Below are 72,089 nucleotides of genomic sequence, written 5' to 3' on the forward strand. Positions count from 1 at the left end.
GTTGAGCTCATGGAAGTAGCAAACAGAATTGTGGTCATTACAGGCTGGGAAGGGAGGGTGAAAGGGGTATAGGAAGTACTTAAGCCACAGATACCAAAATACAGGTAAATATAAGAAATTTGTTCTAATGCTCTATACCACAATAGGGAGACTACAGTTAATAATAATTTATTGTATAATTTCTAATAGTTAGAAGATAAGACTTTAAATTTTAATACCAACACTAAGATAAATATTTGGGGTGACAGATTTGCTAAGTACTCTGATTTGATTATACAGTGTATATATGTGCTGAAATACCAGCCCATATCACATAAAAATGTATAATTTAATAAATAAAGTAGAAAAAAGTGAATAAATAGGCAAATAAGCACTCTAATAAACCTTTAATGAGAGCCCTAGAAAGGAAGGGGGGTGGGGGGAGAGAGAGAAAGCACCAGGAGAAAATAATGGCTAAGCTTTTCCCAAATCCATTAAAATATAGCAACCAAGTATCTGAAGTAACTCTAAAAACACAAAGAAAGCAACACATTGGCATATTACAGTTAAGCCACTGAAAAACAATGAAAAAAAGCTTAAAGAAGCCAAGAAAAAAAAAGACACATAACAACACATAAAAAATGGTTATGATAAAAGACATTTTCCTATCAGAAATAATGGAAAACAAAAGAAAATGAAGCACTATCTGAAAAGTTAAAAAGTATTTTTTCTATAAATTTCTGTATCTAGTGAAAATAAACTTAAGATAAACATGTATGAAAGCTGAAAGCATTAACAACAGACACAGAAATAGGTATATAAACATTTATAAGAATAGATGGCTCATGAAAGATAGCAACATGTATGGAAATGGAGGCCATTATCTTAAGAGGAACAACTTAGATACAGAAATAAAATACAGAATATTCTCACTTGTAAATAGGGTTCTCTCTCTGAAGTAGGAAATCAATAACATGGACACATGGAAGCAGAGAACAGAATGATGAACAGTAGGGCCTCAGGGGATGAGGTGGGTGGGAGCTGAGTGGGGAAGTGGCTGATGGGCAGTTGCTTGGTGACCACAATGTGCCTTGCTCCAGTGTTGGGTGCAGTGAAGGCCCTGACTTCATCATGATGCAGCATGTCACTACAGCAAAGTGATACGGGCAAGCCACACATGCAGCAACAATGTACACATCGAGGTGTGCATACAGGGGTTTCCATACACATTCCACTAATTTTCATACTACCATAAACATATATAAATAAAAGATAAGTTAAAATATAGGAACGAAGACCAAAACAATGAAAAAAACCAGTAACGAATATAGTAGATATTAAGTTTATAATAAGCACCTTATACATCAGTGTTCTAATTACACCATTAAAACTCTGATACTGCCACAGGGGAGCAACAAACACGATCTAATCATATGTTGTTTGCAATAAACACACGTCAAATATAATGATACACAGATTAAAAACAAAGGGACAGAGAAAGGAACACCATGGTAACACTGACCAAAAGAGAGGGAGTGGCTATACTAATTCCAGACAAAGCAGGTTTCAGAGCAAGGAAAATTATCAGGGATAAAGAAGGGCATCAATCACATGAGAAGAAGGTCAACTCACCAAGAACACACAATCATCTATAATGGTTATGTGTCTAGCAACAGAGCATCAATATTCACAAGAGAAAACTGATAGAACTGCAGTGAGGAAGAGATGACTCCATAATTACAGCTGGAGATTTCAACACCCTTCAGTCAGGAATGAATAGGCCTAGTGGGCTGAAAATAAGCTAGGACATAGTGGAACTCACCAGCACTGTCCATCAGCTGGATCTAATTGACATGTATGGACTATTTTATCTCGAGCAATGGGAAAAATACAATTCTTCTCCAGGTGAGGAGGAACATTCACAAAGACAGACCACATTCTGGGTTACTAAACGCACCTTAATGCAATTCTTAACAAAAGAAATAATATATTGTGGGCTCCAAAACTGCAATAGAATTAAACATCAATAATAGAAGAATAGTGAGAAAATTATCAAATACTTAAGAGGTTAAACAACCTACTTCTGAATGATATGTGAGTTAAGAAGGAATTACAAGAAATGTAAAAACATTTTGTATTAAAAGAGAATGGGAAACCAACTTACCAAATTTTGTGGTATGCAGTGAAATCAGTGTCTTCAGGGAAATTTAGGGCATTAAATGCAAATATTAGAAAAGAAGACAGGTCTAGAAATCAATCATCTAAGCTTCAGACGCAAGGCACTGTGGTCACTTTAGGAAATTAGAAACCAAAGAGCAAATTAAATTCAAAGTAAGCAGAGGAAAAGAAATGGTAAATTTAGAGCACAAATATGAAAATACAAACAGAATATCAATAGAGAAAATCAATGAAACCAAAATCTGGTTCTTTCAAAAGAGGTCAACAAATTGATAAATCTTTCACCAGAAATAAAAGAAGCATTATCAGTACTAATGCCATGAACATCAAAGAGACAATAATGGAACTATGAACAGCTGTAAGCCCATCACTTTGATAACTTAGGGGAAAATGACTAACTCCTAGAAAGACACAAACTGCCAGAACTCACACAAGGAGACAGAGAGAAGCACAACGGACCAATATCTATTAAAGCAGCAGAATTAACAATTCATGGTGTCCCATGAAAATAAACCACCAGGCTCATAGGGTTCCTCTGGTGAATTCTACCAGTTAAGGAAGAAATTACACCAAATTCTTTAAAATATTCCAGAAGACAGAAACAGAGGGAAGACTTTCTTTCTGCTTTCTCATTGTATGAGGCAGAATCACTCTAAGACATTACAAGAAAGGAATATTACAGAACCTATCTCAAAAACATAGACGCAAAATCCTCAACAAAACATAGTAGATAGGGGCGGCTCTTGTGGCTCAATGGAGTAGGGCGCTGGCCCCATATGCCAGAGGTGGTGCGTTCAAACCCAGCCCTGGCCAAAAACTGAAAAAAAAAAAATGTATATATATAGTAGATAGTAGTCCCTTCTTACCCATAGTTTTTCTTTCCTGGTTTGGAGAGAGGGAGAGAGGGGTTGATGTGGTGGGGGTGGGGAAAGAGAGAGAGAGAACAAATGAAGGCACAGCGGGCATCCACATGAGTTTTATTCCAATATACTGTTATAATTGCTCTATTTTCTTATTAGTGATTATTGTAACCTTATGCAGTCTGATTGTCTGACTTACATTTAACATTTAATATAGGTATGCATGTAAGGGGAAAACAATAGTATATATAAAGTTTGGTACTGTCTGTAGTTTCAGGCATGCACTAGGAGTCTAGGAATATATCCCCTACAGATAAAAGGGACCTATGCATTAAAAATTAAATCCTATAATGCATAAAAATGACTCCTAGACAATAAACAATTGAGATTCATTCATTCCAAGTGTGTAAGGCTTATTCAACATTTCCCAATCAATTAATACAATCCATCATATCAATAGGCTAAAGGGGAAAATTCACATGATATAGAAATAGGTACAGAAAAGCACTGACAGCAGCCAACATTTACAATAAAATGTTTCTATAAAACAAGCAATAGAGGGGTATTTCCTCAATCTCATAAAGAGAACAACTACAAAATATATGTACTGCTAATATCATACCTACTTAATAGTACAAAACCAAATGTCTTTCCCCTAAGATCAGGAAGAGGTAAGATGTTTATTCTTATAACTCCTATTCAGTATTTTACAAGAAATACTAACCAATGCAATGATATACAATGGAGGGCGAAAAAAAAATTATATGTATACAAATTGGAGTGGGAAAAAATAAAACTGTCTTTATTTGCAAATTACATGATTGTTTATAAAGAAAATAAATAATTAACAAAAAAACTCCTGTATGTAAAAACCAATTAAGGACCTGAGAAGGGCTGGTAATGCTTATAGCCCAGTGACACCGGTTCACTCAAAGACTGAGGCCTAATTATAGATTAGGATTAGGATTAGGATTAGGCCTAATTATAGATTAGATTAAGATTATAGATGGTTATATTCGCCCCACACCTTTCTACCACATACTAAAGGCCTATATACTACAATTTCTTTACCTGGTCTGCTGACCATGTCTGCTTTTCAACAACAAAAATCCACAAAGCATTCTAATAGGTAAAATGCTAAACAAAGCGAAAGAAAAAAACAGGGTCTGAAAATACAGAGCAAGGACCAGAACCAGACCTAGACATGGTAGTAATGTTGTAATTATTAGACCAGAAACTTAAGTTAACAATGGTTAGTTTGCTAAGGGGTCTAATGGAAAAAATAGACAACAAGAAAACACAGATAAGCAGAAAAATTGAAATTCTAAGAAATAATAAAATAAAATGCTAGAAATTTAAAGCTGTTATAGAAATAAAGAATACCTTTGATGAGTTCATTGTTCGATTGGACCAGCTAAGGAAGAATCAGTGACCTTGAGGATATGTCAATGTAAACTCTCTGAGGTGAAAAGCAGAGAGAAATCATACTAGATAAAAAAGCAACAGGATTTGCCAGAATTATAACTGTGACATAACTACAAAAGGTTTTTTGTATATAATGGGAATTCCAGGAGAAGAATAGAGAAATGAACCATAGGATATATGAAGCAATAGTGACTTGAATTTTCCAAAATAATGTCAGACTCAAAACCAAGATCAAGGAAGCACAGATAAGACCAAACAGAATAAATGAGAAAATGCTTATAATATTCCAACTGTAGAATATCAATAATAAATAAAAATTATTAAATAAGTTTTAGAAAATAAACACTGTATCTATGGAAGAATAAGAAAATAACTGCCTCAGAAAATTCCCTTTTGTGCTTGCAATCTTCCTCTGCAGACTCTCTGACTCGCTGGTATAGATTGGCTGATTCCTGGACCTGCTACATACCTATCACTGGGGATTCTTCTAGATTTGGTCTGCTTTCCTTGGATACTGTGTATTCTCTTTTTTGGATTCATGTTCTGTTTGGCATGTATATTTGAAGAAATTTTCCCTGAGATGGCCTATTGATTGGTTTCTGAGTCTGTGTCTCAGAAAATGTTTATTTTGTTTTCACACTTGATTGATAGTTTGGCTGGGTATGAGATTCCAAGTTAAAATCAATTTCCTCAGAACATGGAAGGGTTTGCTCCATTTTCTCTCTATCATCTAGTGCTGCTAATGCTAGTTTGAGTCTTCTTTCTTTAAGGAAGTCAATCTCTTAGGAGGTAACTTTGTTACTGACCGGGGTATTTCAGAATCTGCGGTGGAATATAATAATGACCCATCTACTACGTTCTGCTCCAATCACTTCACCAAAAAGAGAAAGTTGGAAGTCCTTACACAACTAGTTTCAAGCCCTATAAAGTAAAAGTAATCAAATCAAGTGTTTATGGCATTAAAAAAGACACACAAATAAAAGAGAGGCTAGAAGTGGACTCACATGTAGATGGACAATTAATTTTTACAAAGATGCAAGGCAACTCAATACAGGAAAGGATAGTGCTTCAAGAAATGTTGCTGGGACACCTGGAGATCTATATGCAACATAATATACCTCCACCCATATCTCATAGTAGCTACAAAATTTAATTAGACTGAGTCATAGACTTAAATGTCATAACTAAATAGAGAAAACTTCTAGAAAAAAGATTCTTAATATTCTTCAGCTTGGAAAAGATTTCTTTAATATGAAACTAAAAACATGAATTCTAAACAACAAAATCTACAAACTGAATTCATCACAGTAAAAATGTATTCTTCCAGAGATGCTGTTAAGAAAACAAAAAGGCTAATCATAATCTAGGAGGAAATATTTGAAAACTATATATATGACAAAGGACTTACATGTAGAACATATAAGAAACTTTTGACTCAATGAAAACCAGATAACGCAATTCAAAATAGGCAAAACTTTAGAACAGACATTTCACCCAAGAAGATGTATTAATACAAATGCTGAATAAGCACAGAGAAAGAAGTTCAAGATTATTAGTTGCTAGGGAAATGCAAATTACAAACATAGTAATTTACATACAACATCAAAAGAATAAGCAACAAGAGAAAAACTGGAGAGATAAATGGGACACCATCAAAATTAAAAACTTTCATCCTTTGAAGGATTTCAGTTAAGAAAGTGAAGAGACAACCCACAGAATAGGACACGTTTTTGCTAACCATATATCTATTAGATGCTTATATCCAGACTACATATTGAACTTCTATAACTCAATAATAAATGAGCCATCAGAGCAATGCAAATCAGAGCCATTAGATATCACTAACACCCATTAGGTTGGCTGGAATAAAAATTATGGACACTCACAGGTGCTAGGGAGGATGTAGAAAAATTGGAAACTTTACATACTGCTACTAGGAATGTAAAATGGTGCAGCTGCTTTGGAAAACAGTCTGGCTGTTCCTCAAACATTTAAATATTTAAACCATATGATCCAGCAATTCCACTTCTACACAAGAGAATTGAGAAACACTATGAATTTTGAAAGCATTATGCTAAATGGAAGAGGCCAGTCACAAAGGTCCACACATTATGATTCATTTTCTATGAAATGTTCATCCAGAATAAGCAAACACATTGCCTATTCTGGGGGGAGGTAGTGCGGTTGGAGGGTGAACATTTCTTAAGGGGTAATGAAAATGGGTCTCAAGTTCTCTCTGGCTACGGTTGTGCATGTCTGTGAATATTCTAAACATCACTGAGCCAGACACTTTAAAAGGGTGGGTTGTTGGCACATTGACTACATCTCAAGAAATCAGTTAAATGGAAAAACACAGCAATGAGATAGGACTGCACACCAACTAGAGTGGCTTAAATTAAGGATGTTGACCATTCTTCTTCCAGGGCACCTGTAATGGCTCACCCTGCAGTAGAATGACAGGTGGGTGGGTAACTGGCTTCTCAAAGCTCAGCATCAAGACTTCCCTATAAACACCAGTGCCCAGGAAAGTCTTTCTGGCTCTCCCCTGAGTGTCCCTCTGCAACTTCCCTCCAAGAACCACACATCATTGAGTTCTTGCTGAATGAATAACTGTGTGAACCAGTGCAAGGGAAACAATTGAGACACGACTCTCAGTCCCCAAGACTGAACTGGTCCCTAGGACAGAGGTTGCAAAATGGGGGAGCTGGCTATCCCAGCCCAAGATGGGCAGTGCTTCACAACAGTAAGTGCCAGGTGCCAACACTTTAAGGGCAGGAAATTTTATACAAAGAATATAGATTTGGGGCTCCTCTTGGACAGGCCCTGCCTCGCTGCAATTGTCCCCAGATGAGTGGTGGCCACCCGTTCATGCCTTCCTTTCACAGATTTTCAGCATACAGCTGAACAGCATACAGTCAGGAACCCCTGACGCTGGGATCTCCAGAGCAACTCCAGCACTCATTCAGTCAACCATTCCTTTATGCTGTGGGGGTTGAGACCAAGGTGCAGAACCTGTCCAATGTCTCTTCTGCCAGCTTCAGGGTCTGACACACTAACTTCATATGTGATGAAGTTGGGCAGCCCAAAGGAGTCTCCTCTCAAAGGCCTGCATGACATGGGACCTGCATTTCACCTGGGAGAGAGACCAGGGCTTTGGGTAGGATGCTATGCAGACAGTGGAGGGAGTAGGCCATGTAGACAGTTGGGGAGAGAAGACCATAGACCAGTGGTTCTCAACCTGTGGGTCGCAACCCCTTTCTCACGATGGAAATGCATTACATCATTAGGAAGGTTGAGAACCACTGATATAGACAGTGGGGGGAGCAGGCTATGTAGACAGTGGGGGGACCATGAGTGGGGCTGAGCAACTCACAGGGGTGTACCACTCAGTGCACCCCATCTCTGGTAGCACCCTTATTTCAGCCCAAGACAATGGCTGTCTCTCCCAGGACCCAAAGGGTATGGGTGGTCACCACTTCTTGAGTCATACCTAGGCAGATGGTGACACCTGGGCACTGCTTACGGACAGCGTACAGTCAGGAAGGACTATAAAGAAAGGACAATTCTACTCCACTGAATTCTCCTTGCTTAATAAATGCTAAACTAACATGAAGTATCACCAAGTGCCAGCTCTCTGAGATGCAGCCCGGACCTCTGTTCCCAGGCCCACCTCCAGAAGTCCTCAGCGCAACTGGCCATCCTCCCTTATCCACAACACACGTACTCTCAGGCTCTCTCAAAGACCAGTGAGCCAGATCTGTGGCAAGAAAAGAGGAGGAGCAGGCAGAAAGACAACAGACTCCTTCATCCCATCGCCCTAGAACTCCTTCTAGGCTTATCAGGATCCAGGCCTTAGAGATCAACCTTGCCCAACCCAATGGGGGAGTGAGGTCTGGCGATAGGGGACTTGTCCTGAGCAGAGTGTCCCTCCCTCAATCCAGACACTGGACGTTCCCCACGCCCCCTGAACACACACACCATCTTCCCAGTGCCACCCTCACATGCTTAACTTGTAGCTGGGGAATTGCCTGATAGATCAGATAGGCAATGATGTTAAGTCGAAAGAGAAAAGGAAAGAGAATATCATTTAAAAAAATTCTAATTGTCATTTTTTTTTTTTTTAGTAAAAGATTCATATGGTCTAAAGAGAATCTGGAGTTGCTATTATTCTTAATTTTAAAGAGAGGTGGCCCAGGACATCCCCTTCATGTCCTCTCTTCCCTCCTGGCCCTTCCTGCTGCTCTGACTCATGCACATGAATGTTACTCACCTCCAAGTTCTCCAGAACCTCCAGGTCACTGAAGACCTTGACCTCAGAGCTGGTCTAGTGGTTGCACAAAAGGTCTAGCTGGCATAGAGACTGGAGCTGAAGGGCACCTCAGCCCTGACCTGTGCTCTGGAGAAGTGACTGCTGGGGAGGGAGGCTGTGCCCACCAGAGCTGCCTTCCTCGTGCTCATGTACTTCAGATGCTTGTCCATCAGCCCGTGCATGTTGACCAAGAGAGGTGCTTCCCTAATTCCCCAAGGCATTCCACCTTGTCCCCTCTCTCAGCCATGCACTGCTATTATTATTCTTATAGCTTGAGAATTCCGATACATCCAGGGACCCTGGCCCAGCCAGGACACCCTCTCTGTGACCAGCAGTCTTCCTCAGTGTCCTAGAATCATCTAATCACCAGATCCTCCTCTGAGTGGCACTCCTAGGGCAGGACAAAGCATGATGCCAGAGCCAGCTCTGCATCTCAGGACCAGCCTGGCCTAGAACGACGGAGAATAGATGGCAGATAGCACCACCTGACACTGGGCTGCAGGTTGAGAAAGGGTGGACTCAGGATGGCCTACAACCCCAAGTGCAGCAGGAGGCTCCAGGAAGTCATGATCTATAACTATTTGGGTTCCTGTTCTGGCCTCCATGACTGGTCTGGAGTTGGACAGGCACTGCCAAGCAGGGCCTTGGGGGCTCTATACACTGGAACCTGGATGCTTGGATGTTTCCCTTCCATGGCCACACCAGCAAGTCAGCCTTCTTGCTGCTCCTTGGTTTCCCTTGTCTAGAGGGACAACCTGCAGCCCTCCTGGGGTAGCATTAGAGACTAACTAGGGCAGTGGGACTGTGCCAGGTCCTGGGCTCAGGGCACACTGAGTGTGCACAGGATAACTCTCCTGCTGCTACCTCAGCTCCACCCCACTGGTGTCCCAGCTGTGCAGCAGTTATGCATTGGCCTGTGGTACAGCCAATCTTTGATTAATTATTAAAGATACTCCTGGCCTGTAGTAGATTGATAACCATACCTGTAAGAACAGTCACTGGTTCTTGAGGGAAACGCTGGGAGCAGGACAATCTCCTGGCCAGAAGCTGGTTTGCGGCCTGGAGACAAGCCCTCAAGCAATCGAGTGGTCTAACAAGATAAGATCGGTTGCTCGTTAGTAAGCAGGTATTGGGCCTTGAAAATTCGTGGTGCAGGTGTGAGAGTAAAGCTTGGGGAAAAGAGAGCATAGCAATCCTTAAGCACGTAGTCCTTGTACCAGGCCTTCCTACACCTGTTGTATAGTGTTTTAATAACTGCTGCAGAGGTAGCTGGAGCATTCCTGCAGCCACGAGGGAGGTTACTCGGTAGGTCGGCTCTCCTGAACTTCTGGGGGGCCTCACCTCTTGCAAGCTTGTACATTCATCAGTCCGTGTTCCGGCTGTTTCCTGCACAAGGTGTTGGCGTGATACAGCGGCACCGACACTGGCCACTTTTCACTTGCTGCGTGCAGGCAGGAGGCCCATCATCCCCATTTCAGGGGGGAGGAGGCTTAGACGGAACAGCTTCAACACTCACAGGCAGAATGGCAGAAACAGCAGAAGAGGACTCTGATCCAGGGATTTCCCCTCTGAACTCCTTTCTGCTCAGTGTAGATGGTTGCTGAGGCCATGACCCAGCTCAGGATGCCAGCCCCTCCTCGCGGCCATTTGGAGCTACAGAGGCCAGGGCCCTGGTGTTAATTAAACCTTGGGCTGGGCTCTTAACAACCCCTGCTCATCCAGACAGATGGCCGCTGTGAGCTGAATGTGCAGCAGACCCAACACGTCCACATGGCAGACTCTCTGCAAGTCCATTTTCACACTCAAAATACTTGTAAATCTACCCAGAGCAGTGTCAAAGCCTGGTTTGGTGGCAAAAACCTCACATCCTGGAAAGTCGGAGATGGCTAGCTTGAACTGCAGCCAGCAGCTGATGAAGAACTTTAGGTGGAAGGTCTCAATGACTTCTATCTGGGCCGGACAGCACTCACCTAGAGATGGGGAGGAAGTGAAGGTGTGGCCAGACATGCTGGCCACCATACCCAGGCACAGGAGACCCCGAATCACAGAAATAGGCCCCAGGAAGCCAAGAATGGCAGCTTCGTCCACATGCTTTCCATGCAGGGCCATAGGGCTGCCGAGAGCTCAAAGATGGAGCCACATTTGATAAAAGCCAAGGATAAACTATATGGGATGGGGGGCATTCAGAATCACAGAGAGTGTCATATTAGAATTTCACATTTGATCTACAGCATGCATCTGGGGACATGGTAGACAGGCCAGGCCCACTAATGCATATCTCCTTTCCCTGTCAGTAGGGGACAGATGCAACTGCCTTCTGCACAGTAGGAGGACACTGGTCCTGCACTAATACAATGAGTATCATTTCAGCAACACCAGAGTGCTGTCCACTTGCACTGAAGCAGGAAAGTAGGTACCATGATACATTAAGCCTGCTCCATTCATCAGAATGAGAATGGTGGGATTTAATTCTACCAGGTAAGTGGCTTAAAAAAACAAACAACAACAACAAAAACAGCCTATACAGGCAGTCTCTGCATTACAAACATCTGACTTACATACCATTCGTACTTATGAACAGAGGATAGTAGAGTAAGTCAGTGAGTTATAAACATTTGACTGACACATGACTTGCACTTATGAATGGAGGCTATTACCGATCATAGGTAAATGCATCACCTGGTTACAAGTTACATACAAATTCAACTTAAGAACAGACTTATACAACCAATATTTTTCTTAACCTGGGAACCATCTGTATTGCCTTATTTATTTCCAGCAGCTGCTGCTGTCCAGGGCTGTCCTAAGCATGGGATGCGGTTAAATGCCCTGCTATGCACAACTTGGTAATTATAAAATTCAAAATCAGTGACTAGTCCTGCTACTTAAGTTATTAGTTCTGGGATTAATGATGGTAACCTGTGGTTTTCTTTTGCTTTAGTGTGTGAGAAACAGGTAATTTGGGGAGGTGGGCTCTTTTATGACACAATCCTTTCACTGGCTTGACTTGCAGAGGACTCAGATTTCTGAAAGGCTGAATGGCATGTTAGGAAGGTGTTAAATGCTCTCTCTGGAGCTGGTATGAGTTTAAACCAAAAAAGCTGATAAAACCCTCTTAGACGGGCATGAAAATGCGAGGAACACTGGCTAGAGCCAGTAACTCAGCACTTTGGGAGGCCAAGATTGGAGGATCACTTGATGCCAGAAGTTTGAAACCAGAAGGGCACAACAAGCCAGCTCCCTCCTCCCTGGAGCCACACACAGTCCTTTAAAGACCAACAAGCTTATGTACCCCACAGCATCAACGACTCTGAAGCCAGCTTCCAACATACCTGCCCAGCAGTGCCCACCAAGCTTTGCCTGGAGGGGCTGCAGCTGCCTCCGACTCCCCAGGCCCAGACTCCTGACCTTCTTTCCCTGTATGTCCACCCGGCTCTGTGCTCCCCTCAGTAGCTAAGATCCATTATTGACCCTCTCTCCCCTCCAGCCCCATTTCCAGATGGTCCTCCACATACACAACAGTACTAGTGAGGGTCGTCCACAGCCTGCTGCTGGTCCCTCTGCAACCACTCCCTTTCTCTCTCATTCCACCTGGGGCCAGGTAAGCTTTCTGAACACAGCCATCACCTGTCACTCTTTGCTTAGAAACAACATCCAAAAGTGATGGATCCAAAAGTCCTCACCCATTTTACCTGGAAATAGCCACAGGAAAAAATAATGTTGACTGAGTATTTGGTATGTGCAAAGACCGCTCCAAGTCCTTCACACTCATTAACTCATTTAATCTTCACAACACTATTATCTCCAACTCACAGGCAAGGAAATAAGCAGAGAGGCTCACTAACTTGCCCAAGGTCACACAGCCTTCTGGTGGTTGAGCTGGGATTTGACCCAGCCTGCCTGGCTCTAAAGCCCCTATTATTACCCTGCACCAAACTGCCCCAAATCCAATGCATTGGATCATCTGATTCCAAAGCAGGGCCCTGCTTCCCCCACATCCTCCCTTCCAGCCTCCCAGGCTCTACCCTTGAACCCCGCATTAGCTCATGATATCCTTCTCCCCAACCACTCTCAGAGGCTCTTCCTGGGATAGCTCAGCTTTATTGTCACAATCACAGGGTGCATCTGTCAGGCTCACACTGCAGACCTGCCACTAAATATGCAAACTGTCAAGTTAAACTGCCGGATTCTATCAGCGACCAGCACCAAGCATCTCCTTGAGATTTCCTGCTCATCTATGCAAGTGCCGATCTCTCCACAGGTTTCCCTTGGCCAGGGTCTCTCTTACCTTCTAGGCTGACCAAAATGGTGACCAGAAAGAGGAAATCCCCCACCATCCAGACTCCACATGGCTCTGGAGAGATGGCCAGAAGGACCAGCAGTGGGATGAAGTTGGAGAGGCCCAGGTGCTCCATGTTCCACACTTGAACAGCGTCAGGCCCACACTGATCATGCAGACGACACAAGTTTTGTTGGGGCTCTTCTCAATGTGCACAAAGTTGTCTCTAGGCACAGGACAAAGAAGAAGCTCTCAGTCTTCAGAAAGCAGCCCTAATTCCAGGGAGAGAAACGCAGGGTAGGTCCTCTGCTGAGTGAAGCTTTTCACTAGCTGAGGCCCCAGACACTGCTCCAACTTGAGTTTACCAAGCAGCTTCCCCAGAGGAGGGACCCCAGCAGGTGGATCAAGCTGCACCTTCTTGCTCATCTGCTCAGATGGAGCCTACAGCCCTCAGCTGGGAACTGCCACCATTGTCACCCCCATACTCCAGAAGGGAAAGCGAGCCCCAGGACGGAACCCGATCCACAGAGAGCTCCCTGACCTCCTTCTACCGGACATGCCAGGACAGCACAGGCTGTGCCTGGCTATGTAACTACAACAAGCAACACAGCCCTGCCATTTCCTCCACTGTAGGGTAGGAGCATGGCGCCCAGCCCATAGGCCTGCAGTGAGTAGGAGTGAAGTCAGCAGAGGGGAAGCACCTGGGAGGGCACCTGTCACACAGCATGTACTCAGTGCGGGAGCTCAGACTGGCTGCTTTCCTCACCGCCAATGGCCTTCTGACCCTAAGCCCTGCCAGGTCTCTCGGGGGCTATCCTACCACCAGAGGGGAGAGACTGCTATGGGGCATGGAGAGACCTGCCCCTGCCTCAGGCTGGCAGGGGCCAATATCGCAAATATGGAGCTCTACACATGCCTCCTCACCAGCCCCTCAGTTGTAGGCCCTGGGGACTAGGAAACATTCCCCCAAATGACAAGTATGCAACCATGCTTGGGAAGTGACCTGCTCTGCCCAGAAAGGGCAGAGCCGCGGCTAGCAGCAGGCCAACTCCAAACCTCAGCTCTTCTCATAAGCAATGCCTCTGACACCTGGTCCAAGGGAAACCCAGGTGAGAAGGGTCACTGACACCGGGCACAATCTACTGGCACTTGGGGAGCATTCCAACCTGACACCTACTTCCCCCTGGGACCATGCTGATGTGTCTTCTCTGAGTTAGGCTCCAGCTCCCTGTGGCAATGGTGCTTCCCCTCTGTGGCCCTGCACCGTATGGTGTGGCCGGCCCCTTCTCTTGGAAACCAAGGCGATGACCATCTTCCTCTGATGGCACCAGTCTCTCTGTGCTGCCTCTATCAATTAGCTCCAGACAGGTAGGCTTTGCAGGAGAAATGAGCAACATCCACAAGGACCTGTTAGAGGCAAAGTGGAGGACCAAGTTATGAGCATAGGAGATGTCTCCAGAGTCACTTTGGAAGTGTACAGTGAAGATCACAGTCACCCCCAAAAGCAGGGCTGCCACGGCATCCTTGCTCTGTGTATGTAACCAGCTCCATAAAGAAGAAAATATTAAAAACAATTTTCTTGTAGTTCGCTTCTGTTTCCAGTTCCCCGGCCAGTAAGATTTACTGACCAGAACTTTGGAACTTTCTGCAGCACTGATGTATTCCTTTTTGAGTTTCTTTTCCAGGAATGGCAGAACGTTCTTGAAGCTACAAGATAAATACAGGTGGCAGCAATGGTTATTAATTGCCTTCCAAGTTTCCATACTCCCCTCCTCTTCCTTAAGGAAGAAACCCCATTTTTTTAGGGTAGTAAATTGTCCAGGGAAAGCAATTCCAGATTCTCTTGCCTTTGGTGTGGCTAATGGGCAAAATTTTGATCAGTGAGATGTAGATAGAAATTGTTCTAAATATCTGAAAAGGCTAATTAAAAAAACTAGGTCACCTTCAGGTGACCTCTTTCCCCTTTAGCATATGAGGAATGCAAATATGACAGCTGGAGCTCCGGCAACTATTTTGGACCCTGAGACACCCTAAAGGATGTAAGCTACATAATAGCATGACAACGTAGAAAAACAGAAGCCTGGAACCCTTATGAATATAGAGCAATGAAACTAACCCTATGTGAAACCTTATGTGATAGAGAAATAAACTTCTCTGCTGGTTAAGGCCCTGACATTTTGCTATAAGTGCAAAACAGAAAAAGAAAAGAGATACATGTCTTTTTATAAAATTTGTTCACTCAGAAAGCCACAATGCTAAGGGACACATCTACCTTTTCTTCACGCTTAAATCCCAGATTGCAAGAGTGAGCTCAAGTTTGGGGTCTGCTACCTCAGCCAAGCAGCCAGGAAGGAGCCTGAAGATCCTCCTCCCTAGATTCCTGCTGAAAAGCTCCATCTTTCTGCAGGTGTGGCCGGGTTTTCCCAAGAATACATGCTGTCCTTGTTGAGATTTCTATCACCTCCACTCTAGCCTCAGCCCTACTCTAGTATTGTGCACAGGAAGGAGAACTTGACCTCCTCCTGTTAAACTGGTGGCCCATCACCCATTCATAGTTTTCTTTGTTTGTGGCAAGCAGAGACAAAATATGTTACTTCTTTGCATATTTTCAGGCCTACCTTTCCCCCGCCTTGAGTGTCATATCATGGGACAAAGGTTGCTGTGTGTTTTCTGCTTTGGGGCATCTTTTGGCTCAGAGCAGAGATGGGCACGGGGATGGGGGGAATCTCACAGACACCTGCAGCATAACTGGATGGCTGGGCAGGAGGAGCAGGGTGGGTCTCTGCTCACAGCAGACACCTGCAAGGGGCTGTTGAGTTTGCTCTGGGGGTCTTAAGTGGACCAGTTTGTTCTGAAAGGGACTGGAGTGAACCAGAGGTGCCCCTCTGACCTGACCCTGGTTGGAAACACTTCCAAGCCTTTGGAGCTCACATTACTGCCTTGGTCAGCGCTCTGCCAAATCTACCAAGCACCATCCCAAGTGAACACATGGATATCAGCACCCACTGTCCCCTGTGGGGAAGGCTCTGCTTCTCTGCATCAGTTCCTGCTTCCAGCCAGAAAGTCACAGGTAAAAGGAGGCATGCCAAAAGCTGTTCTAAACAATTGGGGTTTTCTTACAAATTCATCAAAGCAAATGAATAATTTTGCACCAGGGAAGGAGTGGGCAGGGTGGGTAGGGGAGAGGCAGAGTCCTGGCTCACCTTGAAGGGCAGGTAGGCAGCGATGGTGATCCCAGCACTCAGACGGACATGGCTGTGTTGTAGCCCACCAGGAGTTTACGATAGCCCTTGGCCTCAGTTCTCACCCTGAAGTTGCTGCAGTGCTTAGAGCCCAGTGGCAGCCTCCCTGCACCGAGGGGAGAACCACATGGTCATCGTGAACTTGCCCATGGTGAACAAGGCATGACGGGCTGAGGGTCCCTCTTCATCCTAGGATTGATAAGCCGTCTGAAGTTTTTTTTTTTTTTTTTTTGTAGAGACAGAGTCTCACTATACTGCCCTCGGGTAGAGTGCCGTGGCGTCACACGGCTCACAGCAACCTCTAACTCTTGGGCTTACGGGATTCTCTTGCCTCAGCCTCCCAAGCAGCTGGGACTACAGGCGCCCGCCACAACACCCAGCTATTTTTTTTTTTTTTTTTTTTGTTGCAGTTTGGCCAGGGCTGGGTTTGAACCCGCCACCCTCGGCATATGGGGCCGGTGCCCTACTCACTGAGCCACAGGCGCCGCCCCGTCTGAAGTTTTTACTTAAAATTTTTTAAGTAAAATTCACTTGAATACATAATTTATAATAACTTTCCCTCACATATTGAACATATCCGGAACCCAGATCAATTTTAGTGTTATAAACAGGAGTTAATATAAGCACCCCCAAAATCTCCTGCAGCCTCATCCAATGTCCACCCCATACCTGAAGAAAACCCCTACTCTTACTTCTACCAGCACAAGTAATTTTCTTTGATATGTAATTTATATGCAGGGAATCACTGTGCATAAACTCTTATATATCTGGCTTCCTCAGGACATATAAGATTCCTCATTTGTCACTTATTGCACACCCTCATCCATATTTCTGTATATTATTCCATTGCATGGATATAGACCAACAGACTGACTCATGCTATTATGCACAATTCCATTCCTTCCAGTTTGGGGCTACGATCCACAGTACTACTAAGAACATCTGGGCACCTCCCTTTTTGAAGGCACACTTAGGCATTTCTGTTAGGTGTGACCCCAAAAGTGAGACTCCTAGGCCATGGGGCATGTGTTGTAAAGGCCAATTATCTTTCTCAAAGTGGATCCATCAATTGGAAGTTCTAACAGTTGCCCTACATCCCTACCTTTATTTTCCATTAATTTTTTAATTAAAATTATAACACCTTACTTAAACATAACAAAATAATCCCACCTTTGCACCTTTCATGTGTATAGTGCAGTGGCAGGTAGCGCATTCACACTGTGGTGCAACTGTCACCACCATTTACCTACACAACTCATAAAACTCCAACTCAGTACCCAACAAACAGTAAGTCCCTACTTCCCACCCCTTTTCCTCATAACCACCCTTCTACATCCTGACTCCATGAACTGGATGACTCTGGGTACATCACATTAATGCAATTAGATAGTATTTACCTTTTGTGACTGGTTAGCAAAGTGTCCCCCTAAGGTTCGTCCAGGTGGTGGTATACATCAGAATCTCCTTCCATTTTATGCTTGAAAATGTACATACAGACCACATCTGGTTTATCCACACATCACTGATGAACACTTGTGTTGCTTCCACTTTTTGGCTATTATGAACAATGCTATGAATGTGGGTGGACTAATATCTCTTTGAGATTATGGTTTCACATGGTTACCCTGTTTCACTCTTTGAGGAACCACCATACTGTTTTCAAGAGTAGAGACACCATTATACATTCCCTCCACCAGTGTACAAAGGTTCCAGTTTCTCCAAATCTTCACCAACACTTATTGTTTTGTTGTTTGGATAGTAGCCATCCTAAGGAGTGTAACATGGTTTTTGATTGTGGTTTTGCTTTTCAGTACTCTAATCATTAGTGCTCTTGAGCATCTTTTCATGAGTGTGTGTTGGCCATTTGTATATCACCTGTGGAGAAATATCTATTCAAGTCCTTTGGCCATTGCTTAATTAGATTGTTTTATTGTTGTAAACATTGGAGTTCTCTAAATATCCTAGATGTGAGCCCATTATCAGGTATATGATGTGCAGGTATTTTCTCCCATTCCATAGGTTGCCTTTGACCCTGCTGTGTCCATTGGTACACAGAGATTTTAGATTTTGATGTGGTCGAGTTTATCTATTTTTAATTTGTAGAGTGTGCTTTTAGTGTTATAGCAAAAAAAAATCAATGCCAAATTCACTGTCCTGAAGCTTCCTCCTATTGTTTCTTCTAGTTTTATAGTTTCAGCCCTTAAGTCTTCAATACATTGTGAGTTTTGTGTATGGTCTCATGTTACAATCCAACTTCATTCTCCTGCATGTAGATATCCAGTTGTCCCAAAACCATTTGTTGAAGAGACTGTCCTTTCCCCACTGCATGCTCATGGCACCCTTGTAAAATCACTTAACCATCCAGGAGCAGGTTTATTTCTGGGCTCAGGGTTCTCTTCCATTGCTAAGTCTGTTCATGGCAGTGCCACCCTGTTTTGAACACAGGGGCTTCTAATGAGTTTGAGAACAGAAGTATAAGAACTCCAAGTTTGCACTTCAAGATTGTTTTATTAGGGGTCCCTTGAAAGTCTATATACCTGAACCTTTGCTAAATTTGCTTTAGTTCTTAGAGTTCTTTTGCGGTATATGAGATCACATCATTTGCAACTGGTAACTTACACCCTTTTCAATTTGAGTGCCTTTATTTCTTTCCTTGCCTAATTGCTCTTTCAGTTATTGGTGTCACCAGATTACATGGGTATTTATTGTGTGTCTCAAAACATCAACTAATAACAGCCTTTTCTGATACATTAGTCTCTTAAATCATGTACAAAACAAAAATAGTACTAGATGTTGTAAAAGTCCATGTTTACCTTTACCAGACATCTTTATTTCTTAATCAAGGTTTGAGTTCCTATCTAGTGTCCTTTCTTTTCAACCAGAAGGACTCCTTTGGTTGTAGGGTAGGACTAGTGGTACTCAGTTCTTGCTTATCCGGCAATAGCTTGATTTCTTCCTCAGTTTTGAAGCACAATTTGTTGGATATGTTGGATATTGGACTCCTGGTTGACAGGCCTTTTTTTTTCTTTGTTTCCTAACAACTTTGAATATTTCAACCCACTGACTTCGGGCCTCCAAAGTTTTTGATGACAAATCTTATGTCAATTGTGTGGGAAAATCAGCTCTCTAGATGTATCGCACACAACAGAACACTTTTGTATAGTATCATGATGGAGCTATTTGTAGCATCATTCTGATACAAATCAGAATTTAAAGAAAAAGAAATTGGACATTTCACGTAAAGATGTGATGAGGTCTTTAAAAGGCTAAAGGTATTACAAATTTTCAAACTATAAGTGAAAAGGCTATTTCACTACAAGTGAAATATTGTATAGTTTTAAATTTCTTTTTTTTTTTTTTGAGGGGGCAGCATGGGGACCATTTTGGCCCTCTAGTTTTAAATTTCTAATAAACTAAATATTAATCTCTGTAACCCATGTAAACTAGTAGCATCTTCTTCTCTTTAAAGAGGAAAATGTTTTTGTACCCATAAAAAAAAAAAAAAAATTAAAAGCCACTGTGTATTTATCCACATCCCTGATTGGTCTATTTCTTGCTCTGACCTCATGTTAAAAAAAAAAAAAAAAACATTGAGGTTAAAACCTATATAAAGCCCCTGTCTGGGCCTTGCTTGGTCTTTGGTCCTTGTAGCCCAAAAAAAAAGCCATTGAGTTTAAAACCTATATAATGTCCCTGTCTATGCCTTGCTCAGTCTTTGGTCCTTATAGCCCAAAAAAAAAAAGCCACTAAGGTTAAAACCTATATAATGTCCATGTCTGGGCCTTGCTCAGTCTTTAGACCTTGTAGCCCCCCCAAAAAAGCCATTGAGGTTAAAACCTATATAAAGCCCCTGTCTGGGCCTTGCTCAGTATTTGGTCCTTATAGCCCCCCCAAAAAAGCCATTGACGTTAAAACCTACATAAAGTCCATGTCTGGGCTTTGCTTGGTCTTTGGTCTGTGTAGCCCCCCAAAAAAGCCATGGATGTTAAAACCTACATAAAGTCCATGTCTGGGCTTTGCTCGGTCTTTGGTCTGTGTAGCCCCAAAAAATCTATTGAGGTTAAAACCTACATAAAGCCGCTGTATGGGGCTTTGGTCCTTGTAGCCCAACAAGCTGCTTTTGGTGGTTGTGGACTTTGACCTTAGCTAGACCGATACCACACCTGAAATTCCCAGTCCCAGTTGTGCCCCTGAGCCTAGCCTCGTGTCCTACTCCCTCCCCCAGTACAAGGAGACTTAGGGGAGGGCAAGGAGGAGACAACGAGCTCAAGGAAGGCCTAGAAAAGGCCACTCCTGCCTGACTGGACAGGCAGAGGAGCATGTGATTCCTTTATCGTGGTTATCACAGTTAGTACTGTTAGCATAGTGTAGACAGTGTTCTTCGTGTAGTCTTATTTTGTAAGACTTCACATAGTATTTTTATCCTTGTTACTTTTACAAGTAGTATTAGCCTAGTTAGTGCCCCAGTTAGTTAGCTTTGTTACTGTTTTCAGTGTAGTGAGTATAGTTGTGGTTGATTAGCTATTTAGTATAGTTTTCTAGTGTAGTGGTAGAGTAGTTAGACTCCCCGTGATGCCTGCTGTGGCCTCCATGTCTATTGGCAAGGATGTCCTCCAAGACTATGAACTGTTAGAGATCATTGGCCAGGGCAGCTTCACCAGGCTGATGCTGGCTCGGCACCTTCGAACAGAAACTGAGGTAGCAGTCAAGATACTATCCAAACACAGCACTTCTGGCCTCATGTCTGTCTCTTCAGACAGTGAGATAATGAAGAGCCTGGACCATCCAAAAATCATCCAGCTGCTGGATGTTATAGAGGGTAAGGAAAATTTATACCTAGTCATGGAGTATGCAGGTGGCAGAGATCTTGCTCAGAGAATACTGAGACTTGGCCAGATGGAGGAGAGGGAGGCCGAAGCCATATTCCTCCAGATAGTAAAAGCTGTCCAGTACCTTCATAAAGAGGGCATAGTTCACGGGCATCTGAAGCTCCACAACATTTTACTGGATGCACAGAACAATGTGAAAGTAGCCAACTTTGGCCTCGCCACAACCTTCACCAAAGGTAAGAGGTTAAACACATTTTGTGGGACACTCTATTATTTGGCTCCAGAAATCTTCCTGCGGCAGACATCTGGAGCCTTGGGGTTATCGTACATACAATGATGTCTAAGACTGTACCATTTCACAGACAGATCTTGAACCAACTACAAAGCAAGGTCATAAATGCCACCTATGTAGCACCACTTTTCTGTTACAAAAAACTGAAAATCTTTATCAAAAAGATCCTGACCCCTGACCCCAGGGAGAGGCCCACCCTTTCCCAGATAATGGAATAACCGTGGATGAAGTCTGGGCAAAACAGCATGAGGCCACACATGCCAGAGAAGACCGACACCACACCAGAAATTCTCAGTCTCAGTTGTCTGAGTTGCCTGGCCCCGTGTCCTCCCCTCTCCCCCAGCACCAGGAGCCCAGGGGAGGGCCAGGAGGAGACACCGAGCTCAAGAAAGTCCAAGACAAGACCACTCCCTCTTGGCTGGACAGGCAGAGGAGAAGACATCCACTGAGGAAGCTCCTCATTCCACAAAGTTGGGTCCTATTTTGCTGTTTTGCACCTTCCCTGAACAGCTAGGGCTGCACACACCCTGGTTTAGGCAGCAGGAGCAACTTAGTACTTGGAGTTCATCAGAAACACTCAGTGGAAATGAGCTTTCATGGAACTACCAAGGTCACCCCAATAACAGCACAGGAGGCTCTGGGCCATGTACAGGGCAGAGATACAAACACCGTGCATGCCTTCACCATACTGATGTTACCTGGTTAACATCTTCTGAAGGACCAAGAGGGACTTTAGGTCCTGCTGGCCTGTGTTGACTATCCCAAGTAAGATAACAAAGTCATATAAATCAGACTGTGTTGCAAGTCAGAGAGTGATTTGACTGTGGTACCCAAAAAGGCCACTCCTGCCTGGCTGGACAGGCAGAGGAGCATGTGATTCCTTTATCGTAGTTCTCACAGTTAGTAGTGTTAGCATAGTGTAGATAGTATTCTTAGTGTAGTCTTATTTTGTTAGCAGAGTTCACATAGCATTTTTATCCTTGTTACTTTTACAAGTAGTATTAGCCTAGTTAGTGCCCCAGTTAGTTAGCTTTCTAGTGTTTTTAGTGTAGAGAGAATAGTTGTTGTTGATTACCTATTTAGTGTAGTTTGCCTAGTGCAGTGGTAGAGTAGTTAGACTCCCCGTGATGCCTGGTGTGGCCTCCATGTCTATTGGCAAGGAGGTCCTCCAAGACTATGAACCGTTAGAGATCATTGGCCAGGGTAGCTTCACCAGGCTGATGCTGGCTCGGCACCTTCGAACAAAGGTGGAGGAACCAAGTACAGTAATTCTGGACTCATGTCTGTCTCTTCAGACGGTGAGATAATGAAGAGCCTGGACCATCCAAAAATCATCCAGCTGCTGGATGTTATAGAGGGTAAGGAAAATTTATACCTAGTCATGGAGTATGCAGGTGGCAGAGACCTTGCTCAGAGAATACTGAGACTTGGCCAGATGGAGGAGAGGGAGGCCCAAGCCATATTCCTCCAGATAGTAAAAGCTGTCCAGTACCTTCATAAAGAGGGCATAGTTCACGGGGATCTGAAGCTCCACAACATTTTATTAGATGCACAAAACAATGTGAAAGTAGCCAACTTTGGCCTCGCCACAACCTTCACTGAAGGTAAGAGGTTAAACACATTTTGTGGGACCCTCTATTATTTGGTTCCAGAAATCTTCCTAACACCAAGGATACCCAGGACCTGAGACAGACATCGGAAGCCTTGGGGTTATCCTACATACAATGTCTTCTGGGACTGTACCATTTCATAGACAGATCATGAACCAACTACAAAGCAAGGTCATAAATGCCACCTATGCAGCACCACTTTTCTATTCCAAAAAACTGAAAACCTTTATCAAAAAGATCCTGACCCCTCACCCCTGACCCCAGGGAGAGGCCCACCCTTTCCCAGATAATGGAAGACTCATTAGTGGATAAACTCTGGGCAAAACAGCATGAGGCCACACACGCCAGAGAAGACCGACACCACACCAGAAATTCCCAGTCCCAGTTGTGCCCCTGAGCCAGGCTCCGTGTCCTCCCCACTCCCTCAGCACCAGGAGCCTTAGGGGAGGCCCAGGAGGAGACACCGAGCTCAAGGGAGTCCCAGAAAAGGCCACTCCCTCCTGGCTGGACAGGCAGAGGATAAGACCTCCACTGAAGAAAGTCCTCACTCCACAAAGCTGGGTCCTATTTTGCTGTTTTGCATCCTCCCTGAACAGCTGGGGGTGTGCACACCCTGGTTTAGGCAACAGGAGCAACTTAGTACTTGGAGTTCATCAGAAACACTCAGTGGAAAGGAGCTTTCATGGAACTACCGAGGTCACCCCAATAACAGAACAGGAGGCTCTGGCCATGTACAGGGCAGAGATACAAACACCGTGCATGCCCTCACCATACTGATGTTACCTGGTTAACATCTTCAGAAGGACCAAGAGGAACTTTAGGTCCTGCTGGCCTGTGTTGACTATTCCAAGTAAGATAACAAAGTCCTATAAATCAGACTGTGTTGCAAATCAGAGAGGGACTTGATTGTGGTCCCCAAAAAGGCCACTCATGCCTGGCTGGACAGGCAGAGGAGCATGTGATTCCTTTATCGTAGTTCTCACAGTTAGTAGTGTTAGCATAGTGTAGATAGTATTCTTAGTGTAGTCTTATTTTGTTAGCAGACTTCACATAGTATTTTTATCCTTACTTTTACAAGTAGTAGTAGCCTAGTTAGTGCCCCAGTTAGTTAGTTTGTTAGTGTTTTCAGTGTAGTGAGTATAGTTGTTGTTGATTAGCTATTTAGTGTAGTTTTCCTAGTGTAGTGGTAGAGTAGTTAGACTCCCCGTGATGCCTGGTGTGGCCTCCATGTCTATTGGCAAGGAGGTCCTCCAAGACTATGAACTGTTAGAGATCATTGGCCAGGGCAGCTTCACCAGGCTGATGCTGGCTCGGCACCTTCGAACAGAAACTGAGGTAGCAGTCAAGATACTATCCAAACACAGCACTTCTGGCCTCATGTCTGTCTCTTCAGACAGTGAGATAATGAAGAGCCTGGACCATCCAAAAATCATCCAGCTGCTGGATGTTATAGAGGGTAAGGAAAATTTATACCTAGTCATGGAGTATGCAGGTGGCAGAGATCTTGCTCAGAGAATACTGAGACTTGGCCAGATGGAGGAGAGGGAGGCCCAAGCCATATTCCTCCAGATAGTAAAAGCTGTCCAGTACCTTCATAAAGAGGGCATAGTTTACGGGGATCTGAAGCTCCACAACATTTTACTGGATGCACAGAACAATGTGAAGGTAGCCAACTTTGGCCTCGCCACAACCTTCACCAAAGGTAAGAGGTTAAACACATTTTGTGGGACACTCTATTATTTGGCTCCAGAAATCTTCCTGCGGCAGACATCTGGAGCCTTGGGGTTATCGTACATACAATGATGTCTAAGACTGTACCATTTCATAGACAGATCTTGAACCAACTACAAAGCAAGGTCATAAATGCCACCTATGTAGCACCACTTTTCTGTTCCAAAAAACTGAAAACCTTTATCAAAAAGATCCTGACCCCTAACCCCAGGGAGAGGCCCACCCTTTCCCAGATAATGGAATACCCGTGGATGAAGTCTGGGCAAAACAGCATGAGGCCACACATGCCAGAGAAGACCGACACCACACCAGAAATTCTCAGTCTCAGTTGTCTGAGTTGCCTGGCCCCGTGTCCTCCCCTCTCCCCCAGCACCAGGAGCCCAGGGGAGGGCCAGGAGGAGACACCGAGCTCAAGAAAGTCCAAGACAAGACCACTCCCTCTTGGCTGGACAGGCAGAGGAGAAGACGTCCACTGAAGAAGCTCCTCACTCCATAAAGTTGGGTCCTATTTTGCTGTTTTGCACCTTCCCTGAACAGCTGGGGCTGCACACACCCTGGTTTAGGCAGCAGGAGCAACTTAGTACTTGGAGTTCATCAGAAACACTCAGTGGAAATGAGCTTTCATGGAACTACCAAGGTCACCCCAATAACAGCACAGGAGGCTCTGGGCCATGTACAGGGCAGAGATACAAACACCGTGCATGCCTTCACCATACTGATGTTACCTGGTTAACATCTTCTGAAGGACCAAGAGGGACTTTAGGTCCTGCTGGCCTGTGTTGACTATCCCAAGTAAGATAACAAAGTCATATAAATCAGACTGTGTTGCAAGTCAGAGAGTGATTTGACTGTGGTACCCAAAAAGGCCACTCCTGCCTGGCAGGACAGGCAGAGGAGCATGTGATTCCTTTATTGTAGTTCTCACAGTTAGTAGTGTTAGCATAGTGTAGATAGTATTCTTAGTGTAGTCTTATTTTGTTAGCAGAGTTCACATAGCATTTTTATCCTTGTTACTTTTACAAGCAGTATTAGCCTAGTTAGTGCCCCAGTTAGTTAGCTTTCTAGTGTTTTTAGTGTAGAGAGAATAGTTGTTGTTGATTACCTATTTAGTGTAGTTTGCCTAGTGCAGTGGTAGAGTAGTTAGACTCCCCGTGATGCCTGGTGTGGCCTCCATGTCTATTGGCAAGGAGGTCCTCCAAGACTATGAACTGTTAGAGATCATTGGCCAGGGCAGCTTCACCGGGCTGATGCTGGCTCGGCACCTTCGAACAAAGGTGGAGGAACCAAGTACAGTAATTCTGGCCTCATGTCTGTCTCTTCAGACGGTGAGATAATGAAGAGCCTGGACCATCCAAAAATCATCCAGCTGCTGGATGTTATAGAGGGTAAGGAAAATTTATACCTAGTCATGGAGTATGCAGGTGGCAGAGACCTTGCTCAGAGAATACTGAGACTTGGCCAGATGGAGGAGAGGGAGGCCCAAGCCATATTCCTCCAGATAGTAAAAGCTGTCCAGTACCTTCATAAAGAGGGCATAGTTCACGGGGATCTGAAGCTCCACAACATTTTATTAGATGCACAAAACAATGTGAAAGTAGCCAACTTTGGCCTCGCCACAACCTTCACTGAAGGTAAGAGGTTAAACACATTTTGTGGGACCCTCTATTATTTGGTTCCAGAAATCTTCCTAACACCAAGGATACCCAGGACCTGAGACAGACATCGGAAGCCTTGGGGTTATCCTACATACAATGACGTCTGGGACTGTACCATTTCATAGACAGATCATGAACCAACTACAAAGCAAGGTCATAAATGCCACCTATGCAGCACCACTTTTCTATTCCAAAAAACTGAAAACCTTTATCAAAAAGATCCTGACCCCTCACCCCTGACCCCAGGGAGAGGCCCACCCTTTCCCAGATAATGGAAGACCCATTAGTGGATAAACTCTGGGCAAAACAGCATGAGGCCACACACGCCAGAGAAGACCGACACCACACCAGAAATTCCCAGTCCCAGTTGTGCCCCTGAGCCAGGCTCCGTGTCCTCCCCACTCCCTCAGCACCAGGAGCCTTAGGGGAGGCCCAGGAGGAGACACCGAGCTCAAGGGAGTCCCAGAAAAGGCCACTCCCTCCTGGCTGGACAGGCAGAGGATAAGACCTCCACTGAAGAAACTCCTCACTCCACAAAGCTGGGTCCTATTTTGCTGTTTTGCATCCTCCCTGAACAGCTGGGGGTGTGCACACCCTGGTTTAGGCAACAGGAGCAACTTAGTACTTGGAGTTCATCAGAAACACTCAGTGGAAAGGAGCTTTCATGAAACTACCGAGGTCACCCCAATAACAGAACAGTAGGCTCTGGCCATGTACAGGGCAGAGATACAAAGATCGTGCATGCCCTCACCATACTGATGTTACCTGGTTAACATCTTCAGAAGGACCAAGAGGAACTTTAGGTGCTGCTGGCCTGTGTTGACTATTCCAAGTAAGATAACAAAGTCCTATAAATCAGACTGTGTTGCAAATCAGAGAGGGACTTGATTGTGGTCCCCAAAAAGGCCACTCATGCCTGGCTGGACAGGCAGAGGAGCATGTGATTCCTTTATCGTAGTTCTCACAGTTAGTAGTGTTAGCATAGTGTAGATAGTATTCTTAGTGTAGTCTTATTTCTTAGCAGACTTCACATAGTATTTTTATCCTTACTTTTACAAGTAGTAGTAGCCTAGTTAGTGCCCCAGTTAGTTAGTTTGTTAGTGTTTTCAGTGTAGTGAGTATAGTTGTCGTTGATTAGCTATTTAGCGTAGTTTTCCTAGTGTAGTGGTAGAGTAGTTAGACTCCCCGTAATGCCTGCTGTGGCCTCCATGTCTATTGGCAAGGATGTCCTCCAAGACTATGAACTGTTAGAGATCATTGGCCAGGGCAGCTTCACCAGGCTGATGCTGGCTCGGCACCTTCGAACAAAGGAGGAGGAACCAAACACAGTAATTCTGGCCTCATGTCTGTTCTCTTCAGACAGTGAGATAATGAAGAGCCTGGACCATCCAAAAATCATCCAGCTGCTGGATGTTATAGAGGGTAAGGAAAATTTATACCTAGTCATGGAGTATGCAGGTGGCAGAGATCTTGCTCAGAGAATACTGAGACTTGGCCAGATGGAGGAGAGGGAGGCCGAAGCCATATTCCTCCAGATAGTAAAAGCTGTCCAGTACCTTCATAAAGAGGGCATAGTTCACGGGGATCTGAAGCTCCACAACATTTTACTGGATGCACAGAACAATGTGAAAGTAGCCAACTTTGGCCTCGCCACAACCTTCACCAAAGGTAAGAGGTTAAACACATTTTGTGGGACACTCTATTATTTGGCTCCAGAAATCTTCCTGCGGCAGACATCTGGAGCCTTGGGGTTATCGTACATACAATGATGTCTAAGACTGTACCATTTCATAGACAGATCTTGAACCAACTACAAAGCAAGGTCATAAATGCCACCTATGTAGCACCACTTTTCTGTTCCAAAAAACTGAAAACCTTTATCAAAAAGATCCTGACCCCTAACCCCAGGGAGAGGCCCACCCTTTCCCAGATAATGGAATACCCGTGGATGAAGTCTGGGCAAAACAGCATGAGGCCACACATGCCAGAGAAGACCGACACCACACCAGAAATTCTCAGTCTCAGTTGTCTGAGTTGCCTGGCCCCGTGTCCTCCCCTCTCCCCCAGCACCAGGAGCCCAGGGGAGGGCCAGGAGGAGACACCGAGCTCAAGAAAGTCCAAGACAAGACCACTCCCTCTTGGCTGGACAGGCAGAGGAGAAGACGTCCACTGAAGAAGCTCCTCACTCCATAAAGTTGGGTCCTATTTTGCTGTTTTGCACCTTCCCTGAACAGCTGGGGCTGCACACACCCTGGTTTAGGCAGCAGGAGCAACTTAGTACTTGGAGTTCATCAGAAACACTCAGTGGAAATGAGCTTTCATGGAACTACCAAGGTCACCCCAATAACAGCACAGGAGGCTCTGGGCCATGTACAGGGCAGAGATACAAACACCGTGCATGCCTTCACCATACTGATGTTACCTGGTTAACATCTTCTGAAGGACCAAGAGGGACTTTAGGTCCTGCTGGCCTGTGTTGACTATCCCAAGTAAGATAACAAAGTCATATAAATCAGACTGTGTTGCAAGTCAGAGAGTGATTTGACTGTGGTACCCAAAAAGGCCACTCCTGCCTGGCTGGACAGGCAGAGGAGCATGTGATTCCTTTATCGTAGTTCTCACAGTTAGTAGTGTTAGCATAGTGTAGATAGTATTCTTAGTGTAGTCTTATTTTGTTAGCAGAGTTCACATAGCATTTTTATCCTTGTTACTTTTACAAGCAGTATTAGCCTAGTTAGTGCCCCAGTTAGTTAGCTTTCTAGTGTTTTTAGTGTAGAGAGAATAGTTGTTGTTGATTACCTATTTAGTGTAGTTTGCCTAGTGCAGTGGTAGAGTAGTTAGACTCCCCGTGATGCCTGGTGTGGCCTCCATGTCTATTGGCAAGGAGGTCCTCCAAGACTATGAACCGTTAGAGATCATTGGCCAGGGCAGCTTCACCGGGCTGATGCTGGCTCGGCACCTTCGAACAAAGGTGGAGGAACCAAGTACAGTAATTCTGGCCTCATGTCTGTCTCTTCAGACGGTGAGATAATGAAGAGCCTGGACCATCCAAAAATCATCCAGCTGCTGGATGTTATAGAGGGTAAGGAAAATTTATACCTAGTCATGGAGTATGCAGGTGGCAGAGACCTTGCTCAGAGAATACTGAGACTTGGCCAGATGGAGGAGAGGGAGGCCCAAGCCATATTCCTCCAGATAGTAAAAGCTGTCCAGTACCTTCATAAAGAGGGCATAGTTCACGGGGATCTGAAGCTCCACAACATTTTATTAGATGCACAAAACAATGTGAAAGTAGCCAACTTTGGCCTCGCCACAACCTTCACTGAAGGTAAGAGGTTAAACACATTTTGTGGGACCCTCTATTATTTGGTTCCAGAAATCTTCCTAACACCAAGGATACCCAGGACCTGAGACAGACATCGGAAGCCTTGGGGTTATCCTACATACAATGACGTCTGGGACTGTACCATTTCATAGACAGATCATGAACCAACTACAAAGCAAGGTCATAAATGCCACCTATGCAGCACCACTTTTCTATTCCAAAAAACTGAAAACCTTTATCAAAAAGATCCTGACCCCTCACCCCTGACCCCAGGGAGAGGCCCACCCTTTCCCAGATAATGGAAGACCCATTAGTGGATAAACTCTGGGCAAAACAGCATGAGGCCACACACGCCAGAGAAGACCGACACCACACCAGAAATTCCCAGTCCCAGTTGTGCCCCTGAGCCAGGCTCCGTGTCCTCCCCACTCCCTCAGCACCAGGAGCCTTAGGGGAGGCCCAGGAGGAGACACTGAGCTCAAGGGAGTCCCAGAAAAGGCCACTCCCTCCTGGCTGGAGAGGCAGAGGATAAGACCTCCACTGAAGAAACTCCTCACTCCACAAAGCTGGGTCCTATTTTGCTGTTTTGCATCCTCCCTGAACAGCTGGGGGTGTGCACACCCTGGTTTAGGCAACAGGAGCAACTTAGTACTTGGAGTTCATCAGAAACACTCAGTGGAAAGGAGCTTTCATGAAACTACCGAGGTCACCCCAATAACAGAACAGTAGGCTCTGGCCATGTATAGGGCAGAGATACAAACATCGTGCATGCCCTCACCGTACTGATGTTACCTGGTTAACATCTTCAGAAGGACCAAGAGGAACTTTAGGTGCTGCTGGCCTGTGTTGACTATTCCAAGTAAGATAACAAAGTCCTATAAATCAGACTGTGTTGCAAATCAGAGAGGGACTTGATTGTGGTCCCCAAAAAGGCCACTCATGCCTGGCTGGACAGGCAGAGGAGCATGTGATTCCTTTATCGTAGTTCTCACAGTTAGTAGTGTTAGCATAGTGTAGATAGTATTCTTAGTGTAGTCTTATTTTGTTAGCAGACTTCACATTGCCGCACCCCCGGCATCAAGCCGTGGCGGGATGGCTCTGTCCGCGTTGTAAAAACTGTGGTAAGGCGGTGGGTGCTCCTCGGAGCGTTGCCCCCAGTCCCCCTGGCTTGCGACAGCAGCGCATAAGTTGCCTAGCATGCCTTTTAGTGAACGTAGGAAGTCATGAGGTGCGGCATAAAAGCCTAAGAAACTTTTACCCTGAAACCTGTCTGTTCAGTTGAATGACTGATTATTACCTGATTGTTTTGAGAAACTAAGAATAAACACAGTGACTTACTGATCCACAATTAAACACAGCAAGTATGGCTGTACCGGACTCAGTGGCTCCAAGAGAGCCTGTACAACAGCACGTCCCCACCATAAATGTCAGTGAATTGAAATAGTACATCGAGAGAATGCAGGCACGGCAAACAGAATGTTCCAACATGACACCTCCTGCAGTAAAACTTTACTTAGAAAAACATCTGACTTCACTAATTAGTAAAACTTTACTTAGAAAAATGTCTTACTTCACTAATTTTCATATATAACACAAATCAATGGAGTAGTTTAATGTTTAACAAGCAATTAACTATGAATCAAAATATAGGTACTAATTAGAGTAAAAATATATAGAAGTAGTCAAACATTATACATAAAAGAATATGTTCAGCTGTTTTTAAAAGAGATCATAAGAAACTGAGACCAATTAAAGAACTAAGAGAAGTTACAAGCCTTGACATTCCTAGATAAGGGGAAGCAACCAGGTGTTACTAATGAAACCACTTCTTTAGAACAAAAACCTTGAAAGTATACAGTGCATCAAAAGAATGTAAATACCACAAACAAGATGCTTCCAACCTGATATCCACCCACCCTTTCCCCCTATCTCTAACCTTGTCTTTCCTAACCTCACTTTCAATATAGTTTAGTTTTCATACAATATCCTTTTATTTCTCATGTTTCCTTCACACTTTAATCACTTATATGATTCATAATATACCTCTAATCATAACAACTATATATAATCATGAAACTAAAACTATGAAAGAAAGTAGTGTTATATGTTAAAAAACACATTCAACTTTAGATAAAAGAAGCTGAAAAGTAACTGCTGCTTATCAGCTACCTCACAACTGCCATTTGTTCCCCCTTGCAGGCAAAACACTGTGTAAGATAGATGGTTGAATGCCTGCGTTTGTAAGACAAGATAAGAACTTGTGACCACCTGCAAGTCATAAAAATGTCTTTTGTGATTTGTAATGCTTTGTCAAAAATGTATAAAAGACACTCTTAAAATTCAGTAAAGTTACAGCTACTTCCATCATCACTTGTGGTGTCTAGTAGTCTGTCAAAAACCATCCTGCGTCGACCTTCCAATCAACCTGTAACGTTCGCCCTGAAAAACCCTCAGACTGAGACTCATTCGACTGGCGGTCCGCGACATCACATAGTATTTTTATCCTTACTTTTACAAGTAGTAGTAGCCTAGTTAGTGCCCCAGTTAGTTAGTTTGTTAGTGTTTTCAGTGTAGTGAGTATAGTTGTCGTTGATTAGCTATTTAGCGTAGTTTTCCTAGTGTAGTGGTAGAGTAGTTAGACTCCCCGTAATGCCTGCTGTGGCCTCCATGTCTATTGGCAAGGATGTCCTCCAAGACTATGAACTGTTAGAGATCATTGGCCAGGGCAGCTTCACCAGGCTGATGCTGGCTCGGCACCTTCGAACAAAGGAGGAGGAACCAAACACAGTAATTCTGGCCTCATGTCTGTTCTCTTCAGACAGTGAGATAATGAAGAGCCTGGACCATCCAAAAATCATCCAGCTGCTGGATGTTATAGAGGGTAAGGAAAATTTATACCTAGTCATGGAGTATGCAGGTGGCAGAGATCTTGCTCAGAGAATACTGAGACTTGGCCAGATGGAGGAGAGGGAGGCCGAAGCCATATTCCTCCAGATAGTAAAAGCTGTCCAGTACCTTCATAAAGAGGGCATAGTTCACGGGGATCTGAAGCTCCACAACATTTTACTGGATGCACAGAACAATGTGAAAGTAGCCAACTTTGGCCTCGCCACAACCTTCACCAAAGGTAAGAGGTTAAACACATTTTGTGGGACACTCTATTATTTGGCTCCAGAAATCTTCCTGCGGCAGACATCTGGAGCCTTGGGGTTATCGTACATACAATGATGTCTAAGACTGTACCATTTCATAGACAGATCTTGAACCAACTACAAAGCAAGGTCATAAATGCCACCTATGTAGCACCACTTTTCTGTTCCAAAAAACTGAAAACCTTTATCAAAAAGATCCTGACCCCTAACCCCAGGGAGAGGCCCACCCTTTCCCAGATAATGGAATACCCGTGGATGAAGTCTGGGCAAAACAGCATGAGGCCACACATGCCAGAGAAGACCGACACCACACCAGAAATTCTCAGTCTCAGTTGTCTGAGTTGCCTGGCCCCGTGTCCTCCCCTCTCCCCCAGCACCAGGAGCCCAGGGGAGGGCCAGGAGGAGACACCGAGCTCAAGAAAGTCCAAGACAAGACCACTCCCTCTTGGCTGGACAGGCAGAGGAGAAGACGTCCACTGAAGAAGCTCCTCACTCCATAAAGTTGGGTCCTATTTTGCTGTTTTGCACCTTCCCTGAACAGCTGGGGCTGCACACACCCTGGTTTAGGCAGCAGGAGCAACTTAGTACTTGGAGTTCATCAGAAACACTCAGTGGAAATGAGCTTTCATGGAACTACCAAGGTCACCCCAATAACAGCACAGGAGGCTCTGGGCCATGTACAGGGCAGAGATACAAACACCGTGCATGCCTTCACCATACTGATGTTACCTGGTTAACATCTTCTGAAGGACCAAGAGGGACTTTAGGTCCTGCTGGCCTGTGTTGACTATCCCAAGTAAGATAACAAAGTCATATAAATCAGACTGTGTTGCAAGTCAGAGAGTGATTTGACTGTGGTACCCAAAAAGGCCACTCCTGCCTGGCTGGACAGGCAGAGGAGCATGTGATTCCTTTATCGTAGTTCTCACAGTTAGTAGTGTTAGCATAGTGTAGATAGTATTCTTAGTGTAGTCTTATTTTGTTAGCAGAGTTCACATAGCATTTTTATCCTTGTTACTTTTACAAGCAGTATTAGCCTAGTTAGTGCCCCAGTTAGTTAGCTTTCTAGTGTTTTTAGTGTAGAGAGAATAGTTGTTGTTGATTACCTATTTAGTGTAGTTTGCCTAGTGCAGTGGTAGAGTAGTTAGACTCCCCGTGATGCCTGGTGTGGCCTCCATGTCTATTGGCAAGGAGGTCCTCCAAGACTATGAACCGTTAGAGATCATTGGCCAGGGCAGCTTCACCGGGCTGATGCTGGCTCGGCACCTTCGAACAAAGGTGGAGGAACCAAGTACAGTAATTCTGGCCTCATGTCTGTCTCTTCAGACGGTGAGATAATGAAGAGCCTGGACCATCCAAAAATCATCCAGCTGCTGGATGTTATAGAGGGTAAGGAAAATTTATACCTAGTCATGGAGTATGCAGGTGGCAGAGACCTTGCTCAGAGAATACTGAGACTTGGCCAGATGGAGGAGAGGGAGGCCCAAGCCATATTCCTCCAGATAGTAAAAGCTGTCCAGTACCTTCATAAAGAGGGCATAGTTCACGGGGATCTGAAGCTCCACAACATTTTATTAGATGCACAAAACAATGTGAAAGTAGCCAACTTTGGCCTCGCCACAACCTTCACTGAAGGTAAGAGGTTAAACACATTTTGTGGGACCCTCTATTATTTGGTTCCAGAAATCTTCCTAACACCAAGGATACCCAGGACCTGAGACAGACATCGGAAGCCTTGGGGTTATCCTACATACAATGACGTCTGGGACTGTACCATTTCATAGACAGATCATGAACCAACTACAAAGCAAGGTCATAAATGCCACCTATGCAGCACCACTTTTCTATTCCAAAAAACTGAAAACCTTTATCAAAAAGATCCTGACCCCTCACCCCTGACCCCAGGGAGAGGCCCACCCTTTCCCAGATAATGGAAGACCCATTAGTGGATAAACTCTGGGCAAAACAGCATGAGGCCACACACGCCAGAGAAGACCGACACCACACCAGAAATTCCCAGTCCCAGTTGTGCCCCTGAGCCAGGCTCCGTGTCCTCCCCACTCCCTCAGCACCAGGAGCCTTAGGGGAGGCCCAGGAGGAGACACCGAGCTCAAGGGAGTCCCAGAAAAGGCCACTCCCTCCTGGCTGGACAGGCAGAGGATAAGACCTCCACTGAAGAAACTCCTCACTCCACAAAGCTGGGTCCTATTTTGCTGTTTTGCATCCTCCCTGAACAGCTGGGGGTGTGCACACCCTGGTTTAGGCAACAGGAGCAACTTAGTACTTGGAGTTCATCAGAAACACTCAGTGGAAAGGAGCTTTCATGAAACTACCGAGGTCACCCCAATAACAGAACAGTAGGCTCTGGCCATGTACAGGGCAGAGATACAAACATCGTGCATGCCCTCACCATACTGATGTTACCTGGTTAACATCTTCAGAAGGACCAAGAGGAACTTTAGGTGCTGCTGGCCTGTGTTGACTATTCCAAGTAAGATAACAAAGTCCTATAAATCAGACTGTGTTGCAAATCAGAGAGGGACTTGATTGTGGTCCCCAAAAAGGCCACTCATGCCTGGCTGGACAGGCAGAGGAGCATGTGATTCCTTTATCGTAGTTCTCACAGTTAGTAGTGTTAGCATAGTGTAGATAGTATTCTTAGTGTAGTCTTATTTTGTTAGCAGACTTCACATAGTATTTTTATCCTTACTTTTACAAGTAGTAGTAGCCTAGTTAGTGCCCCAGTTAGTTAGTTTGTTAGTGTTTTCAGTGTAGTGAGTATAGTTGTCGTTGATTAGCTATTTAGCGTAGTTTTCCTAGTGTAGTGGTAGAGTAGTTAGACTCCCCGTAATGCCTGCTGTGGCCTCCATGTCTATTGGCAAGGATGTCCTCCAAGACTATGAACTGTTAGAGATCATTGGCCAGGGCAGCTTCACCAGGCTGATGCTGGCTCGGCACCTTCGAACAAAGGAGGAGGAACCAAACACAGTAATTCTGGCCTCATGTCTGTTCTCTTCAGACAGTGAGATAATGAAGAGCCTGGACCATCCAAAAATCATCCAGCTGCTGGATGTTATAGAGGGTAAGGAAAATTTATACCTAGTCATGGAGTATGCAGGTGGCAGAGATCTTGCTCAGAGAATACTGAGACTTGGCCAGATGGAGGAGAGGGAGGCCGAAGCCATATTCCTCCAGATAGTAAAAGCTGTCCAGTACCTTCATAAAGAGGGCATAGTTCACGGGGATCTGAAGCTCCACAACATTTTACTGGATGCACAGAACAATGTGAAAGTAGCCAACTTTGGCCTCGCCACAACCTTCACCAAAGGTAAGAGGTTAAACACATTTTGTGGGACACTCTATTATTTGGCTCCAGAAATCTTCCTGCGGCAGACATCTGGAGCCTTGGGGTTATCGTACATACAATGATGTCTAAGACTGTACCATTTCATAGACAGATCTTGAACCAACTACAAAGCAAGGTCATAAATGCCACCTATGTAGCACCACTTTTCTGTTCCAAAAAACTGAAAACCTTTATCAAAAAGATCCTGACCCCTAACCCCAGGGAGAGGCCCACCCTTTCCCAGATAATGGAATACCCGTGGATGAAGTCTGGGCAAAACAGCATGAGGCCACACATGCCAGAGAAGACCGACACCACACCAGAAATTCTCAGTCTCAGTTGTCTGAGTTGCCTGGCCCCGTGTCCTCCCCTCTCCCCCAGCACCAGGAGCCCAGGGGAGGGCCAGGAGGAGACACCGAGCTCAAGAAAGTCCAAGACAAGACCACTCCCTCTTGGCTGGACAGGCAGAGGAGAAGACGTCCACTGAAGAAGCTCCTCACTCCATAAAGTTGGGTCCTATTTTGCTGTTTTGCACCTTCCCTGAACAGCTGGGGCTGCACACACCCTGGTTTAGGCAGCAGGAGCAACTTAGTACTTGGAGTTCATCAGAAACACTCAGTGGAAATGAGCTTTCATGGAACTACCAAGGTCACCCCAATAACAGCACAGGAGGCTCTGGGCCATGTACAGGGCAGAGATACAAACACCGTGCATGCCTTCACCATACTGATGTTACCTGGTTAACATCTTCTGAAGGACCAAGAGGGACTTTAGGTCCTGCTGGCCTGTGTTGACTATCCCAAGTAAGATAACAAAGTCATATAAATCAGACTGTGTTGCAAGTCAGAGAGTGATTTGACTGTGGTACCCAAAAAGGCCACTCCTGCCTGGCAGGACAGGCAGAGGAGCATGTGATTCCTTTATCGTAGTTCTCACAGTTAGTAGTGTTAGCATAGTGTAGATAGTATTCTTAGTGTAGTCTTATTTTGTTAGCAGAGTTCACATAGCATTTTTATCCTTGTTACTTTTACAAGCAGTATTAGCCTAGTTAGTGCCCCAGTTAGTTAGCTTTCTAGTGTTTTTAGTGTAGAGAGAATAGTTGTTGTTGATTACCTATTTAGTGTAGTTTGCCTAGTGCAGTGGTAGAGTAGTTAGACTCCCCGTGATGCCTGGTGTGGCCTCCATGTCTATTGGCAAGGAGGTCCTCCAAGACTATGAACCGTTAGAGATCATTGGCCAGGGCAGCTTCACCGGGCTGATGCTGGCTCGGCACCTTCGAACAAAGGTGGAGGAACCAAGTACAGTAATTCTGGCCTCATGTCTGTCTCTTCAGACGGTGAGATAATGAAGAGCCTGGACCATCCAAAAATCATCCAGCTGCTGGATGTTATAGAGGGTAAGGAAAATTTATACCTAGTCATGGAGTATGCAGGTGGCAGAGACCTTGCTCAGAGAATACTGAGACTTGGCCAGATGGAGGAGAGGGAGGCCCAAGCCATATTCCTCCAGATAGTAAAAGCTGTCCAGTACCTTCATAAAGAGGGCATAGTTCACGGGGATCTGAAGCTCCACAACATTTTATTAGATGCACAAAACAATGTGAAAGTAGCCAACTTTGGCCTCGCCACAACCTTCACTGAAGGTAAGAGGTTAAACACATTTTGTGGGACCCTCTATTATTTGGTTCCAGAAATCTTCCTAACACCAAGGATACCCAGGACCTGAGACAGACATCGGAAGCCTTGGGGTTATCCTACATACAATGACGTCTGGGACTGTACCATTTCATAGACAGATCATGAACCAACTACAAAGCAAGGTCATAAATGCCACCTATGCAGCACCACTTTTCTATTCCAAAAAACTGAAAACCTTTATCAAAAAGATCCTGACCCCTCACCCCTGACCCCAGGGAGAGGCCCACCCTTTCCCAGATAATGGAAGACCCATTAGTGGATAAACTCTGGGCAAAACAGCATGAGGCCACACACGCCAGAGAAGACCGACACCACACCAGAAATTCCCAGTCCCAGTTGTGCCCCTGAGCCAGGCTCCGTGTCCTCCCCACTCCCTCAGCACCAGGAGCCTTAGGGGAGGCCCAGGAGGAGACACCGAGCTCAAGGGAGTCCCAGAAAAGGCCACTCCCTCCTGGCTGGACAGGCAGAGGATAAGACCTCCACTGAAGAAACTCCTCACTCCACAAAGCTGGGTCCTATTTTGCTGTTTTGCATCCTCCCTGAACAGCTGGGGGTGTGCACACCCTGGTTTAGGCAACAGGAGCAACTTAGTACTTGGAGTTCATCAGAAACACTCAGTGGAAAGGAGCTTTCATGAAACTACCGAGGTCACCCCAATAACAGAACAGTAGGCTCTGGCCATGTACAGGGCAGAGATACAAACATCGTGCATGCCCTCACCATACTGATGTTACCTGGTTAACATCTTCAGAAGGACCAAGAGGAACTTTAGGTGCTGCTGGCCTGTGTTGACTATTCCAAGTAAGATAACAAAGTCCTATAAATCAGACTGTGTTGCAAATCAGAGAGGGACTTGATTGTGGTCCCCAAAAAGGCCACTCATGCCTGGCTGGACAGGCAGAGGAGCATGTGATTCCTTTATCGTAGTTCTCACAGTTAGTAGTGTTAGCATAGTGTAGATAGTATTCTTAGTGTAGTCTTATTTTGTTAGCAGACTTCACATAGTATTTTTATCCTTACTTTTACAAGTAGTAGTAGCCTAGTTAGTGCCCCAGTTAGTTAGTTTGTTAGTGTTTTCAGTGTAGTGAGTATAGTTGTCGTTGATTAGCTATTTAGCGTAGTTTTCCTAGTGTAGTGGTAGAGTAGTTAGACTCCCCGTAATGCCTGCTGTGGCCTCCATGTCTATTGGCAAGGATGTCCTCCAAGACTATGAACTGTTAGAGATCATTGGCCAGGGCAGCTTCACCAGGCTGATGCTGGCTCGGCACCTTCGAACAAAGGAGGAGGAACCAAACACAGTAATTCTGGCCTCATGTCTGTTCTCTTCAGACAGTGAGATAATGAAGAGCCTGGACCATCCAAAAATCATCCAGCTGCTGGATGTTATAGAGGGTAAGGAAAATTTATACCTAGTCATGGAGTATGCAGGTGGCAGAGATCTTGCTCAGAGAATACTGAGACTTGGCCAGATGGAGGAGAGGGAGGCCGAAGCCATATTCCTCCAGATAGTAAAAGCTGTCCAGTACCTTCATAAAGAGGGCATAGTTCACGGGGATCTGAAGCTCCACAACATTTTACTGGATGCACAGAACAATGTGAAAGTAGCCAACTTTGGCCTCGCCACAACCTTCACCAAAGGTAAGAGGTTAAACACATTTTGTGGGACACTCTATTATTTGGCTCCAGAAATCTTCCTGCGGCAGACATCTGGAGCCTTGGGGTTATCGTACATACAATGATGTCTAAGACTGTACCATTTCATAGACAGATCTTGAACCAACTACAAAGCAAGGTCATAAATGCCACCTATGTAGCACCACTTTTCATCCTTGTTACTTTTACAAGCAGTATTAGACTAGTCAGTGCCCCAGTTAGTTAGCTTTCTAGTGTTTTTAGTGTAGAGAGAATAGTTGTTGTTGATTACCTATTTAGTGTAGTTTGCCTAGTGCAGTGGTAGAGTAGTTAGACTCCCCGTGATACCTGGTGTGGCCTCCATGTCTATTGGCAAGGAGGTCCTCCAAGACTATGAACTGTTAGAGATCATTGGCCAGGGCAGCTTCACCGGGCTGATGCTGGCTCGGCACCTTCGAACAAAGGTGGAGGAACCAAGTACAGTAATTCTGGCCTCATGTCTGTCTCTTCAGACGGTGAGATAATGAAGAGCCTGGACCATCCAAAAATCATCCAGCTGCTGGATGTTATAGAGGGTAAGGAAAATTTATACCTAGTCATGGAGTATGCAGGTGGCAGAGACCTTGCTCAGAGAATACTGAGACTTGGCCAGATGGAGGAGAGGGAGGCCCAAGCCATATTCCTCCAGATAGTAAAAGCTGTCCAGTACCTTCATAAAGAGGGCATAGTTCACGGGGATCTGAAGCTCCACAACATTTTATTAGATGCACAAAACAATGTGAAAGTAGCCAACTTTGGCCTCGCCACAACCTTCACTGAAGGTAAGAGGTTAAACACATTTTGTGGGACCCTCTATTATTTGGTTCCAGAAATCTTCCTAACACCAAGGATACCCAGGACCTGAGACAGACATCGGAAGCCTTGGGGTTATCCTACATACAATGACGTCTGGGACTGTACCATTTCATAGACAGATCATGAACCAACTACAAAGCAAGGTCATAAATGCCACCTATGCAGCACCACTTTTCTATTCCAAAAAACTGAAAACCTTTATCAAAAAGATCCTGACCCCTCACCCCTGACCCCAGGGAGAGGCCCACCCTTTCCCAGATAATGGAAGACCCATTAGTGGATAAACTCTGGGCAAAACAGCATGAGGCCACACACGCCAGAGAAGACCGACACCACACCAGAAATTCCCAGTCCCAGTTGTGCCCCTGAGCCAGGCTCCGTGTCCTCCCCACTCCCTCAGCACCAGGAGCCTTAGGGGAGGCCCAGGAGGAGACACCGAGCTCAAGGGAGTCCCAGAAAAGGCCACTCCCTCCTGGCTGGACAGGCAGAGGATAAGACCTCCACTGAAGAAACTCCTCACTCCACAAAGCTGGGTCCTATTTTGCTGTTTTGCATCCTCCCTGAACAGCTGGGGGTGTGCACACCCTGGTTTAGGCAACAGGAGCAACTTAGTACTTGGAGTTCATCAGAAACACTCAGTGGAAAGGAGCTTTCATGAAACTACCGAGGTCACCCCAATAACAGAACAGTAGGCTCTGGCCATGTACAGGGCAGAGATACAAACACCGTGCATGCCCTCACCATACTGATGTTACCTGGTTAACATCTTCAGAAGGACCAAGAGGAACTTTAGGTGCTGCTGGCCTGTGTTGACTATTCCAAGTAAGATAACAAAGTCCTATAAATCAGACTGTGTTGCAAATCAGAGAGGGACTTGATTGTGGTCCCCAAAAAGGCCACTCATGCCTGGCTGGACAGGCAGAGGAGCATGTGATTCCTTTATCGTAGTTCTCACAGTTAGTAGTGTTAGCATAGTGTAGATAGTATTCTTAGTGTAGTCTTATTTTGCTAGCAGACTTCACATAGTATTTTTATCCTTACTTTTACAAGTAGTAGTAGCCGAGTTAGTGCCCCAGTTAGTTAGTTTGTTAGTGTTTTCAGTGTAGTGAGTATAGTTGTCGTTGATTAGCTATTTAGCGTAGTTTTCCTAGTGTAGTGGTAGAGTAGTTAGACTCCCCGTGATGCCTGCTGTGGCCTCCATGTCTATTGGCAAGGATGTCCTCCAAGACTATGAACTGTTAGAGATCATTGGCCAGGGCAGCTTCACCAGGCTGATGCTGGCTCGGCACCTTCGAACAAAGGAGGAGGAACCAAACACAGTAATTCTGGCCTCATGTCTGTCTCTTCAGACAGTGAGATAATGAAGAGCCTGGACCATCCAAAAATCATCCAGCTGCTGGATGTTATAGAGGGTAAGGAAAATTTATACCTAGTCATGGAGTATGCAGGTGGCAGAGATCTTGCTCAGAGAATACTGAGACTTGGCCAGATGGAGGAGAGGGAGGCCCAAGCCATATTCCTCCAGATAGTAAAAGCTGTCCAGTACCTTCATAAAGAGGGCATAGTTCACGGGGATCTGAAGCTCCGCAACATTTTACTGGATGCACAGAACAATGTGAAAGTAGCCAACTTTGGCCTCGCCACAACCTTCACCAAAGGTAAGATGTTAAACACATTTTGTGGGACACTCTATTATTTGGCTCCAGAAATCTTCCTGAGGCAGACATCTGGAGCCTTGGGGTTATCGTACATACAATGATGTCTAAGACTGTACCATTTCATAGACAGATCTTGAACCAACTACAAAGCAAGGTCATAAATGCCACCTATGTAGCACCACTTTTCTGTTCCAAAAAACTGAAAACCTTTATCAAAAAGATCCTGACCCCTAACCCCAGGGAGAGGCCCACCCTTTCCCAGATAATGGAATACCCGTGGATGAAGTCTGGGCAAAACAGCATGAGGCCACACATGCCAGAGAAGACCGACACCACACCAGAAATTCTCAGTCTCAGTTGTCTGAGTTGCCTGGCCCCGTGTCCTCCCCTCTCCCCCAGCACCAGGAGCCCAGGGGAGGGCCAGGAGGAGACACCGAGCTCAAGAAAGTCCAAGACAAGACCACTCCCTCTTGGCTGGACAGGCAGAGGAGAAGACGTCCACTGAAGAAGCTCCTCACTCCATAAAGTTGGGTCCTATTTTGCTGTTTTGCACCTTCCCTGAACAGCTGGGGCTGCACACACCCTGGTTTAGGCAGCAGGAGCAACTTAGTACTTGGAGTTCATCAGAAACACTCAGTGGAAATGAGCTTTCATGGAACTACCAAGGTCACCCCAATAACAGCACAGGAGGCTCTGGGCCATGTACAGGGCAGAGATACAAACACCGTGCATGCCTTCACCATACTGATGTTACCTGGTTAACATCTTCTGAAGGACCAAGAGGGACTTTAGGTCCTGCTGGCCTGTGTTGACTATCCCAAGTAAGATAACAAAGTCATATAAATCAGACTGTGTTGCAAGTCAGAGAGTGATTTGACTGTGGTACCCAAAAAGGCCACTCCTGCCTGGCTGGACAGGCAGAGGAGCATGTGATTCCTTTATCGTAGTTCTCACAGTTAGTAGTGTTAGCATAGTGTAGATAGTATTCTTAGTGTAGTCTTATTTTGTTAGCAGAGTTCACATAGCATTTTTATCCTTGTTACTTTTACAAGCAGTATTAGCCTAGTTAGTGCCCCAGTTAGTTAGCTTTCTAGTGTTTTTAGTGTAGAGAGAATAGTTGTTGTTGATTACCTATTTAGTGTAGTTTGCCTAGTGCAGTGGTAGAGTAGTTAGACTCTCCGTGATGCCTGGTGTGGCCTCCATGTCTATTGGCAAGGAGGTCCTCCAAGACTATGAACTGTTAGAGATCATTGGCCAGGGCAGCTTCACCGGGCTGATGCTGGCTCGGCACCTTCGAACAAAGGTGGAGGAACCAAGTACCGTAATTCTGGCCTCATGTCTGTCTCTTCAGACAGTGAGATAATGAAGAGCCTGGACCATCCAAAAATCATCCAGCTGCTGGATGTTATAGAGGGTAAGGAAAATTTATACCTAGTCATGGAGTATGCAGGTGGCAGAGACCTTGCTCAGAGAATACTGAGACTTGGCCAGATGGAGGAGAGGGAGGCCCAAGCCATATTCCTCCAGATAGTAAAAGCTGTCCAGTACCTTCATAAAGAGGGCATAGTTCACGGGGATCTGAATCTCCACAACATTTTGCTGGATGCACAAAACAATGTGAAAGTAGCCAACTTTGGCCTCGCCACAACCTTCACTGAAGGTAAGAGGTTAAACACATTTTGTGGGACCCTCTATTATTTGGTTCCAGAAATCTTCCTAACACCAAGGATACCCAGGACCTGAGACAGACATCGGAAGCCTTGGGGTTATCCTACATACAATGACGTCTGGGACTGTACCATTTCATAGACAGATCATGAACCAACTACAAAGCAAGGTCATAAATGCCACCTATGCAGCACCACTTTTCTATTCCAAAAAACTGAAAACCTTTATCAAAAAGATCCTGACCCCTCACCCCTGACCCCAGGGAGAGGCCCACCCTTTCCCAGATAATGGAAGACCCATTAGTGGATAAACTCTGGGCAAAACAGCATGAGGCCACACACGCCAGAGAAGACCGACACCACCCCAGAAATTCCCAGTCCCGGTTGTGCCCCTGAGCCAGGCTCCGTGTCCTCCCCACTCCCTCAGCACCAGGAGCCTTAGGGGAGGCCCAGGAGGAGACACCGAGCTCAAGGGAGTCCCAGAAAAGGCCACTCCCTCCTGGCTGGACAGGCAGAGGATAAGACCTCCACTGAAGAAAGTCCTCACTCCACAAAGCTGGGTCCTATTTTGCTGTTTTGCATCCTCCCTGAACAGCTGGGGGTGTGCACACCCTGGTGTAGGCAACAGGAGCAACTTAGTACTTGGAGTTCATCAGAAACACTCAGTGGAAAGGAGCTTTCATGGAACTACCGAGGTCACCCCAATAACAGAACAGGAGGCTCTGGCCATGTACAGGGCAGAGATACAAACACCGTGCATGCCCTCACCATACTGATGTTACCTGGTTAACATCTTCAGAAGGACCAAGAGGAACTTTAGGTCCTGCTGGCCTGTGTTGACTATCCCAAGTAAGATAACAAAGTCTTATAAATCAGACTGTGTTCAAGTCAGAGAGTGACTTGACTATGGTCCCCAAAAAGGCCACTCCTTCCTGGCTGCACAGGCAGAGGAGCATGTGATTCCTTTATCGTTGTTATGACAGTAGTGTTAGCATAGTGTACATACTATTCTTAGTGTAGTCTTATTTTGTTAGCAGAGTTCACATAGTATTTTTATCCTTGTTACTTTTACAAGTAGTATTAACCTAGTTAGTGCCCCAGTTAGTTAGCTTTGTTACTGTTTTTCGTGAGTGAGTATAGCTGTTGTTGATTAGCTATTTAGTGTACTTTTCCTAGTGTAGTGGTAGAGTAGTTAGACTCCCCGTGATGCCTGCTGTGGCCTCCATGTCTATTGGCAAGGAGGTCCTCCAAGACTATGAAGTGTTAGAGATCATTGGCCAGGGCAGCTTTACCAGGCTGATGCTGGCTCGGCACCTTCGAACAGAAACTGAGGTAGCAGTCAAGATACTATCCAAACACAGCACTTCTGGCCTCATGTCTGTCTCTTCAGACAGTGAGATAATGAATAGCCTGGACCATCCCAAAATCATCAAGCTGTAGGATGTTATAGAGGGTAAGGAAAATTTATACCTAGTAATGGAGTATGCAGGTGGCAGAGACCTTGCTCAGAGAATACTGAGACTTGGCCAGATGGAGGAGAGGGAGGCCCAAGCCATATTCCTCCAGATATTAAAAGTTGTCCAGTACCTTCATAAAGAGGGCATAGTTCATGGGGATCTGAAGCTCCACAACATTTTACTGGATGCACAGAACAATGTGAAAGTAGCCAACTTTGGCATCGCCACAACCTTCACCGAAGGTAAGAGGTTAAACACATGTTGTGGGACCCTCTATTATTTGGCTCCAGAAATCTTCCTAACACCAAGGATACCCAGGACCTGAAGCAGACATCTGGAGCCTTGGGGTTATCCTACATACAATGACGTCTGGGACTGTCCCATTTCATAGACAGATCTTTAACCAACTACAAAGCAAGGTCATAAATGCCACCTATGCAGCACCACTTTTCTGTTCCAAAAATCTGAAAATCTTTATCAAAAAGATCCTGACCCCCACCCCTGACCCCAGGGAGAGGCCCACCCTTTCCCAGATAATGGAAGACCCATGGATGAAGTCTGGGCAAAACAGCATGAGGCCACACATGCCAGAGAAGACCGACACCACACCAGGAATTCCCAGTCCCAGTTGTGCCCCTGAGCCAGGCCCCGTGTCCTCCCCACTCCCTCAGCACCAGGAGCCTTAGGGGAGGCCCAGGAGGAGACAACAAGCTCAAGAAAGTCCCATAAAAGGCCACTTCCTCCTGGCTGGACAGGCAGAGGAGAAGACCTCCACTGAAGAAACTCCTCACTCCATAAAACTGGGTCATATTTTGCTGTTTTGCATCCTCCCTGAATAGCTGGGGCTGTGCACACCCTCGTTTAGGCAACAGGAGCAACTTAGTACTTGGAGTTCATCAGAAACACTCAGTGGAAAGGAGCTTTCATGGAATTACCGAGGTCACCCCAATAACAGCACAGGAGGCTGTGGCCATGTACAGGGCAGAGATACAAACACCGTGCATGCCTTCACCATACGGACATTACCTGGTTAACATCTTCAGAAGGAAAAAGAGGGACTTTAGGTCCTTCTGGCATGGGTTGACTATCCCAAGTAGGATAACAAAGTCCTATAAATCAGACTGCGTTGCAAGTCAGAGAGTGACTTGACTGTGGTTCAAAAAGTGCCTTACAGGCCCGTTGTCCTGCTGTGGTCTCTGACTGAATAGTGTAGTACTTGAACTTTCACTCTGTGATCTTTTCTCCTTTTTATGGTGTGGGCCCGAAAGTGCCCCTTTAAGAGGCCTGAGCAAGGTGTGGGCCTTCAGCCAGTCGGAGATGAAGGGCTAATTCTGGGCCAGCCAGATTTCCTGGCGGTCAGAGGCAGGATGGATCCTGAGAGACCACAGCCTAGAGGAATGGAGGGTGGTGAGAATGGCAGCTTTCATAAAACAAGTTCCAGCTTCCCAGGGCCCTGGTATTTCCATAGTAGGCATGGATCTGTGGTTTCAGACACCCATGAAGGAGCTGCCTCAAGGGATCCTAAGAAACCTAAGGAATGTCCAGGAAGGCCCCAGCCCTGGTGCATGGACGGGCCACATGGAAGACATAGTCTTTAACTTACAATAGCCCTGACCACTATAATAGTGAGGGAGATGACTCTCCTGCACCACAAAAGTGCAGGACCAGGGAAAGCAAATACTGGGTGGGGACAGGGTGGGAATCTTGTGGGTCTCCTTTGTCCCCTGGAGTGGAATTTGTGTCTCACAGACCAATTAGTGGTCAGCCAGTGCTGCCATCCTTAAATTCACCGCTGGCTCTCAATCCTAAGGGACAAGTCCCAGTTTCTCACTCAGCTTTCAAGTCCCTGTGTGTTCCATCCTTCTGCTTATTTTTCGCCCTCCCGGGTCCACCCTTCCCACTACACACACTGAATTGTCCAGTTTGCCACAGATGCCATCACACCTGCCTCTGTACCTATGATTTCCTGTCTGGGCAGCCCACATGCCAGCTACCTGGCCAAGGGCCACTGGGCTCCCGGAGATGGATCTGTCACAGATGTCCACACTATGAAGACATTGCTGCCCAGCTGGGAAGATGAGACAGGGACCTAACTAGCTACAGCACAGCTACCTGTTCACAGGTACAAAGAACAGACATGTGGCCCATGCCCACCTGTTGCTGAGGGATCAGGGCAGCTTCTGAAGGAGGTGGGTCTGGGGGTACTCTGCCTGGGTGTGACCACAGAAGATGTCCAGGAGGCATTCCAGGAAGAAGGAAGCCTGGATGACAATGACATCATGGGCAGAGGTGGCAATAAGACTACGGGTTAGATGGGCCCATCATTGCTGCGACAATCCCCCAGGGGTACATTATGCTTTAGGCCTGCACACTTACCCATTCCTCCTCTCGGCTCCAATGACTGGACATTCTACTGACGAGCCCTTCTCTCCGCTGGTGCTTCAGGCCTGGGCTGGCTGCACCAGTGGCTGCCTTTTATGTCCCTCATTAGTCCAAGCTCAGGTTCATGGAGAATAAAAGGTTGCAATTAGCTTTGTTAATTTATTAGGTAACCTGGCTTCCTGGAACTCGCGAATGCAAATCCCTACATAAATTCCCCTTCTGAGGCAATCTGTGGGGACACTTGAAGGGTCACCACCTGAGTAAATTCCAAGGATTGATGTCAAAAGGAAGAGATTATGGAATGCTGGCATCAGCAAATATATCAGAGGCATCAGACCTCAAGTGTTCCCAAGGACAACCAAATAAATATGGTTCCACTCGGCAGAGTGGTGACTGTCTGGTCTGCAAATAAAGTGTGGGCTGAACAGGCTGTAAGAAGGGCATCATCCTCTCTAGAACCTGCTTTGCCTGCCCCTTCTCCTGGGAGCCCTGGCTCTGCCATTCAGTCACAACTGTGCCTGGTAAGGAATATTTTCTTCATAAACACTAGTTGTCATTTGTTCTCCTTCCATGTAGGCAAAGACCTAAGCAGTTTTTGCCTCTTCACAGATCTTTCCTAGTGCCTCCCTTTTCTACCCTATCTTGGCCATGTTGGTCAGACATAATGATTTTCTCGTTCCCCTCCAATGTTGTCATGAGAGACAAAGAGGAGTTGTACATACTGATCATAGGGTCTTTACTCCAAGAAAACAGGATAATTCCTTGTTGTGTGGGCACCCAACAATGGAGCATCAAAATACGTGAGGCATAAACTGATAGAGCTGCAAGGAAAGATAAGTGAATATGGCATTAAGTTGGAGATTTCAATAGCATTCCATTAGAAATGTACAGATCTAGCAGGCAGAAAGTCAGTAAGGATATAAATGAGCTCAACAGCACCACAGCTGTAGACTATTACATCCAACAATAGCATTTACACACTCTTCAAGTTAACATGGAACATTTAGCAACACAGACCATATTCTGGACCATTCACCACATCTTAACAAATTTAAAGAATAGAAATCATACAATATCTGCTCTCAATTAATAAAAAATTAAACTGGAAAAATAGCTGGAAAATAACAAAATTAGTGGAGATTAAATCATACAATGCTAAATAATACACAGGTTACAGAATACATATAAAAAAATACAATCCCATAGTAGGGAGTAAAATAGTGGTTACTACAACCTGGGAGGCTGGGAGAATTAACAACAACAAAAACCCTGCAAGTAATTAATACACACATAAATGTATTAATAAGGAGGGAAGGTAGAAAGGCTGGATGGAGAGAGATTGGTCAACCAATTTACAGTTAGGTAAGAAGAATAAATTCTGGTATTGTTATTGGCTATAGTTAACAATATGGTATTGGATCTTTCAGAAAACTTGAAGATAGGATTTTGAATGCCATTACCACAAGGAAATAAGTATATATGCAATGGATATACCAAACACCCATATTTTATTACTACACAATGTTTACATGTATTGAAACATCACAAAAATCACTTTATACCCCATAAATATGTACCATGATTATGTGTTAATTAAAAATGAAAAGGAGAATTATTAAGATAAATTTAAAAACATTGGGCGGTGCCTGTGGCTCAAGGAGTAGGGTGCCAGTCCCATATGCCGGAGGTGGCGGGTTCAAACCTAGCCCCGGCCAAAAACCACAAAAACACACACACACACAAAAAAAAAAAGAAAAAAAAAATTTGAACCAAATGAAGTTAAAACACAATCTATTAAAAGGATAATAAAGAAATATTATAAACTGGTCTATGACCACAAATTTGATAACCTAAATGAAGGGCACTGATTCCTAAAACTCACATAAGGAAAATATACCAAATCTCACATAAGAAAAATAATCTCGGGCGCCACCTGTGGCTCAGTAAGTGGGGCGCCAGCCCCATATGCCGAGGGTGGCGGGTTCAAACACAGCCCCGGCCAAACTGCAACAAAAAAATAGCCGGGCATTGTGGCGGGCACCTGTAGTTCCAGTTGCTCAGGAGGCTGAGGCAGGAGAATCGTGTAAGCCCAAGAGTTAGAGATTGCTGTGAGCCGTGTGACGCCACAGCACTCTACCCAAGGGCGGTACAGTGAGACTCTGTCTCTACAAAAAAAAAAAAAAGAAAAATAATCTCAGTAAGTTTTTATCCATTGAAGAAATTAAATTGATAATTAAAAAAATATTGAATTACCTACTTAAACAGAAAGCACCTGGCCAAGACAGGTTTACTGATGAATTCTATCATGTTATAAAAGAAAAATTTGTACTAATTATCAACAATCTCTTTCAGAAGATAGAAGCAAAAAGAATACTTCCAATGACAAAGACATTACAAGACAACCAAAGACCAATATTTTTCATGAAGGCAGAAGCAAAAATATTCAAAAAAAAAACTAGCAAATCAGATTGAATAATGCATAAAAAGAATTATATACCAAGACTCAATAGTGTTTATCCCAGACAGGCAAGGCTATGTAATCAAACACATCAACAGGCTGAAGAACAAAAATCACAAGATCTTACAGATCGATGAAGGAAAAGCTTTTGACAAAGTACAATACCCATTCATGATAAACATTCTCAGTAAACTAGTAATACGGACTAGCATTAAATAGATAAACAACATCTACAAAAATCCTATAGTTAACATCACAATTAATGGTGAGAAATTAGAAGATTTTCTGCAATATTATGATTATGGAAAGAATGTCCCCTCTTACCCCTGCTTTTCAACATCACACTGGAAGTCCTAGATAATCCATGAGACAAGAAAAGGAACTTAAAGGTACACATATTTGGGAATGATGAAAAAAGACTGTCTTTATTCACAGATGACATGACTGTCTATGTAGAAAATCTAAAAGAATCAGCAACAACAAAAACCCTGCAACTAAGTAATATACATATAAAAAAATCGCTTTCCTACTTACTAGGAACAAACAAGTATAATTTCACGTTAAAAACATATTAATAGGGCGGCACCTGTAGCTCAGTGGGTAGGGCACTGGCCACATCCATGGAGGCCGGCAGGTTTGAGCCCAGCCCGGACCTGCCAAATAACAATGACAAATGCAACAAAAAAATAGCTGGGCATTGTGGCGGGTGCCTGTAGTCCCAGCTACTTAGGAGGTTGAGGCAGGAGAATCGCTTAGGCCCGAGAGTTTGAGGTTGCTGTGAGCTGTAATGCCACAGCACCCTACCAAGGGCGACAATGTGAGACAAAGTATCTCAAAACAAACAAACAAACAAAAAAAAACAAAACACATTAACATTTGTAGTAGCACTCCCTAAAATAAAATGGGTATGAGTCTAACAAAATATGTATACAAATTATGTGAGGAAAACTACAAAACTTTGATCAAAGATATCAAAGAATGAAATAAATGAAAAGATATTCTTTCTTCATGAATAGGAAGATGTAATATTTTTAATATTAATTATTTCCAAAGTGATCTATAGATTCACTGCAATATCCCATTTAAAATCCCAGAAAGCTATTTTTCAAGTATCAATAAATTGATTCTAAAGTGTATATAAAGAGATAAAAGACCAAGAATAGCTATATCAATGTTGAAGCAGAATAAAGTCAGAGAATGGTGACTACCTGACTTCAAGATTATTGTAAATAAACATTAATCAAGACAGTACGATTTTGGTAAAGAATAGACAGATGAACAGAATAGAACATTAAGTCTAGAAATAGATCTATATAAATACAGTCAACTGATCTTTTTAAAGAAACAAAAGCAATACAATGGAGCAAAGATCATCTTTTCAACAAACAGTGTTTGAACAATTGTACATCACAGGCCAAAAAAAAAAAAAAAGAAAGAAAGAAAAAATGAATCTATACGCAGACCTTAAACCCTCACAAACAGTAACTCACAGGAGATAACAGAACTAAATGTAGATTGTGGACATGGTGGTACAACTACTCAGAAGGCTGAGGCAGGAGGATCATTTAAGCCCAGGAGGTCAAGGTCAGCCAATCCATCAAAACCCCATCTCACAAATAATAATAATAATAATAATAATAATAATAATAATAAATAAAAAGAAAAAAGATCTAGATGTATGTAAAATACAATATTCCAAAACTCCCACAAGATCAAATAGGAGAAAACCTAGATGACCTTGGGCATAACTGGGTAAAATAGAATTCATTAAAATTAAAATCTTCCCTATGAAGACAAATCACAGACCAGAAGAAAATATTTGCAAAAGATATATCTGATAAAATCCCATTATCCAAAATATATAAAGAACTCATAAAACTCAACAATATGAAAATGAACAATGTAATTAATAAATGGACAAAGGACTTGATTAGACACCCAAAGAAGGTACACGTATGGCAAGTAAGCATATGTGAACATATTCAACATAACATGTCCCCAGGGAAATGTAAATTAAAACAACATACAAAAAAAGGTCAATGAAATACCACTACACACTTCTTAGAATGCAAAAACACCAAACACAGCATCAAATGACAGAGCAAATAAAAAGCAACAAGATTCCCATTCACTGCTGGTGGGGAATTAAAATGGTATAGCCACATTAGAAAATAGTTTAGCAGTTTCTTAGAAAATTAAACAGTTTTGCTACATGTAATTTAGCACTTGTGCTCACTGATATTTACCCAAATGAATTAAAAACAAACCAATGTTTAAAACTGCTTTATTCATTTTATAGTGGTTTTATTCATGATTGCCAAAACTTGGAAGCAACCAAAATGCTCAACAGTAGGTGTATGGGTAAATAAACTGTAGAACATACAAGTAATAGAATATTATTTGGTGCTAAAGAGAAATGAGCCATTATTCCATGAAAAGACAGGAGAAACATTAATCATATTACTAAGGGAAAGAAGCCAATCTGAAAAGGCTACAGACTGTATGATTTCTATTATATTTCACAAATGAAAAAACTATGAATACAGTAAAAAAAAGTCAGTGGTCTTCTAGGGGATGAGGGAGGCAGGAGTAAAGAGGTGGATCATAGAGGATTTTTAGGATAATGAAACTATTCTATATATTACAATAGCAGATACACAACATTATACATTTGTCAAAACCCACACAACTACAACAGCAAGAGTGAACCCTAATGTAAACTATGGACCTTTGGTAATAATGATGTATCAATATAGGTTCTTGGATTGTAACAAGTGTACCACTCTGAGGCAGGATACACCACTCTGCAGTAATATGCCAAAGGCAGAGGGCTTGTGAATGTGTTGTGATGTACGGCATATGGGAACTCTCTGTGATTTCCATTCGATTATGTTGTGAATGTCAGAACTGCCCTAAACAAATAGAACTTACTATTTTTTTAAATGTCAAACAGTATTCACTACATAAATAGAAGCAAAAACAAAGACCATATGATCCTTTCAATAGATACAGAAAAAAAAACATTCAACAAAATTCAGCATCCTTTTCTAATAAGAATGCTAAAGAAAATAGGCAAAGATGGCTCATTTCTTAAACTAATTGAAGCTATCTGTGACAGACCCACAGCCAATATCATATATCACACTGAATGCAGTAAAATGGAAAACTTTTCCACTTATGCAACCAGACAAGGATGTCCACCATCACCACTATTGAACATAGTGCTGGAAGTTCCAGCCAATGCAATCAGGCAAGAGAAGGATATTAAGGGCATCCAAATAGGGGCAGAGGAGGCCAAACTCTCTCTCCTTGCTGACGATATGATCTTATACTTAGAAAACTTCAGAGACTCCTGTTAGTGACTAAGAAATACAGTAACAGCTCAGGGTATAAAATTAATGTCCACAAATGTAGCCTTTGTATATCCCAGTAACAGGCAAGTTAAGGAGCAAATCAGGGACATAATACCCTTTATAGTAGCTTCAAAGAAAATAAAATACTTGGGAATATACCTAACAAAGGGGGTAAGGATCTATACAAAGAGAATTATTAAATCCTAAAAAAAGAAATAGCAGAAGATGTTAACAAATGGAAAAATATATACCATGCTCTTGGCTGGAAAGAATCAACATTGTTAAAATGTCTATTCTACCCGAAACAACCTACAGATTTAATGCAATCCTCATTAAAATACCAACATCATACTTCGAAGTACTGAAAAAAAAAATAGTTCTTAGTTTTGTATGGACCCAGAAAAAAAGCCGTATAGCCAAGCCAATTCTTAGTAATAAAACAAAGCCAAAGAGATCACTCTACCAGACCTCAGGTTATAAGTCCACAGTGATCAAAACAGTATGCCATTGGCACAAAAATAGAGACATGGACATACGAACCAGAATAGAAAACCTAGAGATTAAACCAGCCTCATATTGCCATTTGATATTCAATAAACGAAACAAAAATATTACATTGGGGAAAAGACTCCTTATTCTGCATATATAAGACTACATGGTAAAACTGTCAAAGTACAGATTTCCTACCTCATCTATCCCCCAAGCATTTAATTCAAAGGTTGCCTGTGAATTGCACACTAGCCTGGGAGGCAGGCGTCACTTTCTTCACCTCAAACGTTAAAACACTGAAGCTCAGCGAGGCTGCCCTGGCAGGACACAGACCGGCCGCTGACTCCTCCTGCCCGGCCCAGGGCCCTGCCACCTGCTCACCGTAAATAAGCCGAAGTTCCAACTTTGGGGTTCTGCTCAGGCTTCACCTGCGCCAGTGCCTCACATCACCTCTCTGGATCTGCAAATGTGGCATCTGCCACATGAAGCACTGGGAAACGCTCTGTGAATAAACACAAGCAACGCTTATCTCCTGAAGAGCAAAATGTCCACTCTGATTTTCCCCAAAACACTCCCCACTGGACCCCCTCCCACCAACCCCTACACCCTGAACTGAACTTGGCGACCCTAAGGGAAGACTGACCATCCCATCCCACTGGAGGGTCTGAGAAGTCCACCCAGGCGTGGGGGCCTAAGAAAGGCGGCGCCACCAGCCTCCTCTGCCTCCCTCCACTGCCCTAACTCGGTAAAGGGAGAAACTGAGGCGCCAGTGGAAAAGACGCTCCTCTGAGGTTACATCTGCACTGGACCCAGGAGTCCTGCTTTCCAGTTGAGTCTGAACAGAGGATAGTAAAATATTTCCAGCCGTGGCCACACCTCTATCAACTCCAACTCCCACAGCCTCCAGCCGCCGACCGTTCTGCCTCCTCTTGCCAGTTGGGCTCCACCGCCGAGCTCTGCCGCGCGCGCTCCCGCTCCAACGGCTCGCCCCGCCCACCGGCCCCGGATCGGCTCCGTCCGGCCCCGCCTCCACTCTGTTCGGTTCCACTCGGCCCCTTTGGGCTCCAAGTTATGGCTGCGTCCACCCCGCCCACGTGCACGAGTCCGCTGTCTTCAGCACGTGGGAAAAGGCGGGTCACCAGTTCCCCCAGCGGGGCGGGATCCAGTAGTTTGCTCCATCTGGCTCAGCCCTCTTGGACCCACTTTGACCCACATCGGCTCGGTTAGGCACAGCTCCGCTCCACCAGGCCTCTTTGAACTCCTAGGAAACCACCTAGTGCGTGTGTCGCCCCTCTCTCCCCTGGGCCGCTCTGGGGGAGCTCAGAACCAAACCACCATGGCCAGACCTCGGGAAATGTCGGTCACCGCGGACACGCGCAAGCTGAGGGACGTGCCTGAGTTCTGGAGTATGGCGACGGCATCGCTGCCGCCCCTGTACTCGCAACTGGACGACCTCAGACCCCTCTTCTCACTGGGGAATCTTCGGCTGCCTCTGCGGAAGAAAATCTTGTAATTTCTTACAAGGTAGGTAGACGAACCTGTCGACATAATGTTAAATGAAACAATCCAGGCACATACAAAAACAAATACCACATGATCTCACCACACACAAAATCTAAAAACATTGATCTCTTGGAAGCAGAGAGTAGAGCGATAGTTACCAGGAGCTAGGCTGGTTGTGGGGGAAAGGAGGAAGGATAGGGAAGATGTTGATCAAGGGACAGGAGGTTTCAGATAAGAGGAACAAGTTTGGGAGATAAGTTGTATAATAGAGTGACTGTAGTTAACAAAACTTATTCTTAAAAGTGTCAAAAAGGGGCAGCGCCTGTGGCTCAGTCGGTAAGGCACCGGCCCCGTATACCGAGGATGGCAGGTGCCACCGCCAAACTGCAACCAAAAAACAGCCGGGCGTTGTGGCGGGCGCCTGTAGTCCCAGCTGCTCGGGAGGCTGAGGCAAGAGAATCGCTTAAGCCCAGGAGTTGGAGGTTGCTGTGAGCCGTGTGACGCCACGGCACTCTACCAAGTGCAGTAAAGTGAGACTCTGTCTCTACAAAAAAAAAAAAAAAAAAAAGTGTCAAAAAGAATGGGTGTATTCACTTCACAAAAGTGACTGCAGAAGGAACAGCTAGAAGGAGGCCATATGTTAATTAGGTAGATGTCTTCATTCCACAGCATATGTATTCTTTAAAACATCATGTTGTACACAATAAATATAATTTTATGTGTCAATTTTAAAAATATTTTAAATTAATTTTTAAAAGACCAAGAAAACTTCATTCTCATATTATTAATATGCTGGGCAATTAAGATTGAATATTGATCAATCCAGAACAAAAAGACTGCTTAGATTTAAACCAATTCTAACATAAGATTTCAACAGGTTTTGTTTTCTTCATTTTTAATCTTTGATTTCATTAAAAAATGATCAACCACTGAATCACTAAGCTTCAAATATTTAAATTATTTGCCTGGCATTTTTCTTTTGGGCCTTTAGCCTTCTGCTTATGTTCCTTTGTCCTGCACAGAATGTTCTGGTTCCTTTGCCTGGGGAGCAGCATCCTTGGTTACCAGCTCCAGTGCCAGTCACTGCCCTGCAGAGACTTGTGCTGTGCCCACCCCCCTCAGACAGAGCCTGCCTTTACCTCACTCCCCAGAGCTCCCTGATGTATCTCTATTGGAGCACTTGGCACTTGATTTTCCAATTGTTGATTTATTTTCCTGAGTCCCTCACATGATGGCGAATGAATTGGGGATTATGAATTCTCCATCACTGATGATTATGTTGGGAACATAGTAGGCCCTTGAGAAATACCTAAGCAAGGCAAGAAGGCAGAGAGGGAAAGAAAGAAATTTAATTTCTGTACATTTTAGAACCAAGAGAACCAAAATACAAGAATATAGATTTGTAATGTTAAATACTCCTGTTTGTCTGAACATTGTTTTCCTAATATTTATAAAAAACACACTTTGAAATAGGAAGAAAAACAGCGTGTTATCAACACAATACTTTTATTAGTTTATCTCGGGCAAGCTGATAAACATTTTATGATTTTATGAAAAGTGATTTCACATAAATTATTTCCTGGGATTTGTAGTATATAATTGTCTTTGTGACAATTAAAGAGGCCAATCTTTTCTGTAAACTTACATATTAAGGCAAATAAAATCTCAGTACTGTTGCCTGCTCTGTCCAGAAGACAGGTTAATAGCTAAAAGTAAAATGATTTAGGCATTTTTTTCACCAACATCAATGCTTAACTTTTTCTCCTATGTGGATTCCTCTTACCCTCTGACCTACCTGCACAGTCTTGGCCATCAGCACCCTTGAGTTACAGAGTTGGGAGGGTTCTTGGTGGGGATAATTTTAGCTGTTCCCCGACTAATATTTCCAAACAGGATAAAATATGACTCACTCAAGGTACAGTCACCAGTTTATGAATAAACTGCTGTCATTTCATTGTTGGGAGACACATTAACTTTTTTAAGTAGAACTATCACTGAACACAGTCCTGTCCACAGCCCACAAAAGCCTGTTTACCTCATAACAGGTCATTAGTGCAGCATTTAATGGTAACCAAGAACCCAATCTTAAGATGAAAAAAGATTCACTCACGAAGCCTTTATAGAGTCCTGGCTTTGCTTGTGGAAAATAGATCTTCCTCCACCAGACTGGCAACTTGAAGGACCCTGTGACTTCCACACACGGTGTGGTATCCCTCATGGTGTGGGTCAGGAGACCCAGTAAGACAAGAGGAGAGAAGTAGTAGAGAAGATCTAGGTTGCAGGAGTTAAAGAGCTGTAAGGGAAGAGGCTTCTTTCAATAAAACCACTTTATCAAGTAATCACCTTTCACCCCTGTATCAATTTTCCACTCTTCTAAGAAAATTTCTTGACTTATCTCTATTACTTGGCCTCTCTTTTAAAAACTTTAAAAACTCATCAGGTATCACTCTACTATTGGCTTTTCATGTTCCAGGCCAAGAGAACTTCATTCCCCTCCGTCCACCTCACTGCAGGGCCTTTGCACATGCTGCTACTACATCCTCCTGAAACTTTGTTTTGCCCTTACTCATCTGTTCTTGGACCTTCACCTAGTTAATTGTTATTCATTGTAATTAGGTAAACCTCCCCTCTTACATTCTGCCCTTGCTCCAATAGCTTTCTTCCTTAGGACTTATCACAGCTAGAGTTGTTTTTCATTTATTTATTATTCAATTAATTCCTATAATTTCCAATAAAGTACAAGTTCATTGAGCAGAGGAGTCATATTGCTTTGGATTCATCAGTGTATGCCTAGTACATTGCCTGGTATAAGGGAAACAGGGTGTCTATGAAACACACACACAGTAATGAAAGCTGATTATCCAAAAAAAGATTCATGCATACATTTTATGATATCCAATACCACAAATAAGCAAAAGACATTCTCACAAAATCAGCATGTGGCCCGTAGGCCTGCAGGTTGGACAGGAATTTATTTTGAGGCAAATCAGTAATATATAATAAATATTGAGTAAAATAAATACAAATTAATTACCAAAGGCAGAGTTAATTAATGAGTTAATGATCAATACTTGCATCTTTTCTTAAAGACTTCTTTCCACAGTACTCAATTTAAAGCTTTGCTGCACTCTTTATACCTCCAAACCAGTAGATAGTTTTTCTCAGGTTATTACAGAACAGAAAATAATGAGCCGCCACCTATTTTCATCAATCCAGTGGAATGAAGGGGGCAAGAACTGGCACGCCTGACTCTGCCTCCTGCCGACCTGCAGATTCCTTCTTAACAGGGCTCTGCAGGCAAAAGCTACTAATTGACTTTATTGGCATCATGAGATGAAGTGGACTTTCAGTCCCTCAAAGAGATTAAGAAAAATCCCTTTTCTGTTTTCAGCAATTCAAACTTCTGGTGAACAACAAGGAGAACTTATTTTCTAATCACCTGTGTTGCTTTGGTTTCAATTAAGAATAGCTTACATTAAGAGTAGCTTTAATGGGCAGTGTCCATGGCTCAGTGAGTAGGGTGCCAGCCCCATATAGGAGGTGGCGGGTTCAAACCCAGCCCTGGCCAAACTGTAACAAAAAATAGCCGGGTGTGTGACGGGCGCCTGTAGTCCCAGCTACTCAGGAGGCTGATGCAAGAGAATTGCCTAAGCCCAAGAGCTGGAGGTGTGATGCCATGGCACTCTACCGAGGGTGACAAAGTGAGACTCTGTCTCTAAAAAAAAAAAAGAATAGGTTTAAATTTTTCCATAGCCTTGTTCTAAACATGTTCCACAAAAATGTGTTTAATTTCATCTCTTTCTTCTAATAATGAGTATCAGATACAGTCTCAGTTACCACAATTCTCTTAAACAGAAATCCTGGTATGAAGGCTCTGTCATTTTGACAAGGGAACATCTTAGAACAACGTGGCAGGCAGAATAATGGCCCTGCAATGTGTCTATACTCTAATCCTCAGAACCTGTGAATATGTTACCTCACATGACAAAAGGGACTTTAAAGATGTGATTAAATTATGGATCTTGCTGCAGGGAAAGTATCTTGGATAATCTAGGTAGGCCCAATGTACTCACAAGGATCATCAAAGGTGGAAATGAGACAGTTGCCGATTTATTGTGGTTCAAGAAAAGTCAGAGTGAAGTGCAGTGAAAAAGAGCAGTTGGCCATTGAAGATGGAGAAGGGGCCGCAATCTAAAGAAGGTGGTCAGCCTGAAAAGGGAAGAAAACAGTTTTTTCTCTAAAGCCTCCAGAAGGAATGCAGCCTTGCTCAAACCTTTGTTTTGACTGATCCATGTAGTGTTTAGGTAAGCCACTATGTTTGTGCCATAGCAGTAACAGAAAGCAAATACAGCAAGTTCAAGGAACTTGCCGCATTCGTAGTGAATGGAAAATCAGAAATAAAAGCCAGGCAGTCTGACCAAAAACAAACAAAGAAAAAAAAAAAACACTTTTACTTAACTCTCAATGTAAAAGCAACTCAAAAATTTAAATGCACACAAAGATGTACATGTAAATGTAGCATGACAATACATCCCCATGTAATTAAGTGTATATGCGTGCATGTATGTAATATGTTAGTGTATTTAATACGTAGCATGAATATGCATATAATTATGTGTGCACGCATACATATATGTAACGTGTATATATGAATATGTCATTACTAACGCTGTACTGCCTCATTCATTCGATTATTTGAAAATAGCCGTCTTTGTGGTGATGAACCAGCAGAGATATACTTGGCATCAAAGTGGTACTAAATACTGTTCATATAGCCCGTTCCTTAAGATGCAGAGATGTGTGGCCTACAGTAACACTTAAAAGACATAATGGTTCTACCAGTATTATTCTCAGTTGCCGATTTATTGTGGTTCATGGATTTCTTTTACTTTGTGTGTGTAGCAGTCTTCTTTTATAATAGTTTTTAATACCGATTGCTGTTAAGTTCTTTACAACTTAGATATGGGAACTCTGGAAATCAAAACTAATAGCAATAGATAAGAAAAGTGACAACCAGGGACTTAGAATGGAGTGAAGAACAAGAGGAGGGTGCTTGGGTAGCAGGTATGGCTGGGGACACGGGGAAAGTCCTGCAGAAAACCAGGCTTTCAAGTAACTTGAAAGAAATTTTTAGAATGATTGGAGAGAACTGGACTGAACAGCAACTTCCTAGAGCCAGGAAGAAGACATCAATTCATAACCCCATCATTTTCCAGCTGGTCACCAGCACTGAAATAGACATTCTACCTCTCTGAGCCTGACTCTTAACTCTTAAAAAGGCAGTCATATCTACCGTTTGAGGCTGTGGTGATGATTAAATGTGCTGCCTTTCTTCCTCCCTATGTCTCCATTAGTACCTTGCTGCATGCTTTAGGGCGATATCTCCCAGAAGTTCTGCTATCAAAAGATATGCAACATAGTGTATCCACTTTTTAAATAAACTGGGTTAAATGCATTCAAACATTTTGCTTTATTATAGAACTTCTCAGAGTCCTCAGCATTGCACTGTGTATTGTGACTCTCTGAGGGACATATATATTATGAATCATTTCTCAAAGTTGTTTGGCAGCAGAATTCATTTTCAAAGGGAATGACAGAAGGGATTATATGAGACAAGTCAACACCATGTACTATAGGAAGTGCACATACAGAGTAAAACCTGGGAACCAAACATCAGCACATAGGAGTCACAGGGTATATTTGCTGTTTAGTGGTTGTGTTGCATTCAAAACAAGTATGTGATATTTAAATCCTTTGCACTCCAATTTTTCTGCTATCTGCATACTCTCTAGCTCTTTATTTTGGGTGGGAAAGAGGTTGCTGGATTACTTGTAATTATACGTGAGGTTAAAAGAAAAAAACATACCTATGACCTCACCTGAGGATTTTATTATGTATTTTAGGTTACATAATTAGTATTTTTGTTTCTCTTCTGTTTATAATTTTTTAAAGTGTAATATTTCTTTCTTTCTTTTTTTTTTTTTTTTTGTAGAGACTGAGTCTTACTTTACCGCCTTCAGTAGAGTGCCATGATGTCACAGGACTCACAGCAACCTCTAGCTATTAGGCTTCCACAATTCTCCTGCCTCAGCCTCCCAAGCAGCTGGGATTACAGGCGCCTGCCACAACACCCAGCTATTTTTTGGTTACAGTTCAGCCAGGGCTGGGTTTGAACCGGCCACCCTCGGTATATGGGGCCGGCGCCCCACTCACTGAGCCACAGGCGCCACCCTACAGTGTAATATTTCTTGAAGGTGGTAACTGCTTAGGTCTTTGTCTAGGTGGAAGGGGGATGAGTGACAAGTAGTGTTTATGGAGAAAATACTGGGTAGCCAGCACTGTTGTGACTGACTTAAGCCAAGTTACCTAATAAATTAATGATTTAATTTAGGGCCAGATTGCCACCATTTACTCTCCATAAACCCAAGCGTGGAAATAATGAGGGACATGAGAGGTTGCCACTGGAGCACCCAGCCCAGCCTGAAGCAGCAGCAGAGAGAAGGTCTCATCAGCAGAATGTCCAGTCATCAGGACCCTCCTGGGGGATGGATAAAGTGTGTAGGCCCGGAACAAAATGCACCCATGCAGGGGTTGTCTCAGTAATGAGGGGAGGTGGTCTAAAGTCTGGGATTGTTGCCACCTGTGCCGTGGGGGTCCTAATCATCCTGGCTTCCTTCTGCCCAGAATACCTCCTGGACAGTTCCTGAGGAGGAGCCCCCAGACCCACCTCCTTCAGAAGCTGCCCTGATCCCTCAACAGCAGGTGACCATGGGTGGGGCTGTGCACATCCATTTTTTATACCTGTGAACAGGTGGCTGTATGTAGCTAGTTAGGTCCCTGTCTCATCTTCCCAGCTGGGCAGCAAGGTCTTCACAGTGTGGGCATCTGTGTCTGATCCATCTCTGGCAGCACAGTGGGCGTTGGCCAGATGGCCAGCATGTGGGCTGAACAGCAAGGAACCCACAGGGGCAGAGGCAGGAGTTGTGATGACTTCTGTGGCAAACTGGAAGACTCAGTGCGTGTAGGAAAGGGTGGGCTGGGGAGGGAGAAAAGTCAACAGGGGCTAGAACACGGAGCGACCTCAAAGTCGACTGAGGAACTGGGACTTGCCCTGAGGGGTGAGAGCCAGGGGGGGATTTAAGGGCAACAACACTGGGTGACCACTAATTGGGCTGTGAGGCACAAGGAATTCCACTCTGGGGTACAAAGTGGACCCACAAGACTCCCACCATGTCCTCAGATCCTTTTGTGTCAATTACAATCGCAGCCCAAGACAATTATGAGCAGCTCTTGAGACAGCTGTAACAGGGAACAACAATGACCTGCAGGTGTAGAGAGCGTGGACCCTGGGACCTGGGCAGAGGGAAGCCAGGGAAGGCTGAGGGGGTTCCTCCAGGACAGGCGACTCTCAAACCAGGCCACCTTTTCCTGTTTGTTGAAGGAGGCTGAACAGCCTGGTCTTTATGGCATCCTGATTCCTGTTTCCCTGTGTGCCATCCCTGAACTGGCAGAACCTCTGTCTCTCTCCTCCCTCCCCTCCCCCTGCCAAGAGGAAGGTAAATGACAAGCTCCACAGCTTCTCTGCTTAAGTTCTGCTCCCTGCTTGTCTGGTGCTTCCCAGCTGCCCTACCCCCGAACTAGAAATCTGTCCTCTGGATATTGCAACATTTGTATCACTGTGTTGGGTCTTTCCTGGGCAAGGCTCTGTGTTTGTTTTCTGGCCACACTAATTCTGACTTGGCTGGGTTTGACCTTTAGTGCTTTGCTAACTGAGAGGGGGAAGGGAAGATGGAAACATAGAAGTTCTCTGCTAGGTTTCAGGGCTTCCCTACCCCAATGTCTGACAAAATGTCAGTTCAGGATGGGGTACGGGGGACTCCCCACTAGACTGCCTCCTGAGCAACTGGAATGCCTCGGAAGGGTTGGCAAGAAAATGGCTCATTGTTATGTCTCCTGACTGGAAGTTGGGGTAGAACCCTGGATGTGTCTCGGTTTGATCCATGATAAGTAGGACAATTTCTGCTATCATTGGTTGGGTGGGAGCAGCCAGGTCATCTGAGTTGTATGTATTGATGAAGGTGCTCGTGTGTCTAATTGTGTAGGTCTTCCTAGTGTGAATGCCTGATTTCTTAGGTCACAGGTTAATAAATTGGATAAATATAAATAAAACAGAGACAATGTCTTCAGATTTTTCTATACTCTGCTAGTGAGGGCCATATTGTATGCTATTCGAGGAAAATACAGAGGTGGCCCTTCTCCTCACTATCTCTCTAGCCACTCTGAATTATCTTCTCTTGCATGAAGACACCAAATTCTCAAAACATTCTCTTTTCAACTTCTATATCACTTAATAAGTTGTAACAAAAAATTTGTGTAATTATTCATTGAATGCCCCTGTTTAAAAGTAAACAGAAAGCCTTAGGAAGACCATGTCTGTTTCATTCACTGCCACATTCCTAGGATTCCACATTTCTGAGTCCAAGTACATAATAGGTGCTCAATAAATATTTGTTCAACAAATGGATTTATCAACCACGGGTTACAGGAATGTACACATAGCTTGAGTCCACAGATAACCCCAAATAATTTCAAGTTTATGCATTTCCCTCAGCAGTTTGTTTGATAGGTAGGTCCTCTGTGAGTAACATCCAAACCTTGCCCTCACTCATCTGCCTTATTTGTGCTTAGTCAGCATATTAGGTTCAAACAGCTCAATGGTAGACAGAAGTGATTAGCGTTACCTTCATTTGCAAAGTGTCAGGAAAAACAGAAAGCAAAGGGTCACACATAAGCTTCCAGCTGCATCCTTGATTTCTATTAGCAAATGTGTTTTTCTGGAGGCTAATACCTCCTGGGCCTAGGCTAATTTCTTAAGCTTTTTTTATTACAAGTCCATGCTAATTCACATACCTATTTCTGTAAAGGAGAATTGAGAATGTCCTTTCTTAGGGTCTTCCCTGTACTTCAATGTTACTGGTGAGGGAAAGTCTGGGAGTCTGGATGCACGTGGTTTGGCATATGGGGTGAACCAAGGAGGAGGAAGTGTTATGAAAAAGGCAATAAACGTGCCCCTAGTGAGGAAATATATGTATTCTACCATCTAAGTTAGAGGTTGTTTCAAAGTTGATTCAGTGTATGGATTTGAAAAAAAAAAAAAAGATAAAAAGAGAGGCAAAACAGGTTGTGAATGTGGAAATGTGTTTTTGCAAAGAAAGGACTGAACACAGAGGAATGGTGTTGTGTGGGAGCAAAGGCCCATGCCTGGCTCAGGCCTCTTAGAGGGACCCACTTGTGCTACACAGTAATAAAAAGGAGGAAAGATCACAGAGAAAAGTTCAAGTGTTACACTATTTTATCAAAACACAGCAGGACAAGTGGTCCCCTAGGGCACTTTGGGGACCACAGCCATGTCATTATCTGACTCCCTAAACAGTCTGGTTCACATGACTTTGTTATCCTACTTAGGATAATCAACACAGGCCAGGGAGACCTCAAGTCCCCATTGTTCCTGATGAAGATGTTAACCAGGTGACATCAGGGTTGGGAGGCCACCCATGCGTGTGTGTATCCCGGCCCTGCACACCGCCCAGAGACTCCTGTGTGGCTGTTGGGGTGACCTTGGTAGTTCCCTCCAGGCCCCTTTCCACTGAGTGTTTCTCATGAACTCCAAGTACTAAGCTCCTCCTGCAGCCTACACCAGGGTGTGTACAGCCCCCGCTGCGCAGGGAGGACCGAAAACAGGAAAATACCCAGGACTCAGCTTTCTGGATTGACATTTATTTGTACTGATTTGGAAGAAACGGGAGTGGGATGACTAAGAACCCTCTTGCCCGCCCCACAACCATGGAAGAAAAGGGAGAGAAGGGCAGTGAGGAGAACAATGCCCAGGAGTCACAGTCCAGCCACAATGGTTGTCCCATGGTCAGGGGTAGGAAGCCAGGCCATGCTCCCGCTCATTCCTCTCAGGCTGCTTGTCTGGCCCCCCACCCAGTTGGGAGTCCTTCCTGGCCGACCTCCCACACCGTGTTTCCGGATCCTGGGAGCTCAGGGCCTTCTTGCCCTCCAAGGAGACATTTGAAGTGGGCTCTCGGGTAATTTGAAATGTGCCCTACATTTTCCTAAACCTGGTCACTCTGCTGTGCAACACAGGCTGTGGACACAGGCCAATAGAACCTAAGTGTCCACTGTTCCTTCTGAAAAGGTTAACCAAGTGGCCTGCACACAGCCCAGAGACTCCGGTGTTGCTGTGAGCTTGGCAGTTCCCTCAAGGCCCCTTTCCACTGGGGTGTCCGGACTTCTGAAACTTGGTTCCCTGTGACCATCCCCAACCCCTCATCCCTGCCTATGTCGCCCACCATCCGTGTCACAATCAATGAGGTCAGCTCTTCGGAGGCGACACATCTCTGACAGCAAGCTGCATCTGCCTGCCGGGCTGGGGGTGTTAGCTTTATGTCTCCATTCCGCACGCACCTGAACTTCACCTTGTGCCCCACCCGTGTGCACACAGAGAAAGATATAATGTCAATGTCAGTTTATTGAAAATCCTCTAAAACTGTAAGACATGAAAGGAGAAAGCTTGGCCGCCTCACCCTGGCTGGTCTGGGCCTCAGGACTCCAGGCTGGTCACAGGCACCACCTTGTTGCGGCGGCGGAACTTCTGGGCCAGCGGGAGGCAGAACATCTTACAAAAGAAACTGGCAATCCTCCTTGCGCACCCCCGCCGGCCCTGGACCGCTTCAGTGCTGTCCTCTTCCACTACCACTACCTGCCCAGCCGCCAGGAGGGAGTGCTCTTGTCCAGGACTGGCCTGAGCTCCTGCATCTCCCGCTGGGCCTCCCCTAAGGTGGCTGGTGCTGGGGGAGGGAGAGGACACCGGACCAGGCTGAGGTGCACAAGTGGGACTAGGAGTTGGTGGAGTGGCGGTCTCTGGTGGCATGTCTGTCACTGCCGTGCGTGGCCTCTGGCTGTCATGTCCAGCCTGGATCCAGGGGTCTTCCATCATCTGACGGAGGGTGGGCCTCTTGCTGGGGTCAGGGTTTAGGATCTTTTGGAGATAGGATTTTAATTCGGGGGTAGTGAAAGCAGGTGTCGTATAGGTACTATTTAAGACTGACCTTCCCAGTTCCTCCGAATCCTGTCCGAAAAATGGGATGGTCCCGGTGGCCATTGTATAGAGGATGATGCCAAGGCTCCAGATTTCTGCCTCTGGTCCTTTGTAGGGCTGCAGCAGGAAAATCTCTGGGGTCCAATACGCAGGGGTGCCACAACAGCTCGTGAACATCTCCACTTCGGTGAACGATGTGGCCAAGCCAAAGTCAGCTAATTTCACATTCTTTTGGGAGTCCAGTAATACGTTGTCAAGCTTCAGATCCCTGTGCAAGACGCCCTCTTCGTGAAGGTACTCCACGGCTTTCAGTATCTGCAAGAATATGGCTCGGGCCTCCCCCTCCTCCATCTGGCCAGATGTGTCTATTCTGTTAGCCAGGTCACCACCACCTGCATGTTCCATAATGAGGTACACCCGATCCTTACCCTCTATGACCTCCAGCAGCTTAATGATGTTGGGATGGTCCAAGCACTTCATGATCTCAGGCTCCGAAGACGCACAAGCACGGTGTTTGCTGATGATCTTCACCGCCACCTTGGTCCCGGTTGGAAGGTGCCGAGCCAGCTTCACCTCGCCGAAACTGCCCCGGCCAAGGGTCTTCAAGAACTCGTAGTCCTGGAGGACCTCCTTTGTCCAGAGACACAGAGGCCACCCCAGTTGCCATGGGGAGCCTGACTACTCTAGCACTATGCTAGATAAGCTACACTAAATAAGGAATCAACAAAAACAACAACTAACACTATGCTAAAAACACTAACAAACTATACTAACTGGGGCACTAAATAGGCTAACACTACTAATGAAAGCTAACTAGGATAAAAATAATATGTCAACTTATGCTAAGAAAACAAATAACACTACGCTAAAAATAGTGTCTCCGCTATACTAAACTACTCACTGGGATAACTGCAAGAACTACGATCAAGGAAACACACTATCTGAGGTCTAGTCCGCAGGTCACCAAAAGAGCTTCCTGGGCTGTAATGACCAAAGACACAGTCCCAGACAGGGGTTTATATAGGTTTCAGCCTCAGTGGCTCTCTATGAGGTCAGAGGCAAGGGGAAATGGACCAATCAGGGATGGGGATAACACAGAGTGGGTTTCTTTCTTTCTTTCTTTCTTTCTTTTTCTTTCTTTCTTTCTTTCTTTCTTTTTCTTTCTTTCTTTTTTTCTTTCTTTCTTTCTTTTTCTTTCTTTCTTTCTTTCTTTTTCTTTCTTTCTTTCTTTCTTTCTTTCTTTCTATCTTCCTTTTCTTTCTTTCTTTCTTTCTTTCTTTCTTTCTTTCTTTCTTTCTTTCTTTCTTTCTTTCTTTCTTTCTTTTTCTGTTTTCCCTTTATGAGCACAAAAACATTTTCCCCTTTAAAGTGAAACAAGGGCTTCTTGTTTACATGGATTATAGAGATTGATATTTGGTTTATTAGAAATTAAAACCTGTGCAACATTTCAGTGGCCTTATCACTTATCATTTGAAAATATATACTAACTTTAGGTTTTTAAAGACCTCATCATGTCTATATGGGAAGTGTTCAATGTTTTTTCCTTAAATTTGGGTTGTGGTCAGAAAGATGCCATAAATAGCTGTCATCACGATACGATGCAGAAGTGTTTTGGAGTGTGCGAGACACAATAAATTCCATTGTTAACATCAAGGAGCTGTGAGGATGATGACTCTCATCATCATTTTTCCACATGATCAACATCAGATTTGTCACCAACAACCTCGGAGGCTGGATATCGATGGGTTGAAATATTCAAAATCATGGGGTGAGGGGGAAGGTCTGTCTACCAAGAGTCCAATATCCAACAGAGTGTGCTTCAAAAGAAATACCTTCAAATCATACCGGATAATAGGTTCACATGGAAAATATTTAGAGAACTCCTATGTTTACAACAATAAAACAAAATAACCTAATTGAACAGTGGCCGAAGGACTTGAATAGATATTCCTTCAAAGGTGGTACACAAATGGACAAGATGCTCATGAATAGATGCTTAACAGCACTAATCATCAGAGTACTGCAAAGCAGAACCACAAGGAGAAACCGCTTTACACTCCTTAGGATGGCTCCTATCCAAACAGCAACAGAAGTCAGTAAGTGTTGGTGAAGATGTGGAGAAAGTGGAACTCTTGTGCATTGTTGGAGGAGGGAATGTAAAATGGTGTATTTGCCTTACCAGACATGTTTATTTTTTATCAAGCTCTGAGTTCCTATCTAGTGTCTTTTCTATCCAACCAGAAGGACTCCTTGCATTGTAGGGCAGGGCTGCTGCAGGGAGAGTGGTGGGAATTCAGGAGTTACTGTTTATTGGGTACAGAACTTCAGTTTTACAAAAAGAGTTGTACAGAGAAATGGTGGTGACAGTAGCACATGGTGTGAGTGTCCTTCACACCTCTGAACTGTACATGGAAAAGGAGCAAGGTGGAGATACTATGTCATGTGTGTTTTTTCAGAATCAAAAGAATGTTTTAAAAATGTCATTAAGGCATTGATGGAAAAAAAAGGCAAGTATATAGGGCAACTGTTAGAAGCAGTATCCATTGGTGGAACCACTTTGAGAGAGTTATTTTGCAATAATAACGCATGCTCAATGGCCTAGAAGACTCACTTTTGGGGAGACACCCAACAGAAACTCCTAAGCGTGCCCTCGGAAAGGAAGGTGCCTGGATGTTCTTATCAGTCCCGTGGATCTGAGCCCCAGACTGGAAGGAACGGAAATGTGCACAGCAGCGTAGGTCAGTCTACTGCCCTGTGTCCATACAATAGCGTGATATATGGAAATGTGCATAGGGACCTGCAATGTGTGACAGATGAGGAAGCTCGTGAACAATGTGGAGCCGAGGAAGCCAGATATGGAAGAGTTTAACTATAGCATCAGGCAACATTAGGCTTTTGATGGTAGAAGTCAAGGTAGGGGTTTCCCTAGGGGACAGGTTAGACATCAGATGGGTCTCCAGGAGACCTTGGGGTGCTGATAATCTGTTTCCTGATCTGAGTGCTGGATACAGGGTGTGTTCAATATGTGGCAAAAAAAAAAAAAAGGAAGTTGTATAAAATAAAGAAAAAGTTCAAGTTGTATATTCTAGTGAAGTATATTTAAATTAAAAATAATTGTTAAAATCACCAGATTTCCTATCAAGCCTAGAATGAAAGAGGGACCCTCAGCCTGCCGTGCCTTGTTCACCAAGGGCAAGTTCACGGTGACCATGTAGTTCTCCTTTTTGGTGCAGGGAGGCTGCCACCGGGCTCTAAGCACTGCAGTGGCATCAAGGTGAGAGCCGAGGCCAGGGCTCCAGCACACTCCTGGTGAGCTACGGCATGGCCATGTCCACCTGAGTGCCAGGATCACCATCGCTGCCTACCTGCTCTTCAAGGTGAGCCGGGGCCCTGCCCCTCCCATACCTCCTTCTATCTCCTTCCTCGAAGTGAATTATTCATTTGCTCTGATGAATTCCTAAGAAAACTCCAATTGTTCAGAATAGCTTTTGGCATGCCTCCCTCTGCCTGTGACTTTCTGGCTGACAGCAGGAACTGATGTAGAGGAGCAGAGCCTCCTCCGCAGAGGACAGTGGGTGCTGACAGCCACATATTCACATGGACAGTGATTGGCAGGCTTTAAAGTGTGCTGACCTGCCTGGCTGTCCTGACCAAGGCAATAATGTGGGCTCCAAAGGCTTCGAAATGTTTCCAACAGGGGTCAGTACAGAGGGGCCCTTCTTGTCCACTCCAGTCCCCTTGGACTCCCCACAGAGACCCATATCCAGGACAGTGGTCTTTGGTGTGTTAGATTCTGAGGCCTCCTCACACATGGTTCTGGGGTGGAATCTGCCCCTTGCCTGGTGTTTGTGAATCCCTCTTCGCAAGTGAGGAGGGAGGTGGCCATGGCATGTGCAGTGTGGAGCACACGGGCTCAGCTCCACGCCAGCCCCAAGACCGCGTCCGGGTCTGACACACAGCAGCTCTGGGCCTCAAGTTCCTCACCTGTAAAATGGGACTGAGATGATAGCTATCTTATAGGCTATCATCTCAGTGGTGAGAATTACTGAGTTAATGAGTAGAGTGGGTGTAGAAAGCATTTTGGGAGGTAGTGAGTGCTCAGGGAGGGTCAGTGAGTAAAACATGAGGACGAGGATTTGGCCCTCCCACCGCGGGAGGTTGTGAAGGCTTCACACAAGGGTTCCCGCACAGCAGGCGTTTCAATAGACCTGCCCTGCCTATGTCTGAACCCTGCCTAATCCACAAGAGGCCCAGAGGGGCCGAGCTGGTGGGAGTTCCTTCTCCTGGGGGAGCCCCCAAGCTCCGGGATGGGCCGGGCAGCCCTCACATTTCCTGCCATCCAGGGTGACACAGTGCTGGTCCCCACGGTGTGTGGTGTTTATTTCTCCCTCTGTTCCCTTTGGAGGCCAGCTCAGTGACCTTAGGACCTTTCATCTCTGCACTTGTAGCCCTGGGCATAGTGCCAGATACAGAACAGAGTCCAGCCAAGGGTGTCCCTTGCCTGATGTCTGTGAATCTCTCTTCCCATATCAGGGATTTTAGGGTGAATAAGTGAGGAAATGGGCCTAGCGTCACCTAGCAGGGCTGAAAGCAATGTGCCCTGACCCCCAGAGCAAACTCAGCAGCCCTTTGCAGATGTCAGCTTTGAGCAGATGCCCACCCTGCTCCTCCTGACCAGCCATCAACTTATGAAGCGCGTGTCTGTGAGACCTCCCTGTCCCTACTCCAGATCAGGGGATGCCACAGAGCAGAAAACACACAGAAATCTTTGTCCTGTGATCTGCAACTCGGGGGGGGGGGGAGAGAGAGAGAGAGAGAAAGAGGCACCACCACCTGGATATAGAAATCCCAGTTAGTCCAGCAGTCATTTTTAGGCAACACCTTGCCATACCTTTACAGAGATGGAGCTTTTCACCAGGATCCAGGGGAGGGAGGGAGGGAGTTGGGGCCCTTCCTGGCTGCTTGGCTGAAGCAGCAGAGACCAAGCTTGATCTCACTGTTGCTATCTGGGATGTAAGGGTGAAAGAAAGGTAGTTGTAGTTTTGAGGTTAGCAGCTTCCTGACTGGATGAACATAGAGATGAATTAAGTCAACTTACTGGAACAAAACCCAAAATGGCCCCTCCTTAACCAATAGAGAATTTTATTTCTCTGTCACCTGTGACATTTCATACGGGGGTTGTTTGGCCGTTCCTTATTCATAAGGGCAGCAAGGTGGTGGTGAGCTGGATATTATATGGAATGATGGAAATCTGATGAATTAGGTAAGTGACTGTGACATGCTGGGATTGGCTGGTCCCCCATGGAGGTCAGGGACAGGAAGAAACCTATCTGGAGTTTTCAGTTGGTTGGGGAAGCTTCCATTGAGTGGAATGCTTAGAAGAGTGGGCAGACTGGAACAGTACACAGCAACCACATTTGAATATCACTTGGCGTGGATTTGCCATAGGCTTAGTGGCTGGTGGGGCAGCTATACTGAGAAGGTATTGACAGCCAGGGGGCCGCCATAGCGGGAAGGTTGTGTGAAGGACTTAGAAGGGGCCTATAGTATGGCTGTCTTAATTCTGTTTGCTGGGATTAAAACTTCACTCTTGGGACAAGCTGAGGGACTCCCATACCCAAG

General features: G+C 44.6%; 1 long non-coding RNA gene across 1 annotated transcript; it reads right to left on the minus strand.

Moving 5' to 3' along the window:
- Window positions 1-7,338: 7,338 nt before the first annotated feature.
- Window positions 7,339-54,793, minus strand: LOC128591775 (uncharacterized). Its single transcript, XR_008381656.1, has 9 exons — window positions 54,737-54,793; window positions 54,242-54,362; window positions 48,283-48,381; window positions 47,555-47,675; window positions 16,234-16,378; window positions 14,208-14,437; window positions 10,093-10,721; window positions 8,713-9,200; window positions 7,339-7,575 (listed from the first exon to the last, which is right to left on the minus strand). It is a non-coding gene; the product is annotated as an uncharacterized LOC128591775 (long non-coding RNA).
- Window positions 54,794-72,089: the final 17,296 nt, after the last annotated feature.

Source organism: Nycticebus coucang, chromosome 8 (genome assembly GCF_027406575.1).
Source record: "Nycticebus coucang isolate mNycCou1 chromosome 8, mNycCou1.pri, whole genome shotgun sequence".
NCBI classification, from domain to species: domain Eukaryota; kingdom Metazoa; phylum Chordata; class Mammalia; order Primates; family Lorisidae; genus Nycticebus; species Nycticebus coucang.